We start from the raw sequence: 71,229 nt of genomic DNA, 5'->3' as shown, positions 1-71,229 counted from the left end.
ACACAACTAATATAACAAATAATAATCTTTACAATTTTTTAAAAATATATGTTTCTCCAACTATTTATTTTTAAGTGAAATATACACGTATATTTAACTTTGTATTTTTTAAAACAATGAAGTGATTTTGTTATAAAATGAAATGTTGATATCTTTCGGAATTTTATATTCGAGTAGAGTTATTGCATAATATACTTATATTGTTAATAACTTAAAGAAAATTTGAACTAATATTACACTATAGATACTCTAGACTGTTTAAAAAAAGAGCTTTTTTTATTTATTTTTTACATAAATTGATATTAGGTGACTTAGAGAAGTAATATAAGTGAAAGAAAGCTTCATATATATTAGCGACCCAGACAAAGCACCAACACAAAACGACACTTTTTAATAAAAGCGTAGACACGTATACACAAAAACGACTAACGAAACCCAAGGGTAAAACCGATGTTTAAGGGGGCAAGGGCAACAGAGGGAGTTTTCAATAAGGCAGCCAATGAACAACGATTCCGACAATTTCTTAATTCCCTATTCTCATCTCAAGCTTTTTCCTTTTAGTGCAGGTGGGTCCCATGACCCAGGGATCCAATCAGCTGAGTTGAATGTCGTTTCTAGACAGTTTCCTAGTCGAGCCCAATGGAGAGGGGCAAGTGCTTTCTTGTCTTTTCGGGTCTGCAAAAGCTATGGCACATGGGCAGAGTCACTTCAGCGTGGACCCAGGGGGACGCTATTGCTGATTACTAACTATGGTGTTAAAAAATATTTGATAATTTATCGATCTAAATTTTAAAAAATGGGTAATTTTTTTAAAAATAAAATATTCAACCGGATTGGATACTTAACTCGTGATTTTTCTCAAGTAGTTCGGTTAAATATGGGTTGAAATTTTTTTATAATCAACTTGATCGATAATTTTAATATATATTTTAATTCAAAGTTATATTTTTATTTTAAGTTACTTAATATTTTTATGTTAAAACTAAATTTAAATCCTTAAATTCTTTTTAGGTTTATATGATGTACTTTTCAATTTTAATTATTTCAAAAGTATTTTTATTAATTTGTTAATATGAGATTCCAAAGAAAAAAATCACGATTAATATTAATATTTTTTATTTTTTCTTTTAGGAGTAAACTTTAATATATATATATCCAAATATTTATCTTAAAAATTAACTTCAAACCACCAATTTTTGTGCATGTATTATGTGATTTTTTTTTTTTAAATCTTATGTATTTTCTATGTGTTTTTAAAATAATTTTGAAGTTAAAAAAATTAAAAAAAATATTAATCGGGTACCCAATATCCTATTTTATAATTACTAATTAGAAGATACCTAATAGTCACGAATTGAGACATGGACTAACAAAGATACTACTCACATAATCAAATATCTAACATATCAAATACTCAAAAGTCCGTATACGTAGTTATGAATACCCCTATTACTAAGCCTCACAAGGTTGGCGTCCGCTTATCCAATTATAATTTTATATGCACCGGTCAGTAATACATCAATAATCCGTAAATAGAATTCTCGCATGAAAAAAAGGGACTCCTAACGTATAAAGTTGAAGGATAATCAAGGTCTTGCTCTTAACATAACGGTTTTTATCTTTAATTACTTGAAAAATAAATATTAAAAGTATCTAAAATGTCTTAAATCAATAAATATAAATTATTAAATTTTAAAAATTTTAGAATGGACGATGTATGCTTAAACACATAATTAATATGATATATTGATATACACTATTAATTAACTTAATTATATTAAATAAATATTAAAGACTCTAATAACTTATTGACAATTAATCTTTTATTAAAATTTAATTTATAAAAAATATAATTAAATTATTTTTTATTAAAAAATATAATTAATTTAAATTTTATTTAATTAAAATTCAAACACTTGATTATATAAATTTACAAATTTATTATTAATAACAACATCAAAAATCAATCGTCGACGGCAACCAATGTTCATCGTAAAAATTGGAAAACTGTTTTCTTCCATAAATATGGTATTTTTTTATTGTCGTTTTTTTTAATGTGAGGGTTACTATATTTTATGGGTGGTTTTTTTTAATGTGAAATGTGTACGTCACGAGAGAGAGTAGAAGTTCGAGAAAAAACTGCTTTTTAGAATTTTAAGCAATTTTGATCAATTCAGCTATCAAAGCTCATCCACCGTACGGTTGAATTGATTTTTATGTAGTGGTTAGAAGATTAGGTTTATAATGTAAAAATTCCTATTTAGGTATCGTAATTTGGGGATTTCAATTTTAAAGTCAACCATTGATTGTAGTGATATTCTCAACTATTCTCGCTTGTTTGAGCTTATTTGTTATAAATGGGCTATAAGCGACTGACCAGCCCAAAATGAACACTTCTTCCCTTTTCATTTTCTTAAGGGTAAAGAATATAAATAGTCACTGGACTTTTTAGAAGCTTGCATTTTGGTCCTTAACTTTTAAAACTTGTAATACATTCATCAAACATTTATTTCGTTTGCAATGTGGTCCCCGACATAACTGACCGTTTCATTGCCATTAGAAGAAGATGACGTGGCACGTGAGAAAATCGTTTGCAGTTGAATAAAACCTCACTTGAATCATACTAAAAAAACAAACCCGATTTTGTTCTCCCAAATTGAAACCTTAAACCTTAAAAAACAAAATTCCTCTTATTCTCTTTGTTTGGTCAACAATTGCAAGCAATTGATACACCGCCAAATGCAATCTCAACTTGTTTTTGTGGAATGTCAGTTATTTTATGCACATCTTTGACGAATAAGAATGCTGGAAGGAGATTCTTTGGATGCGATAATTATGGGCGTTATAGGAGAAATTGTTCATTGTTTGGTATGATCCCCCACTGAATCCACATTCACGTACTGTTATAGTTGATTTGCTATGGAATATGAGAACCATGGAGAGAGGAAAAAGGCTTGAGCGAGTGATTTGGGTGGTTTATTTAAGGATTTTGTCGTTGTTGATTATGTTGGGTTAATTGGTGGGGAAATTTAGCATTTATGGTTATTTTTAAGAGTTTAGGGTTGTTGCTTCAAGTTCATTTGATATGGTAGATTTTGAGAATGAATTATGAATTTGGGCTTTAGCATGTAATTGAAGTATTTTGGAATTTGTGGTTTAGAATGTAATAGATGACTGTGTTGCAAGTTTTAAAAGTTTGGGACCTAAATGCAAGCGCATGAAAAGTTCAGTGACCATTTATACACTTTACCCTAATTTTTATAGCTGCAAATAGTTTCCTCACGTGCCACCTCATATTCTTCTAATGGCAGTAAAACGGCCGAATCAGGGACCACATTGCAAACTAACAAAATGTTTGATGACTGTGTTACAAGTTTTAAAAGTTGAGGTACATAAATGCAAGTATAAAAAAGTTCAGTGACTATTTATATACTACTCTTTCTTAATTGTATTGGGTAATAAACTCTAAATTTAATTGGTTAACAGGCCGATGCGTAACGGGAAAACCCAAAAAATATTTAGAATCCAGCCCATAGCTATCCAAACGAGAAAATCTTTCGTCAATTCGGTGATAAAATTTTCAGTGGTGTAAATTTAATTGGTTAACAGGCCAATGCGTAACTGGAAAACCCAAAAATATTTTAAATCCAGCCCATAGCTATCCAAACGAGAAAACTCAAAAAATATTTAATTGGTTAACAGGCCGATGCTTAATGGGAAAACCCAAAAAATATTTAAAATCCAGCCCATAGCTATCCAAATGAGAAAATCTTTCTTCAATTGCTTTGTCAGATCGGCGATAAAATTTTAAGTGGCGAGTGAGAAATATTTTTCTCTCATTTCTTCAATTTTCCTTGTTTTCTACAGAATATCACTTAGGTATTGGATTCTTGACCCGATTATTTATGTTGATTTTTAAAGTAAGAATTAGTGATTTATAGATCATTATCAATTCAATCTTGATCTAAAAATTTGCTTTTGATTTTCATTATAATTTATATGCTCACTTTATTTTCCCTCCATACTGTTGAGATTCTTGTAATGTTATTTTCATTCTTCAATTTTTGTTGAAAAATTTGATAAAAAGAACATATAGCTCGTACTTGCTTTTGTTTTTCTTTTTCTTTTCCATTCTTACTTTATTGGATCCATCTTTTAAGCTTGGGTTTAAAACTGTTTCTATGGCTTCCAGGTCTATAGGATCGGAATTTTTGAAGCAATGGACAAAATGAGTACTCTAGAGTACATCAATCAGATGTTCCCCACCGGTAAGTGATAAAAAGGATTATTAAAAAACTAAACACGGTTATTTCAACAGGATTTGCAATAATTAAAGCCTTAGATATGATCTCGAAGTTACGCGATTTGTTTAATTTATTAGAATTTATCTTGTTCTGGATTTGATGCTGCATATATTATTTGTTGTTCAGAGGCTTCTTTATCTGGAGTTGAGCCGCTAATGCAAAAGATACAAAGCGAGATCCGCCGTGTTGATGCTGGAATTTTGGCTGCTGTTCGCCAGCAGGTTACAAATCTTTCTTATTCCTTTATGGAGCGTGTTTGTTTATGGGTTTTGCATCTCTCTCATGTAAAAATCAAATGTCAAGAGAATTTATCCAACATTTCAATTAGGACATATTGCAGTTTGCCATTTGGGAAAGTTGAGGTAACTTAAAAGGTGACAAGCTATTTTGATTACAGAGTAATTCGGGAACCAAAGCTAAGGAAGATCTCGCTGCTGCTACACATGCTGTGGAGGTTAGCTTGTTTGAATTTTATAGATGCCATGGATGAAATCTTTCATGTTATTTGCATCAATTTTTCTATTTACAAATGATTCTATAGGGTTCCAGTTGCATTACTAAAAATAATTGTGCCTCTTCTGATCAGTAACTTGGAAAAGAATGTGAAATTTCTCCCCTCTTCCCGTTCGGGTCATTTTTCTTGTTTCTTTTTGAACTCATTGTTTTGACTAAACAGGAACTAACATATAAAATCCGTGAAATAAAAACAAAAGCTGAGCAAAGCGAGATTATGGTTCAAGAAATATGCCGTGATATCAAGAAGCTGGATTTTGCTAAGAAGCATATAACCACTACAATCACAGCTCTTCATCGTCTAACCATGCTAGGTCAGTTTTTTTTTTTGAGGTCTTCGTTATCTGTGCTCGAATGATACCCGGAACTTCACCCAAGTCGTAGTATTGTAGTTAGTGATCAATAGTAAAATATGCTCACTGAAGATTATATTGGTTCTAACCTTTTGGCTGACTTCAATTATTAGCATTTAAAACAGCATGGCTTTTGATATTAGTACCTTTTTCATGTCATGACAGTCTCCGCTGTAGAGCAACTTCAAATTATGGCTTCAAAACGACAATATAAGGAGGCAGCTGCCCAGTTAGAGGTATGCCATTTCTGAATGTATAGTTTGTTTGCCATCTCTCCAGAAGCTAAGAGTTCTGTCATTGAAATTTGAAAATACTCTACTTATTAGTGATCTACTTCAATTCGTGTCAAAACTATTTCATTTCTCTTAGGTTTTGATTTGAGATTGATGGCTAGTAGAAATGACTGAATATTTATGGTTTTTGGTGAAAATAATTCTGCCATGCCTTGTCAAGTTTCTGAATCTACCCATGGCCATATCATTGAAGGAAGATGGAACACTTCACTTTTTCGCTGGCTTATTCTACTGCATTTTCCCTCTCTTCTGTTTTTGGTGATTTGGAGGAGTTAAATTTTGTCTTAGGTTTCAGACTTTCATCAAAAGTCTAATGTGCACAATACCCTTTATGTCAAGAATTTTCTATAATAAGGAAACCCGAAAATCCAAGGCATTCTGGATGGCACTAGATAAATGTATAGAAGTTAGGAAATAAAGGAAGGAATTTATGGAACAGAGAATTTTGTTCTCTGATTTTTCTTGCCATTGAATACACAAGGTAAGGCCTATTGAAATGGGCTGATTACAACAAAAATACAATCCCAATCTAAGTACTAACTTAGAATTCTATTAGGAGTTAACTTATCACGTTTCTATTGTAATCTGATTCTTCCCCTTACCTTATCAAGTTCCTTGTCGAGACCAAACAGAAATTGAAAAATCCTCTTTTGGGCAGTAAGCTTTTTGTATGATGCTGCATCATCAGTACATTTCCAAACATTAGTATCAAATAAATCAATTTACTGCCAGTAGCTTGTCATTGTGTTGAAATATTGAGTAGTAGTCATGTCCTCTTGCTGTAGATCATTGAGTTGCTTTCAATGTCGAATACTTCTCTGATGTTTTCAGTTCTCCACCGTCAATATTTTTTATCTGTGGGTTTTGATATGGATATTGTTGCTGATAAATAGTCATCCTCGCCTGTCTAGCATGACTGATTATGACCAAGGAATGTAGGTGGCCCTTTAGCTTGTGGCAGGTGATGGGGACGGGTGAGGTATCAACTATGGTGTTTTGGGAGGGATTTTGTTCAGATCATGAATTGGCTTCCGATGAGGAGGTTGATTGATTCATCGTTGAGTAGGTTTTGGATGAACCTAGCCTGATATCATGTAGAAACTAGGAAACGATGGAAGGAGTTTCTGGAACTGAGAAGTTTGTTCTCTGATTTTTCTTGCTGTCATATAAAGTATAACAAGGTAAGGCCTATTAGAATAGGCAAATCACAATAGAAATACAATCGTATTCTAAGATGCTTAGAGTCCTATTCAGAGTTAACGTACCTAGTCAACATTCTATCTAATCTTCTACTTAGATCGGATATAGAGTACAAGCCATATAATAAATAAAACTTAATTACACACACATTAGGTCACTAATTCCAGACTCATTAGGACTTTATATGGCTATAATCTACAAAATGCATCAATGTAAGACGTCTTTGCTTAGAGATTCTTTTACCTCGATCAACATGGTTGCTCTAGTTTCTATTAGTGCCCTTTCTCTAGGGTAGTTTCTTTTGTACCAAGTAATTACCATAGTAATTATTTCCTAGAAGGGGTCCTATTTGCTCTTTGTGTCTTTTCTTTTCTGAAGTTTGCTTTTCATCGCCCTTATGAAATCCGGTTTATTTTAAGGAGTCGAATTTATCATGCATTTCAGGCTGTAAACCAGCTATGCAGTCATTTTGAAGCCTACAGGGATATTCCAAAAATCACAGAGCTGAGGGAGAAGATTAAGAATATTAAACAAATACTAAAATCTCATGTCTTCTCTGATTTCTCAAGGTATGTGGTATATATAAATTTGATGCTATCTTTCTTTGGTATGATACTACAAGAAGCTAATCATCAATATAGATTATTGAGATGTTGCAAATACTTGATTGATTAAGCAATTTCGGTGAAAATAATAAAATAGAACTAAAGTGGTTATGCATTTGTAGAAATGACGAAATATGGACTTATGCTTCTGAAAGCCTGCAAGTTCTCAATTAGTATTAAGCAGATGAAATAAAAAAATCAGAAATGATCCTATCGGCTGTAAAATCAGAAGTAATTTCAGATTTCAGGTTGGTGATGGGAGTATTATTCGTTTTTGGCAAGATGCTTGGGCACTGGATCATCCTTTAATGTTCATTTTTCCAAGACTGTTTTCCATCTCATTAAATAAGGATGGAAAATTATCTGAGTTTGGAGAATTTAGTTCTAATGGTTGGCTTTGGGATATACAATTGAGGAGGGATTTGAACGATTGGGAAGTTGAGCAGTGGTCTAATTTAATGTCAATCATTTCAAATTTTTCCATTTCAATAGATTCTCCTGATGGGCTGGTTTGGAGGGGCACTGGGGATGGGGTCTTTACTGTAAAATCTTGTGTTAGTCTAAGTTATTCAGGGACCTCTAGTTCGGAAGAGTTTCATTTCTGGAAAAATGTTATTTGGAGAGGTTTGCTGCCTCCAAGAGTGGAGATTTTTGTTTGGCAAGTCACTCTTCAGAAGTTGGCAGTTAAGTCAGTTTTGATTAGAAGAGGTATGAGGGGTATTGATGATGTGTTGTGTCCTCTTTGCAAACAAAGTGATGAGACCCCCTCTCATTTATTTTTTTCTTGTTTGGTGGCTTGGACTCTTTGGAATAAATTCATGTGGTTATGGAATATTCAATTTGTATTTCATGATGATGCAAAAAAATTTCTCCTAGCATGGGCTGATTTGAAGATAAACTCTCTCATATGGTCTTTCATTCCGGGGGTTGTCCTATGGACATTTGGAAATTCAGGAACTATATTGTGTTTGAAGGAGAGAAGGTTGATCAGGCTGAAATTTTCTTTCTAGCTAGGTTCAGACTAGCTTCATGGTACTTAGCAAAATACAAACAAAATTCAATCTCTAAGGACTCGCTTATTACTAATCCTACCTTAGGGGACTCGTTTTTTCCTCTGTCTAAGCCGGTCTCAACGGTGATTAAATGGTCCCCTCCTCCAAAGGGGTTTATTAAATTAAATGTTGATGCTGCTACTACTGTCGACTGATGAGAAGTGGGTTAGGTGGCGTTTTGAAAGACGATTCTGGGTCTATCATAGGGTCTTATAAGGAGCCTGCAGGTCCTGGACCTCCTTCTTTGATGGAACTCAAAGCTATCCTCAAGGGCTTATCTTTCATTGCTCTATTCAACACAGGATCAAGGATCGCATTATTATTGAGAGTGATTGCAGGGTGGCTGTGGACTGGGTTAAGGATCCTATTTCTTGTCCTGATGTTTATGTTCACTTTGTTAAAGATATTATTGAAAAACTTAAAGCTTGTGAAGGTGTTATTAGATGGGTTAATAGGGCAACTAATCTAGAGGCTGATACTCTAGCGAAAGCTGGTATTGGTTGATTTGCTTGTTGTTTTTAAGGGCGTTTGTTTAGTTTGACGATCTCCTTAAAGGAGTTCAGGGTTTTGTATTCATATGTTCTAATCCTTTTATCTATGAAATTCAAGGCACTCTTTTCCTCCTTTCGATGATTAAAGAACTCTTTCCGACTTCCATTAATCATGAAGAGGGTTGCTAATGAGGCCTACTATTCCTATCAAAAATAAAAAATAAAAAAGTCAAACAAAATTGGTTTTGTATGCATAGTACTATAACTTCTAATTGTTGATTTATTGCTGAACTTTGCTACAAGGTAATCTTTTATTTTGTTAATCTTATCTTTTTAAATGTTGTTTTGGAAGAATATCTCATGATGTAGGGGGTGGTGCAATGGGGTTTTTTTTTGGGGGGTGGGGTTAGAGAACCATAGAATTCCTTATGCTTCTTGTACAATCAAATCAGAATGATTCTCGTGTTTATGTAGTTACAGCTGTTCATTCTTTCCTCTAAATTAATGTTTTAAATCTACCTTGTGTTTTAATTGCAGTTTAGGAACTGGCAAAGAATCCGAAGAGACAAATTTGCTGCAGCACTTATCTGATGCTTGTCTAGTTGTTGATGCTTTGGAACCATCTGTGCGAGAAGAGTTGGTAAATAACTTTTGCAGCAGGGAGCTCACTTCATATGAACAGATCTTTGAAGGAGCTGGTTTGTGTGGCTCCATCCTCCCATCTTTTATATATTCTTTATGCATTAAGCTTTCACAAAGTTTTCGTGATTCTGAATCTTGATTTTTCTCTCTAATTAGAACTAGCTAAACTGGATAAAACGGAACGAAGATACACATGGATCAAGCGTCGAATGAGAACAAACGAGGAGATTTGGAAAATCTTCCCTACCTCATGGCTTGTCCCTTATCGTCTCTGTATCCAGTTCTGTAAGAAGACAAGGTATGCATTATCTAGGGCGGCATAAATTTCATTAATTATGTACAAAAAATAAGTTATGCTAGGTTGGTTCAATAACTTATATAATATTCATTCTTTATTTAATTGAAGCCACAGTTTCAAACATCTGGTACTTTTTCTTCCCTTAAATATTGGTCAAGTTAATATTCTAATTTTTTTCTCCAGAAAAGATTCTGGATACCTATCTTCTGAGTAAAGAAATGACAAAAAGAGTTTTTCAACTATTTTTCTTTTTCTTTTTTTTTGTGTGAAAAGGACTTAACCGGATGATGCCAAATTATACGACTAATGAATTATTTATTGGTTGTCTATAGTGGACGGAGAGTTGCAGGATTATATTATAAATTATTTAGACCATCTTACTTGGGATTTTACTTCCAGGAAACAATTGGAGGGGATCCTTGACAACATGAAAGAGAAGCCTGATGTTGCAACGTTGTTGATGGTAAGCCATATTTTCGAGATCTTCATCAAAAGTCTTGTAAAAATACTCTTAATCCTTCAGTTTAAGTTGAAAGTGGTATCATACTTTAGTTTGTTTGACGGTCGTTACTTTTAGTTTGGGTACATTATCAAGGATCAAAGATCAGTCACTGCATTGCTATTTTGCACTAATTATTTGTATTATATTTTCTTTTAATAAAAATTAATTTTGCTATAGAGGCCACTGTAAACTTGCTCCTTGTTTTTTATTATATATTGCAACGCTGATTATAGTGCTGATATGTCGTACAAAATTGATGACAGGGAAGAGGACTAGAGAGAGTGTTTTATTATTTTTCATTACTGGGAAAGCTCTGCGAAATTTCCTGTTACAGTTTTGCCGATTATAGTCAATCTCAGCCTAGTTTCTTCTAGGGTGAACTTACATGATCATATGATCATTATTACCTCTCTGTTCATTTACTTATTTTATGTTTTTGGAACAATCATATGATGATGTAGTTTGATCATTATTTTATGTTATTGTCTTAGGGGCTTTTTGTTTGAAGATGTAAGTTTTTTAGGTGATATAGTTTGTATTGGTGTATATTCCCGTATGAGGGTTCGGTGTTACCACATGTACTTGGTCTTCTATTTAATAAAATATGAGGCACTCTTTTCTCCCTTCCAAAGTTCTTCAACATACTTTTAAGTATGTGGAAGAATATGAAGGGAGTTTTTAATGAGACCTCCAACTTCTATCAAAAAAAAAAAAGTTTCTGCTTGCCAGTTTTACATGTGAAGTTTCTTATACTTTGGATTGTGCAGGCATTGCAGAGAACTATAGAATTTGAGGATGAGTTGGCTGAAAAATTTGGTGGTGGTACTCAGAGTAGAGAGATTGGAAATGAAATTGAAGAGATTGGTAGGCGGAGTAATAGTCAAAGTGCGTCTGATATTAGAAAGAAGTATGAGAAAAAACTTGCTGCACATCAAGGAAGTGAAAATGAAGTAAGCTCCACGCAATGATCACTTCTTTCTGTTATAGGAAAATCTTTCTGCTAGAGAATTACGTAATTATGGTATCAATTTTCTCTTGTGACATTTTGTTTACAGGAAAAAGATGGAAACAAAGATTTGTCTGCACCTGGAGCTGGGGTAAAATTTTAACCATCTGTAAGAGTATTTTTACATATAGTTCAGTCATAGAACTGGCCTTAGTCAAATGCCGAGTCTATGCACCAAAGGCAGAAACTTAATATTGGAAATTTGATCACTTCATTAACATGTCTTACCTGAGATCTTTTGTATTTCCTTGAGAAATTGGATGACAATTGGTGCCTAAAGAAATTGTTTATTGTTGGTGCCTACATGTTTTTCTGTAAAAACAGTTTTATCCTGAGGCATGCACATCATCTCATTAGACTGTGTTATTGGGTCTTATTGAAATACTGGAGTAACTTGTCACTGTCTATTTTAAAGTGGATAAGTGTAATTGCCTTCTTTTGGTTGTTTTGTTGTATTGTAGTTTGAATGTGCTATAACTAAGAAGTTATCTAATTTCACACGTTGATTTACATTCTCAGAAAGAGTATCTGCCTATGATTTTTCTAATTTAGCATGTGGGAAAACATATTTTCCATTTTATTTTTGCATTATCCAATGCATTACACCATAGTTTTTTCTTAGAGCTTTCATCCTATAATTTTGCTACTGAAATGTTTTTTTAACTCAATTTCCTGGCAGTTCAACTTTCATGGGATTATTTCATCTTGCTTTGAGCCTCACTTGACTGTATATATAGAATTAGAGGAAAAGACACTGATGGAGAACCTTGAGAAACTTGTTCAGGTAGTTTGGGCATAATATCGACCCTTCTTCACTTGATACTCTCTGTTGGTTTTTTTGGTGCTTATATTTCATTCAATCATTGATGTTATGACAGGAAGAAACATGGGATGTTGAGGAAGGAAGTCAAAATAATGTTCTTTCCAGTAGTATGCAGGTAAGAAACAATATATTCCAACTTATCTGCATGTTGATCCATCATTTCCAAGTAAAACAATGCCAAGTATTTTTCTTCTTACAAGTCAAGTTGATGTTTTATGTCTTTTCTAGTTTTATACAACGAGTACACTGTTGTTTTGAGAGAAACTATGTGCTTATATGAAAGTTGATAATGTCTTTCATTTGCTAGTTGTTTCTTATAATCAAGAGGAGCCTAAAGCGATGCAGTGCTCTGACAAAGAGCCAGACTTTATATAATTTGTTCAAGGTATTCTCTTGAAATTCAGTTTTTTCTTGCATTGCAGTAACCTTTATTCTATTTTAGCATGAAACTATTATATTCAATAATAATCAAAGCTAGGGACTGTTCATAAGTTCAAATGGATGGGACATGTAGATTACTTGATCTTACATTTTACTGGATATGACAATAAAACCCTCACTTATCAAGAAGGCCAACCAGATCATTCTTAGAACTACTGAACCAAACATAACTATCTATGAATATCGATACAAGTTTAATCACCATTCACAAGTATGCCTTCTACAGTTCAGGGATGGGTCCTACACATTTGAATGGTGATGATTAGTGTATTGGAAAGTAGTGGATAAAGTCGCAATAGATGCAAGACCCCACATTCATGATTTCTATTGTAGAAGAAATTTCTGTAGGCGATTTTATCGGTTAGATTAAACTCTTACCTATCAAGAACTATGTACAAGTGAATCTTTAGAATCAAATGAAGTGGTTGGTTAATGCAATCTTATCTCTCCATCCTTAGGTGTTTCAAAGAGTCCTCAAAGCCTATGCTACAAAGCTTTTTGCAAGACTGCCAAAGGGTGGTACAGGGATTGTTGCTGCAGCCACTGGTATGGATGGGCAGATAAAGGTATAGTCTCAGTGTGCCAACCTTTGAGATGTTTGTCTAAATAACTTGTTCTCTATGCCAAATGCTAATGTTTAATTTGCATTTATGGGCAACATTTGACAGACATCTGATAGGGACGAAAGGGTGATATGCTATATTGTAAATTCAGCTGAATATTGCCACAAAACGGTATGTTTCTCTAATTATTGGCTTCCCTTGTTACAAAAATTGAAATGTGCATGTTTAGATTGTAGACTGTAGGCAGTAAATAGACTTAGATTTACTGTAAATAACTAAGCAGTTTAGATATCCTATAACCCTTCTTTCTTAATAGGATAGAATTCTATATAGAGTAATTTTACTTAATTGCTTCGATTTGAAGTATCCGGATATATAGATTATATTAAAAGGATGGGCAATCAAACCTATTTATTTCTCGATTCAATAGAAGAAAAAAAGAAAAGAGGTAAATAGGGCCCCAAATAACGAGAGAGATGTAAAAAGAAGGCCCGATTAAGCCCACTATGAGGTTGTAACTCTATGCATTTAGTCTTTTTAAAGGAGACTTGAAACTCTATTTTAAATAAGAAATTTTCCACATATCATCTTGATCTCTGTCACAAATAATCAGTTTCTACATGCATGCCATACTCATTATTCACGTTGAACAATTACTGGTACAATAGGAAGTAAAGGGTATTGGCTTTCTTTGTGATATGTTATGGGTGAACTAGAGCTGGAACTTTGATGCCTTTTTTGCTTAGTTTAAGCATGATAAACTGCACAATAGCTAATGCGTGCGTGAAGAAGACCACAGTGGTTATGCATCAGTTTTTAATTTTGATGCAGTTCCATTTTTCTTCGCCTATTTAATAGGATCATAATCTATCAGTTACTTTTCTTTTCCTAAACTAACAATATTTTGTATTTCTAGCAGACAGTTTTTTTGGCCGATAACAGGCAGTTGTTGACTAAGCTGTTATTCTTATATACTACAAACTTAAATTCATGCTTACATTGATAATGAGAACTGATTTTTAGTAATCCTAGTTTACTTTTATAACAGTCCGGTGAACTGGCTGAAAGTGTAGCCAAAATCATTGATACTCAATATGCAGACCAGGTGGATATGTCTGAAGTACAGGTATTGCAGACTTCATAACTAATTCATCTCTCAACAATTATTTTGTTGAATTCTACAAGCTCTTGCAATTTTACAGGATGAATTTTCAGCAGTTATAACCAAATCTTTAGTAACCTTAGTGCATGGCCTGGAAACTAAATTTGATGCTGAAATGGCTGCCATGACCCGAGTTCCATGGGGTACCCTTGAAAGTGTTGGGGACCAATCAGGGTAAGATGCATTCCTTTTATGATTTAATTTCTCCAAGGCTAGTGTCAAGTTTTAAATGCCATATCATTGTCTTGTTGCAGATATGTCAATGGCATAAATATGATCCTTAGCAGCAGTATTCCGGCACTTGGGAGCCTTCTTTCACCTATTTACTTCCAGTTCTTCTTGGACAAGGTAAATACAAGAAATATGGGTCTTGCACCATGCCTCTTAACATGGTTAACTCTTACTATTTACTTTCGTAGATAGCTATTCTATGCAACTTGCTTATTCTTTATTCTTGCAGCTTGCATCATCACTTGGCCCCCGGTTCTACCTGAACATTTTCAAATGCAAGCAGATATCAGAAACAGGAGCCCAACAAGTACTTTTTATTTTCACATATTGTTTCCCAGTTTCTGCTAGTATTCCATTCCTGTGTTAAGTGTAACTAATATTGGCATTGTCTCTAACTCTACATGTATTAACTTTTTGGTGAATATCATATTTGAGATGTTAACTCATTTGTAATTACTTGTAACGACCATGTATAAACTTTTGAATGTGATTGAATGCATTCTAACAATAGAGTTCGGAATAATTGATCCTGGAACATATTAATGTATATATTAATGGTACATTTGTATTGCAGATGCTGTTGGATACTCAAGCTGTAAAGACAATTCTTTTGGAAATTCCTTCCCTTGGTCGACAGGTGAGTTATGCATTCTGTTGACAGTTCATCAATTTAGGAAATTTCCAGATTTTTAGGGGATAGTTTAGGGATATTATTTACTTTTGTTACTTGGTATCATTTTCTGAGTTCTTGCTACCTAATTGTAGTAATTTTCGTATTTGATGCTATCCATTTGTTACCTTAAAAAAATGCCACATTTGATGCCGCAGTTGGCTCTTAATATTACTGACATAAGTCATGATTTTGCATCTCTGTTTTCAACGAGGCTTCATCACTCTTTATTTGTGGAGTGGTGCAGTATTCATGATATCACACTTGTTACAGCTCTTATTGAATGGTTTGCATTCCTTTATTTCAGCTCTCCATTTGTTTTGCAATTTTGATCATGAAGTTACCTTTTGTGTAAATTAATGTTTTGTATGCTTTTGTTTCCGTATGCATGAATCATGATGGCTTCATTCATCTCCTTTATCATTTTTATCATCATTCTTTCTCCTATTTTGCAAAAAAGAAAGAGCTGATAAACTTTTACTTCTATTGGCAGACATCTGGTGCTGCTGGCTATTCAAAATTTGTAAGTCGAGAGATGAGCAAAGCCGAAGCACTTTTGAAGGTTTGTGATAAAAATTCAGGCTAGCTTTCATTCTGGCTGGTCATGTCCATCTATCGTAATACAAGTTTGTACCTTATCCATTACACAGGTTATACTATCTCCTGTTGATTCAGTGGCGGATACATACCGTGCGTTGCTCCCAGAGGGAACACCGATGGAGTTTCAGCGTATTTTAGAGCTCAAGGTAAAGTTGATCATAAGTCCATAACTTCATTAAATGATTTCGGATCTTTAAAATAAGAAAATGGAAATTTTTGTGTTCAGGGCCTCAAGAAATCGGACCAACAAAGTATCTTAGACGACTTCAACAAAGGGTCGCCGGTAATCTCACAACCTTCTGGGGCAGCAGCAGCAGCTAGCCAGGCAATTCCACAAGCCCAGTCTGCGACTACAGTTCCAGCCATGTCAAATCCTGCTTCAGCTGGATTTATAGCTTCTCGGGAAGATGTGCTAACAAGAGCAGCTGCTCTTGGACGCGGTGCTGCGACTACAGGGTTCAAGAGGTTCCTTGCTTTAACCGAAGCTGCCAAGGACCGTAAAGATGGCCCTTTCAGAAAGCTCTTCAATGCATGATTATTGCACACGTGTTTATTGCAGCATTTTCAACAATGGTTCGACAAAGGGGGAATATGATTCTCTTAGGATGCGGGCTGCCAAACTGATGAGACAGAATAGTCGTTGATTCCACAGCTAATTTGGCATGTAAATGAGTGGATCAAATATGATTTTGAATGTTTTATTTTTAATCTTGTTCAAATTTTAAATTCTTTTAAAAGTTAATGAAAATAATTAGAATGGATTCATAAATTACACGGAAGATGGAGAGGTCTTGCTGCAATTTCAAGGGCTTCCAATATAGTATTTAAAGTCTTTTGGATTATAAGTGGTAAAATGAAATGTTGTTCTCTTTAGAGATCTTGAGTTCGAGCAGTTATGTCTGCAGGATATGTATACGTTATCAGTTGGTTAAGAAAATTTTGAACATATATTATCTAATATTCACCTAAAAAGAAGTCTTTTGGATTACAAATAAGTTGGAATGATAATCATTGCAATTTATAATTTGATAAGTTCAGTCAAGTTGATTATTGAATATCTATAGCAATTTATCAAATCTAGGGGGCAATTTCACGAAGGAAACTTTAAAGTATGATCAAATTAATTTTATTTTATTTTATAATAATCTATAAAGCTTAGGATCAATTTGACTCAAAAAACTTTCAAAGGTCAATTTGACTGTAAAAACTTTCAAGAGCCAATTCGATGATCAAACATGTCAATTTTAAAGGTTACCTTGACCTCTAAAAGTTCAAGGCTTGTGAAATTAAGAATCATGATCAAATAAAAACTTAAATGATCGATCATAAATTTATCAAATTCAGGAGTTGTTGTATTTCAAGCATCATAATAATAAGAATTATAAGATTTAATATTTGTTGTGGTCACTTTAGTTATTTTATTATTTGTTCGATTAATTCAGCTTTTGACATTTATTTTGTCTATCACTATAATTTTGTATTGTTGATTTTTTTTCTCTAAAAGTTTTAGAAATCATTGGAAATTATGTATATTTTTAAAATATTATTACGTTTAATTTATTTTTTTAAAATATTAATAAAATAAAAATAATTTTATAGGCTTTTTAATGATATTTTTATTTTTAAGTTTTTTAAGTAATTTCTTTAAGCATGATAGTATTTTATTAGACAATCAACATTTTTAACCATAACTGTAAAAGACTAAAATATAATGATAGTAGAAAGATAAATTAGGGATCAAAGAAAATTAGCACAAAGGCCAAAATGTGATTTTTATTAATAATAAATATGCCGTATTAAGCATAATAACAATAATAATAGTATTAAATTTCCTCCTGTATATATATATATATATGCAAAGAGAGAACCGCCAAATACAAATGGTGAGGCACACCAGCCTGCGTAGCGCATGGGTGTAATAAGATAAATTCAAGTAGCAGCCCACAAACTTTCCGTCTACGAACTCGACGATGTCTATGACTCGGTCACGGGTCGCCCACTTGCCGGCTCATGGGTGTGGGACTCGGCCCTTCTTTTGTCCCACTGGATGCCCACTCACCTCGATTTCCAAGGCAAGACTGTCATCGAGATCGGAGCTGGTGCCGGCCTCCCTTGCTTGACAGCAGCTCTGCTAGGCGCCACCCGAGTGCTACTCACTGACGTCCAACAGCTCCTCCCTGGGCTCTTAAACAACGTTGAAGATAACGGGTTGATGGGAAAAGTTGGCGTGAAAGAACTCGTGTGGGGATCGGACGAGTCAATGAGTGGAATAACAAACCTAAAGACGTTTGATATGGTTTTGATGAGCGATGTCTTGTTTGATTCAGAAGAAATGATAGGATTAGGTAAGACGCTGAAAAGGGTTTGTGGAGAAGGTACCCAAGTTTGGGGTGCCACCGAGATGAGGCCATATAGGGGTGAATGCTTGGATGAGTTAAGGGGTCAAGGCTTCCGAGTGGTTGAGGTGGAAACGAGTCAACTCAGTGTTGACGAAGCAGTAGAGGATGGTAATACAACGTTCTCCATCTTTGAAATCAAGCCACCGGTTGCACACAATTCTGAATCTCCACCACCACCACCACCTATACCTGAGTTTTAATGCTCATTTTGGGTCCATTCGGCCTATTATAGTCAGCTGAAGCTGATGTCACTAGTTAGTTGAGTTGTTATTAGGGTTGAATTTTTGATGTAGCTGAAGCTAGACTCCTGTTAATGGAAAGTGTTGGCTGTAAAACCCTTCATTGTTTTTAGCTAGTTTCACATAATCAACAAACCCTAGTTTTCTAGACAAGTTAACATTCGCCTCTCACACCACAACTTGAGATCCAGATAGAGAGCTATTCGACAAAGTGCAATTGCTGGAGCAGAGAGGCGATAAGAAACATGTGATCATTCTTCTCCGCGTCGCGGCAAGACGCATCAATTCATGCCATTCTCACATTGCTTTCATTTTCATCTTAAAACATCACTTGTTTAACTCAAAGGAACCGCTTATACCATCTAGTTACCTCATTTTCATCCAAATAAATCATTCATATGTGATCATTAAATAATTAATTTAACATTTTCTTAACGTTTTTATATTGTAAATCATCCACAAATGAGATTTTCCATAAGTTCTTCTATTGTTTAAGTACTTTCAAAATGAGTTAGGTTTGTCTATTATTTTTCCATCTATTGATATCTTATACATAGGGGTGCACAAAAAATCCGAATATCCGATTTTGCGAAAAAAATATCCGAAACCGGATTTGGGAAAAACCGGTTTTTTTAACCGGATCGGATTTTTTAAAACCGGTTATTTTAACCGGTTTGGAGAAAAAAACCCAGACCGGTTTTTTTACCGGATAAAAAACCGGTTTTTATCCGAGAAAAAAAAACCGGTCTGGGTTTAAAAAACTAGCCGTTAATATAGCCGTTTTTGACCATTTTTTTCTTTAAAAAATTACCATTTTACCACCCTAAACATGTATAAATAGGTTGGGGATGTATTTGGTTGATTACAACTTTCTCAAATCTTATTACACAACATTTAAACATCTCTCAAATCTTAGTTTTGTAATTTTTTGTTCATCATGAGTAACACTGCTGAATCTTCCGTCGGGGGAAACCTTGAAGTCGTGAGAGTGATCGAACACACTCGAAACAAAGATATTTGGGATCACTACGATTTATGTGAGATGTCAAATGGCTCGAGGAGGGCGCGTTGTAAACTTTGTCTAAAGTTTCTTGCATCGGAAGGAAACACAACGTTGAAGAATCATTTGACAAAATCATGCAAGGCACTTCGCTCAAGATCGGATCCTAGTCAATCGAATCTTACACCGCAAGGTGGTGTTTTTGTTTACGACAACGAAAAATTACGAGAAGCGTTTACAAAGTTCGTGATTACAAAAGCATTGCCGTTCGACCACTTTGATGATGAAGATTTCACGACAACAATTCAACAACTAATGCAACCACGTTATACTCAAGTAAGTCGTACTACCCTTAGAAGAGATGCTATAAAAATGTGGCGTACGGCGAGGGAAAAAATGATTTTAGGATTCCAAGAACACCGTTATGGTGTGTCGCTTACATGTGACGTTTGGAGTTCCCCTCATAATACCGGAAATTCTTTTTTAGCCGTTACGTCACATTGGTTAGATCAAGATAATTGGCAAATGATGAAAAGAACAATCGCGTTTGAATTATTCGGTGAGCCGCATACCGGTGCTAATTTATTTACACTTTTAAAACGGGTAATTTGTATTTATAAATTAGAAAATAAAGTTTTTTCTATATCCTTTGATAATGCATCGAATAATACAAACGCGGTTCCAAGATTGAAAATATTACTTTCACCGATTTTAGACGGTGCGTTTTTTCATACCCGTTGCGTTGCACACATAATTAATTTATCCGTGCAAGCCGGTTTGGAGATTATTGAGCCAATTAGATTAGAATTTAAAATAATGATAAAATCGATTCTTTGTAACAACAATAAAAGACTAAATGATTATAAACGATTTTGTAAGTCTGTTAATAAAAAAGCTTTGGGTCCTAATTTGGATTGTCCAATTCGTTGAACTCAACTTGGATGATGATGCATACTGCCTTAAGGCAAAGGGAAACATTGCAAACATTTCACGATCGGCTTTTCGAGAGGGGTCATGTCCCAAACATTTATCCGGATTCGAGTTGGGAAACTATAGCCAAAATAACCGATTTGCTTGAGGTTTTTAAAAATGCAACAACTTTTTTATCCGGTGTTTATTACCCTACTAGTATTCCCAGTTTTTATTTTTCACATATTGTTTCCCAGTTTCTGCTAGTATTCCATTCCTGTGTTAAGTGTAACTAATATTGGCATTGTCTCTAACTCTACATGTATTAACTTTTTGGTGAATATCATATTTGAGATGTTAACTCATTTGTAATTACTTGTAACGACCATGTATAAACTTTTGAATGTGATTGAATGCATTCTAACAATAGAGTTCGGAATAATTGATCCTGGAACATATTAATGTATATATTAATGGTACATTTGTATTGCAGATGCTGTTGGATACTCAAGCTGTAAAGACAATTCTTTTGGAAATTCCTTCCCTTGGTCGACAGGTGAGTTATGCATTCTGTTGACAGTTCATCAATTTAGGAAATTTCCAGATTTTTAGGGGATAGTTTAGGGATATTATTTACTTTTGTTACTTGGTATCATTTTCTGAGTTCTTGCTACCTAATTGTAGTAATTTTCGTATTTGATGCTATCCATTTGTTACCTTAAAAAAATGCCACATTTGATGCCGCAGTTGGCTCTTAATATTACTGACATAAGTCATGATTTTGCATCTCTGTTTTCAACGAGGCTTCATCACTCTTTATTTGTGGAGTGGTGCAGTATTCATGATATCACACTTGTTACAGCTCTTATTGAATGGTTTGCATTCCTTTATTTCAGCTCTCCATTTGTTTTGCAATTTTGATCATGAAGTTACCTTTTGTGTAAATTAATGTTTTGTATGCTTTTGTTTCCGTATGCATGAATCATGATGGCTTCATTCATCTCCTTTATCATTTTTATCATCATTCTTTCTCCTATTTTGCAAAAAAGAAAGAGCTGATAAACTTTTACTTCTATTGGCAGACATCTGGTGCTGCTGGCTATTCAAAATTTGTAAGTCGAGAGATGAGCAAAGCCGAAGCACTTTTGAAGGTTGTGATAAAAATTCAGGCTAGCTTTCATTCTGGCTGGTCATGTCCATCTATCGTAATACAAGTTTGTACCTTATCCATTACACAGGTTATACTATCTCCTGTTGATTCAGTGGCGGATACATACCGTGCGTTGCTCCCAGAGGGAACACCGATGGAGTTTCAGCGTATTTTAGAGCTCAAGGTAAAGTTGATCATAAGTCCATAACTTCATTAAATGATTTCGGATCTTTAAAATAAGAAAATGGAAATTTTTGTGTTCAGGGCCTCAAGAAATCGGACCAACAAAGTATCTTAGACGACTTCAACAAAGGGTCGCCGGTAATCTCACAACCTTCTGGGGCAGCAGCAGCAGCTAGCCAGGCAATTCCACAAGCCCAGTCTGCGACTACAGTTCCAGCCATGTCAAATCCTGCTTCAGCTGGATTTATAGCTTCTCGGGAAGATGTGCTAACAAGAGCAGCTGCTCTTGGACGCGGTGCTGCGACTACAGGGTTCAAGAGGTTCCTTGCTTTAACCGAAGCTGCCAAGGACCGTAAAGATGGCCCTTTCAGAAAGCTCTTCAATGCATGATTATTGCACACGTGTTTATTGCAGCATTTTCAACAATGGTTCGACAAAGGGGGAATATGATTCTCTTAGGATGCGGGCTGCCAAACTGATGAGACAGAATAGTCGTTGATTCCACAGCTAATTTGGCATGTAAATGAGTGGATCAAATATGATTTTGAATGTTTTATTTTTAATCTTGTTCAAATTTTAAATTCTTTTAAAAGTTAATGAAAATAATTAGAATGGATTCATAAATTACACGGAAGATGGAGAGGTCTTGCTGCAATTTCAAGGGCTTCCAATATAGTATTTAAAGTCTTTTGGATTATAAGTGGTAAAATGAAATGTTGTTCTCTTTAGAGATCTTGAGTTCGAGCAGTTATGTCTGCAGGATATGTATACGTTATCAGTTGGTTAAGAAAATTTTGAACATATATTATCTAATATTCACCTAAAAAGAAGTCTTTTGGATTACAAATAAGTTGGAATGATAATCATTGCAATTTATAATTTGATAAGTTCAGTCAAGTTGATTATTGAATATCTATAGCAATTTATCAAATCTAGGGGGCAATTTCACGAAGGAAACTTTAAAGTATGATCAAATTAATTTTATTTTATTTTATAATAATCTATAAAGCTTAGGATCAATTTGACTCAAAAAACTTTCAAAGGTCAATTTGACTCAAAAAACTTTCAAGAGCCAATTCGATGATCAAACATGTCAATTTTAAAGGTTACCTTGACCTCTAAAAGTTCAAGGCTTGTGAAATTAAGAATCATGATCAAATAAAAACTTAAATGATCGATCATAAATTTATCAAATTCAGGAGTTGTTGTATTTCAAGCATCATAATAATAAGAATTATAAGATTTAATATTTGTTGTGGTCACTTTAGTTATTTTATTATTTGTTCGATTAATTCAGCTTTTGACATTTATTTTGTCTATCACTATAATTTTGTATTGTTGATTTTTTTTTCTCTAAAAGTTTTAGAAATCATTGGAAATTATGTATATTTTTAAAATATTATTACGTTTAATTTATTTTTTTAAAATATTAATAAAATAAAAATAATTTTATAGGCTTTTTAATGATATTTTTATTTTTAAGTTTTTTAAGTAATTTCTTTAAGCATGATAGTATTTTATTAGACAATCAACATTTTTAACCATAACTGTAAAAGACTAAAATATAATGATAGTAGAAAGATAAATTAGGGATCAAAGAAAATTAGCACAAAGGCCAAAATGTGATTTTTATTAATAATAAATATGCCGTATTAAGCATAATAACAATAATAATAGTATTAAATTTCCTCCTGTATATATATATATATATGCAAAGAGAGAACCGCCAAATACAAATGGTGAGGCACACCAGCCTGCGTAGCGCATGGGTGTAATAAGATAAATTCAAGTAGCAGCCCACAAACTTTCCGTCTACGAACTCGACGATGTCTATGACTCGGTCACGGGTCGCCCACTTGCCGGCTCATGGGTGTGGGACTCGGCCCTTCTTTTGTCCCACTGGATGCCCACTCACCTCGATTTCCAAGGCAAGACTGTCATCGAGATCGGAGCTGGTGCCGGCCTCCCTTGCTTGACAGCAGCTCTGCTAGGCGCCACCCGAGTGCTACTCACTGACGTCCAACAGCTCCTCCCTGGGCTCTTAAACAACGTTGAAGATAACGGGTTGATGGGAAAAGTTGGCGTGAAAGAACTCGTGTGGGGATCGGACGAGTCAATGAGTGGAATAACAAACCTAAAGACGTTTGATATGGTTTGATGAGCGATGTCTTGTTTGATTCAGAAGAAATGATAGGATTAGGTAAGACGCTGAAAAGGGTTTGTGGAGAAGGTACCCAAGTTTGGGGTGCCACCGAGATGAGGCCATATAGGGGTGAATGCTTGGATGAGTTAAGGGGTCAAGGCTTCCGAGTGGTTGAGGTGGAAACGAGTCAACTCAGTGTTGACGAAGCAGTAGAGGATGGTAATACAACGTTCTCCATCTTTGAAATCAAGCCACCGGTTGCACACAATTCTGAATCTCCACCACCACCACCACCTATACCTGAGTTTTAATGCTCATTTTGGGTCCATTCGGCCTATTATAGTCAGCTGAAGCTGATGTCACTAGTTAGTTGAGTTGTTATTAGGGTTGAATTTTTGATGTAGCTGAAGCTAGACTCCTGTTAATGGAAAGTGTTGGCTGTAAAACCCTTCATTGTTTTTAGCTAGTTTCACATAATCAACAAACCCTAGTTTTCTAGACAAGTTAACATTCGCCTCTCACACCACAACTTGAGATCCAGATAGAGAGCTATTCGACAAAGTGCAATTGCTGGAGCAGAGAGGCGATAAGAAACATGTGATCATTCTTCTCCGCGTCGCGGCAAGACGCATCAATTCATGCCATTCTCACATTGCTTTCATTTTCATCTTAAAACATCACTTGTTTAACTCAAAGGAACCGCTTATACCATCTAGTTACCTCATTTTCATCCAAATAAATCATTCATATGTGATCATTAAATAATTAATTTAACATTTTCTTAACGTTTTTATATTGTAAATCATCCACAAATGAGATTTTCCATAAGTTCTTCTATTGTTTAAGTACTTTCAAAATGAGTTAGGTTTGTCTATTATTTTTCCATCTATTGATATCTTATACATAGGGGTGCACAAAAAATCCGAATATCCGATTTTGCGAAAAAAATATCCGAAACCGGATTTGGGAAAAACCGGTTTTTTTTAACCGGATCGGATTTTTTAAAACCGGTTATTTTAACCGGTTTGGAGAAAAAAACCCAGACCGGTTTTTTTACCGGATAAAAAACCGGTTTTTATCCGAGAAAAAAAAACCGGTCTGGGTTTAAAAAACTAGCCGTTAATATAGCCGTTTTTGACCGTTTTTTTCTTTAAAAAATTACCATTTTACCACCCTAAACATGTATAAATAGGTTGGGGATGTATTTGGTTGATTACAACTTTCTCAAATCTTATTACACAACATTTAAACATCTCTCAAATCTTAGTTTTGTAATTTTTTGTTCATCATGAGTAACACTGCTGAATCTTCCGTCGGGGAAACCTTGAAGTCGTGAGAGTGATCGAACACACTCGAAACAAAGATATTTGGGATCACTACGATTTATGTGAGATGTCAAATGGCTCGAGGAGGGCGCGTTGTAAACTTTGTCTAAAGTTTCTTGCATCGGAAGGAAACACAACGTTGAAGAATCATTTGACAAAATCATGCAAGGCACTTCGCTCAAGATCGGATCCTAGTCAATCGAATCTTACACCGCAAGGTGGTGTTTTTGTTTACGACAACGAAAAATTACGAGAAGCGTTTACAAAGTTCGTGATTACAAAAGCATTGCCGTTCGACCACTTTGATGATGAAGATTTCACGACAACAATTCAACAACTAATGCAACCACGTTATACTCAAGTAAGTCGTACTACCCTTAGAAGAGATGCTATAAAAATGTGGCGTACGGCGAGGGAAAAAATGATTTTAGGATTCCAAGAACACCGTTATGGTGTGTCGCTTACATGTGACGTTTGGAGTTCCCCTCATAATACCGGAAATTCTTTTTTAGCCGTTACGTCACATTGGTTAGATCAAGATAATTGGCAAATGATGAAAAGAACAATCGCGTTTGAATTATTCGGTGAGCCGCATACCGGTGCTAATTTATTTACACTTTTAAAACGGGTAATTTGTATTTATAAATTAGAAAATAAAGTTTTTTCTATATCCTTTGATAATGCATCGAATAATACAAACGCGGTTCCAAGATTGAAAATATTACTTTCACCGATTTTAGACGGTGCGTTTTTTCATACCCGTTGCGTTGCACACATAATTAATTTATCCGTGCAAGCCGGTTTGGAGATTATTGAGCCAATTAGATTAGAATTTAAAATAATGATAAAATCGATTCTTTGTAACAACAATAAAAGACTAAATGATTATAAACGATTTTGTAAGTCTGTTAATAAAAAAGCTTTGGGTCCTAATTTGGATTGTCCAATTCGTTGAACTCAACTTGGATGATGATGCATACTGCCTTAAGGCAAAGGGAAACATTGCAAACATTTCACGATCGGCTTTTCGAGAGGGGTCATGTCCCAAACATTTATCCGGATTCGAGTTGGGAAACTATAGCCAAAATAACCGATTTGCTTGAGGTTTTTAAAAATGCAACAACTTTTTTATCCGGTGTTTATTACCCTACTAGCCCGTTGGTTCTTAATCAAATATTTTTGTTGGCTACCCGACTAAATGACTTTGAATTTGAAACCGAAGTTTTTCAAGAAATTGACTTTGCAATGAAGGAAAAACTTTTAAAATATTTTAAGGAGATTCCCCCCCATTTTTACTTGTGCCGCCGCTTTAAACCCAACGTTAAATGTTGGTGGGGTTGAAACACTAATTGAACAAATTGCGTTTGCTTTTAATCTAACTGATGATGAACCCAACTTTGTCCAAAACCAAATAAATTATTTTAACAAATGTTTTCGAGACATGTTTGCAATTTATTTAACTAAATACGGATCAAGTAGTGTAATACATGATCAAATGGGAATGAATGCGGAATCATCTAGTAGACGTCCAAGTAACATAAATTTGAATCTTTTTAACACTCTTGTAAATTCCCAATCCAAACGATCACGTACTACCACCCCAAGTAGCGAGTTGGGAAATTACATGTCATGCGATTTTCTATCAAAAATGACATTTGAAGAGTTTGAAAGTTTGGATATTTTGGCTTGGTGGAAAGAAAAGGAAGCACAATTTCCGATTCTAGCCGTCATGGCCCGTGATTTACTAACCGTCCAAGCTTCTACGGTAGCTTCGGAATCCGCTTTTTCTGTTAGTGGCAGGGTTATATCACAACGGAGATCAAGACTAAGTCCCGAGTCGGTGGAAGTATGCATTTGTTTAAAGGATTATTTGGATGGAGCGGCTCGTAAGCAACATATCACCACCCTAGAAGATGCAATTGATGCCGATTTGGAAGCAAACTTACACATTGAAGAAGTCGAACTTGGAATATCACCTCCAAACGAAGAAGGCGAAGATGATGAAGAAGAGATGGCAATGTAGTTTATTTTATAACTTTATTTCAATTATCGTAAACTTTGTTTCAATTATCGAACTTGAAGTTTTTAAGTATTTGAATTTATCGAACTTGGAAGTTTTTAAGTATTTGAATTTATCAAACTTGGAAGTATTTAAGTATTTCAATTATGTTGAGTTAATTAAGTATTTCAATTAAGTATTTGAATTTATCGAACTTGAGGTTTGATGCTTTCTCTTTGATTCTCTCTTGATTCTAGTTGCTTGATGTTTCTTGTCTTTAATCAATGGCTTCTAAGCTTGCTTAAATACACCTTGAATCACTTCTGAACGTTAGTGATAATTAATGAAGATAATATAGCCGTTTAAGTGTGAAAACATTTAATAAAAATGCTTGGAGCATGGGGGAATCGGTACCCTCTCATAGGGAATCGGTTTCCTCTCATAGGGAATCGGTTCCCTAAGTATAAAATTCAAATATTTCGACCGTTGAATAGGGGGAATCGGTACCCCTATGGGAGAATCGGTTCCCTCCGAGCATTCTGGAAATCTCGGAGCCAAACCATTCAGTGAGGAATCGGTACCCCCTTGGGGGGGAATCGGTTCCCTATGAGCAATCTGGAATATTAAAATCGGTTTTTTTATAACCGGTTTTTTAAAAAAACCGATTTTTTTAAAACCGAAACCGGTTACACCGGTTAGGATATCCGGACCTCCAAACCGGTTAGAAACCGAACCGGTTATTTTATAAACCGGTTTTTTTTCTATGGGAAAAAACCGGATCGGATAAAAACCGATCCGGATCGGATTGAAATCCGAATTATGTGCAACCCTACTTATACATATTGAATTAAAATTCACAATTTGATTTTTACATTTTAAACTATAAAATCCTATACATTAAAATGGTGATGAGTGTATCAATAGACGCAAAAGTAATAAACTAGATGCTGATCCCTTTAGAGTATACCACATGGACTTGTAAATTATATGAACTAAAGAATTTATTACTGAAAAATTTAAAAATGTTATAACTTATACAAAGTGTAAATCTAAAAAGAGAAAAAAAATTATTACTGAGAAAATAAAATTTGTAAAATACTACAAATCAAATTAAAATTATATCAAGACCAATTGGTCAACCTTGATCAAAGTCAATGAAGTATTTTTTTCAACATATTAAAACATTTATATTTTTTATAGTCAATAGTCGACACGTTTCAGGATTTAACGCAATACGAAGTTAATATCAAAGTAAATTAAAATTTTCAAGTACCAAGATATGAGACTGGTATATAATTTGAGAACCTTTTAAGACTTAAAAGAAAGCGAATGCTGAAATCAAATCAAGACATTGAAAAAAAACCATTATAACATTACCAAACAAACCCAATTTCTCACATTTTATATAATAATAATAATAATAATAATAATAATAATAATAATAATAATAATAATGTCTACAAGCACTTGGAAACACCTAAGATGGCCATCGTTGCTAACAATAGTTGAAAGAGAAATTACGTTTACATGTCAGGAAGAGCTGAAAGGATCAGGCAGCATAGCATGCATGCTGTTTACACCTGCAACTCCTAGCTTTCTCTGTATCCTTATAATCAATGGGTTTGTCCCCCCGCCCCTTAATCCCACAATCCAAAACAAACCCTCGTTTATCTTATCATCAAACCCTTTCAACAAAACCTTATCATGTAAAACAATGCAACACTTCTATGTAGGTAGGTATTTGGGGTTATCCTTTTCTTTCTCAGCAGCATTGGATGCACTCGGAACAATTGCCCCGTCGTGTACCCGTATAATAATCCTCACTCCAATTTCTATTTATTCCCATCAACCGGAAATCATATTACAGGTTATGAACATGAATTAAACTCACCTCAAACTGGCAAACATTTTGCACTTGAGAGGAGGGAGGATATATTTGGGCACACAAGGACAGCACAAACCAAGTTGCTGATTGTAAAGACTAACCCATTTGAAGCCAAACGGCATTTTATTCTTAACCATTATAATGAAGGTGTTGGTTTTGGGAACCCTGGCCCTGCTGAGGCTGCTGCTGTTGCGGTGGATGCAAGTTTAGTGGCTGTGTGTTGAAGTGCGCAAAGGGCTGGGAGTAGAGAGAATTCATCAGACCCTGCAAAAAGATATAGCCATATACTCCCATTTATAATACAAAATAGAACTTAAACAATGTTATGAAATGAATGTGGACCAAAATCTTTTCAAAAAAATGTGGACCAAAACACCATGGTCAATAATGCAAAGGATTTTAAACAGAGTAACGGGCTATGACTACTATCCTAATGGCTCAAATCTACAAGCATTAAAAGACAAAAGGATTTTAAATCTTGCCAACCTGGGACTGAAGCTGGTTGGGATTAGCTACCCCAAAGTGGCTCTGTGATGCATCATCCTGTGAAGGGTCATTAAAGCCAGCCTGAGTAAACAGGCCTTGTGATCCATGATTCATGTATTCCTGTAAAAACAGATTTTTTTAGAAGAAAAACTTGTTTTGGGGGGATTAACTAATCACAATGCAGCACTTTGAGCAACCTGAGACATGAAATCATTTCCAGCACCAAAACGAGAGTATCCAGCTTGAGAATTCTGGTTTAGGAAGTTCCCTGGGAACCCACTCTGTGCTCCTTGTGTAGAATAATCAAAAGCATATCCACTCTGAGTAGCCAGCATGCAAACACAATCAAGCAACATACATCAGTAAGCAATAAGTCAAACACCGAAAGAAACTTTTTTTTATCTAAATACAAAAAATTACAAAATAAAGAGAGAAGCAAATGGGAAACTTATTGTAAATATCTTCAAGAAAATACATAATCAGGCAACCCACATACTGAAACCAGATCTCCGACACCAAAAGTAGTTTTCTTTCTATTTGACGAAAAATACAGAGACAAGAGAAACTAATGGACAGCAGAATAATCTAAATATCTTTGGTTAAAGAAACTCATGGACCTCAAAAGCTAACTTTTAAGGCGGAGAATTTAATAGGATACAAAAACCACAAAGATGAAAGCGGGAAACAATTTGAGACTTTTGACAACGGTACCTCCTCTTGAGACGCCCGACAAAATCGAAAATAGACCAAGCAAGCCAAAAGAGCGTGCAAAAACCTAGCTCAGATGCAAAGAAACTCGAACCCAACCTCAAAGCTAGCTCTTAAGATAGAGATCCTAATACCATATATAAACACCACACTTACTCTTACATACAAGAGATAGGCATATGGGGAATTTAACATCTTCAACACCACGTTAATGCTATAAGGTAGGTCCTAAGGAAACATCTGGCTATACTGCCTGAATAGTCGGTGGCTCTACCTTTTCTTTCTCCTACTAATTTGGGACCATAGCATTGAGGCTTTTCAAGTAGGCAATAAACTACTAAAGCAATCTCCGATACAGTACCAAGCAAATACCAATAACTGATGTATGTCATACATGATTGAAAAGATAATATTAATACAGAGAAAAAAGAAGTAATAGCCTCTACCTGAGTTGAAAAATCAGTAATGTTGTAAGGAACATGCGAGCTTTGGCTTTTGAAGTCCTCACCCAAGAAGTCCTGTGGGATGGTCAAACAAACCAATTATAAGTTATCAAGAAGTAAATTGCAATTATGGGATAAAATGAGTACTCGTACAAAAAATCTAATACCTGGGACATTCCTCCCATTGAAAATCCATCACGAATTGTTTGGCTTGGACCTTGGACAGGCATCTATTTCAGATGACAACCATCCTCAGAATTCCATTATGTCGAAGAAATGATTAAAAGTACAAAACAAAAACCAAAATAGAAGGGAAAGGATAAAGTACTAACATTGTTAACAAATCCAGGTTGAGACAATGGACCACCTACAGATGGCTGGCTGTTTGGGTTCTCCAGGGGAGGAAAGTTGAAAGGAGACCCAATAGTTCCAACATTTTGCTGTGTACCTTGCTGGTGTGAGAGGTGATAGCCAATAGGAGCACTAGCATTACCACGACCAGATCCAAAGCCTCGACTTCCTGGTTGAGGGACTTGAGGAACAGCTCCCACTGGTCCATGTACAGTTCCACGAGATGGAATAGCATAAGGCTGAGAAGGAGAACCTGGAAATGGTGGAAGAGGAACCCGAGGCATTGGGAACCCAGTAGGGTGAACTCCAGGCTTGTGTGTACCATTGGATGGACCAGGAGGCATGTAACTACCTGCAGTTAGCAACATGAGAAGGCTCACATTATATTATACGTGCTAAGACTCTTCAACATTAAAAACTCAGTGGCAAAGGCATATTCTATTGTTGTTCTGCATGTCAGTGAAAGAAATGTCCCATGCATGTGTCTTAAGTGATGATAAAAATGGCATATAACTTAAAAAATCAAGATCCTCAATAGCTTACCCCGAGCACGACTGCTTCTTCTATCAACATTTGCACTAGATGAAGCAGCAGCCCCAAAATTATCATTAGGTACAATCCCAGGACCACCACCAAAGAACAGTCTCCGGTCATTGTAGATCTATATGAAACCAAACAGTAATTGACATTCACATTATCCTTGATAACCTTGAAAAACTAGATATCAATTGGGAGGCAAGGAGTAAAAGCTAAAGCTTTGAACAGATAACAGGCACCATCTTTCTATTCCATAAACAAACCTTCTTGGGCTTTTGGAACTGAACCATACTCTGCTTCAAGTTATTGAGAGGTCCTTCAACCAAACACTCATGTTCCTGCAAATTTCAGCAGAAAAGATCAGCATAGCAAGACTCTCCAGCACAATTAGCATCAAGCTGCCTTTAATATTTACATATTTTAGCAACAGCCTGGTTAGAAGAAAATTAGGAAGCTACCTTGTAATGTGTCAATAAGCCATTCCAAAGAGGTTGTTTGCTAAGAACTTTAGGGTTACCAAGAATCACAATACCATATCGAGCACGTGTTAAGGCAACATTAAGCCTGCGAGGATCATTTAAAAATCCAATACCCTAAAAGGCAGATAAACACTTAGACAACAGTTAGTTCTTCTCAAGTTTAAAACATAAAGAGAGAGAAGGTTAAAATATAAGCATTGAGCCTAGAACAAAGACCATAACTAAAGGTTGATCTGTCACACAAATGAACAACTTATTGATAGTCAAGAAATTGAAAAATTAGTTCTATGTAAGACAGACTGATAATAATGAGTCAGATTGAAAAGTCATTCAAGCACATGCTGCAAGCTTAATTTCACATCTTGTATCTATATGTTAACCAACCTGATGTTCATTACTTCTCACGCACGACACAATGATGTAATCTTTCTCCCGTCCTTGGAATGAGTCAACACTTGCAACCTGATATAAACCCCATAAGTTAAAATAAATAATTATTATGAGTAAATGTCACAACAGCATTTATTCGTAAAGTCCAAATACACAGTACCTCAATTTCCTTGTAAAGCTGCTGTCTCAAAGAACCATTTCTTGACATATAGTTCACAATATATGCCCTTTGTCCCTCATAAGGTGTTATGACCCCTATCTGTAATGTATCAAAAATTTTGTTAAACTAAAAATTAGAATACAGCTTGACATCAATCTGAAAAGAAAAAAAAAGAAGGGGGGGGGATCCATAATATCACCTGACTGGGAACAACACCACTCCTCAAGAATGTGGTAACTATCTTTTCAACATTTGCAGCTTCAGTTCGATTAAGATATGATGTGCCACTAGCACTAATCTCCTCTTGTCCCATCTAAAACAAAACTATTTAATTAAAAAACATAACCGTGAACTAAATCAAGAACTCAGTTATTAACAAATTTTCTAATATATGATGTTCTTCCCCTTCTCAGCTTGCCCCAACAGCGCAGGTTCATGCATAAATAAGAATATGAATGGGAGACAATCAATAATTGTATTTTGATTATTACAATGTTAGATTCTACCTGTACATAAAAAAAACATGGGACGGTTAGGTACAGGCCATGGGAAATCAAAGCAGGATGATTGCCTTTCATTGATTGTCACTCCATTTTGTAATGTGCCTTCATAGAAACTGTTAGAAGGGAACTCTGACAAACATGGGTGCATACGGTATTGGACCTAAAGTAGAACAGAAAATTTACCATCAGAAACAAACATGTTTTCTATTAGCAATGACATTGAAAAGAAGAGCAAACCAACAAACATACAAGGACATCACCTGCAACCTAATTGGTTTCACACCAAGTAAAACTAGACGCTCAAACAGAGATTGGGCTAGCCCAGCACGAGCTGCTTTCTTGCACATTATAACAGGACCAAGTTGGCAATGATCACCAACAAGGACAACCTATAATAAAAATATATACGGGTTAAAGACCAAAAGAGAAGCATTCAAAGAGAACAAAAGGATTTATCTCATTATGTTTGGTCATTAACTACCTGCTTCACTCCAAGAACTAAAGGAATGAGACATTCAGGTTCTGTCGCCTGAGTAGACTCATCAATAAGTACCTTAATAAAGGCAGAAGACTGTCAGTGCTTTTATTTTATTAGCGGTCACCAAATATTACATATTTCTGATATTTTCACCTGGCGGAACCTAAAATTGACAAGTCTAGGATCTCCAGCCCCAACACAGGTACAACAAATGACATCAGCACTTTGGGATATTTCCCTCTCTGTTGCTCGCTTCAATGCTTTGTACTTTTTCTCATCACTGCTTGACAACTCACCTGTAAATTTGGGATTAAAATAACAAGCCATTTTAGCATTTTCATGTTTCCAATTTCAGAAAAGACGTGCAAATTCATTGTTACTTTCTAAGTTAATTGAAGAGTTCCTTTTCATCTCAGTATGAGCAGGTTATGCCCCTACAAGCTGATTACGAATATTTTCATCAGGGGATAAAGGAAAAGAAAAAGGCTATGAAGTTTATTGATCAATGACAACTGGACATGTATCCCAACCTTGTTCATCTTTCAATTGTTGCAACTTGTGAAGTTCGCTCTTCTCAGATGTATCAAGATGCTGGACCTTCATGCAGCAATTGCGAAAATTGAATAATGCTATTAACCAAAAGTGCAGAAGAGCAACAAATGAAAAATTAGACACCACAAACCTGATAATGCAGGGTCAAATGTTCAACAGGAGAACTGACAGCCTCTCTAGATTTTGCACAAAGCCTTACAACCTTTGGACAAAAACCATATCTTGCTAAGTATCAATTTACAGATAAATACAAATCAGGCTTTTGAGATATTTAACAATAATTACCCAGAATAATATGTCTAATGAAGAAATAAACAACTAGCATACTAAAAGCAGACTGGAAAATTTTAGCTTCACTACCTTTAACCAGGTCGTGCTTATCTTTTCAGCTAGCTGATCAACAGCCACATTACTTGGAGCGCAGACCAGAACCTGATAGAATGGAATAACAGAATAATGACAGAACAAAAATATGAACTATATAAGAATATCACTAAAGTTCTTACCTGTCCCTGACCCTGTTTGGCCATGTGATAGACAATGGCAGCAGAAGTCACAGTTTTTCCTGTGCCAGGGGGGCCTTGAATCAAGCTTATAGGCTTCTGAAGAACACTCTTCACTGCAAAAACCTTTCCAACAAAGGAAGGTCAACACAACTTGATACAGAAAAGTGTTGTAGCAAATAACCATAACGAAAATGGAAAAATGGGGGCCATACTTGGGATGCGTTCAGTTCTGGCAGACCAGGTGCACCAAAACGGCGAGGCAGTGTATTACGAACCATCTGAACCTCAACCTCATGGCCAAGAAGGTGATGGTAAATATATCTGCAAGGAATTAACCAATTAATTTACTTGGAAAGGGACTAATAATTCAAGTTCTATAGATGCATGACCTTTGAAATCAATAACAAAATTTTGAATGATAGACAGCTAACTGAAATGAAAATGGTCATCATGTCCCTGAGTAGAGAAAGAACAAAATATGCATGCATGTAACTGAACAGTGTAATTTTTTTAGGCTAAAAACTTAAATTTCAGAAAGAACCGTGTTTCAACCCATGCCCAACATAAACTATTTTATAATATTCATAAGAATTTATACCAAGAAGGTTATAGAAAACATAGACCTTCAAAAGCATCTAGTAACAATCTAGAATAACAAAAAGCAAATGCAAAGAAAACAAATAAAGCCAACATACCCACTAACACTTGTTTCATCAACTGCAAACGTTTTCATTGCCCCCTGCATCCGGTCAAAACTTGTACTCTTCCAGACAAAATCAACACTGAACCCATGGTTCACATCAATAGGAACACCCTACACCGCAACAAGCACGAACTTTTAGGTACCTCCCGAAAGCCATCAACCACAAAAAAAGGGGGAAAAACATCAGAACCACCTGACTAGCACGGAGCTCAAGCGCAACTTCCTCTTGTGCAGTTAGCTTGATCTGAAACAAGAGAAAGATAACTCATAAGTGTGTTCCTCATAGGTGCACCAAATGCATAAACCTAACTGATGAATACAGCAAATCTGGTTTTCATAAACAATACAATAGAATCATTATCACGTATGTAAAAGCACACATCGGAAGCAGAATTGAATGGCAAGCTCATAAAGGATGCATACCACATGCCCAACAGTCTGCCATGCTGGGTGCGCAGCATCTCCTGAATAACGCAGCCGCAACTCATCACCAGGAACTAGACGCAGCTCATTGTCTTCCTACAGTTCCACAACTTTTTATATTAATTTAAAAAATAAAAAGAGGCCTTGTCATACAGGGGAAAGGGGGGCATAAGCCAATAACACAATTATGTATTGGAATAAATTCATCGAAAACAATTAAAAGAAACACAACTGTAAAGCACCTTTGGAAAGACAAAATATGCAATTCGTTTCTTGTTCAGCCCAATATCCCAACGAACTGTGACATTGTCCTTGCTTTGAGATTCTTTCATCATCTGCCAGAAAAAAAATTAGACAATATTGCATTTTCAAAATAATTTAATATCCATAAAAAGTTAAATTGACAGAAGCTGGGTGGATATAATGAGTGTGAACATGATGATACGTACTTTATCATAGTCAGCTTCAAGTTTAATAAGTGGCGCAAAAACATTTTGATACTGCAGAGGAAACCATCAACATGATTTGTAAACCACATTATATAAAATATATCTTCTTGTCTTTAATAAAATTAATGAAAGGCCAAATAGTGTAATTGTTGCGAGTGTTAGAACCTGATAAGCATCTTCATACTTCAATGCCACAGGCTGAGGTTCATCATCTACACCAGGTTTCTCAAGATCTTCAAGGGAGGCATCAGGATTTGTCTTCCAAAGCTCTTCTACCTTGTTTATTTGTTGAGCACTAATTTGTCGTGCCCTTAACTGTTCTTGTTCAGATGGGATCTGTGGAAGTGAAATGTATTAGTATGCCCTCAAACCAATAGGTCATTTTCACATGAATCAGGAAAAACCAACCTTAACCAGCCATTGCAAAAAGCACCTATCATCAATAAGGGGACACCACTGGCTCAAATCCCAATTCATGTCCTTCAACGCATTGACATTCAAACAAGGTTCTCTACAAAGAAGAACAACAACACTCTCTGTCTTAGCAGATATAAAACCAAGAAGGAAAACGTTTCTGCATCCACAGTTGTAGCATTCAAGAATTGTTTCTCCCAAAGGACTATCCTTATGAAGGCAGACTTCCTTGTGTTTAGAACGTACCTAAAACAGAACAGAAAACAAACTCATTAATCAATAACATCCAGTGATTACTACCAAATGGTTATCCAGCATACTTATTAATACTCAATTCATTAATCCCATTAAATAACACACATACACATATAGTAAAAGCAACTTGGTTAACACACACACATATAGCCAAGGAAAATGGTAATCAATGTTACAGTTCCAACATGAACAAAAGAACATCTAGCGATACCTAGATATAAGGCCTGACTTCTGATTACCTTCTACTATCCCTTTCTTTAAAAAAAGTAAACTCAGATCACAGAATTATGCACTTGCCATAATTGAACATGAAGTCATGTGTGAAGAGATTTAAAGTAATATCTGACTTGTAATTGTCTTCTAAGTAAACCCCTTAATTTAAGGTAAAAAAAATCAAAATAACAGTTTCTGTAAAGCATCATCCTCAGGAGTGTAATATAGGATGTAATAATTTCCTAACAATCTCAAAGGAAACGAGGTGCAAAAATGGCTTTCAGTCTGAAAGCAACAAAACTCTCTTATTTTGATTTCAGAATAGTCTATAAGAGGAAGGCACAGAGCGATACCCTAATTCATGTGGTTGTTCACAATATAGTTGATCAAGAAGCTTGCATTTCATAACTGAGGCAAAAATTTTAACAGAATTACCTAGTTAAAACTTTCAAAACTGCATCTATAAATCTAGTATGAAATGTAACCATTTGAAAGTACAATAAACAATTCTATGAAGTATGAATCATCTCCTTTCTCAATATACATGCATTTTTTTAAGCTCCGAAAAATCCAAAGTAAACACCCCGAAAATAAAAGAACCATTCCTACTTAACTTTCTACCTAACACATGCCTTCGGTATTTCAACTTAGACCCAAAACATGCGAATCTACATCAATGTCACGCTCACAAAGACTTAATAAACGTTTTTTTAAAAAAAAGAAAAAAGAAATGATAGGAGAAAACTTACGAGATGATTAACAATATGCGAGCCCGATGTATTCCCTCTTGAATTACAAAACCACTTCCTACACGAAGGAACGTTACAGCGAACCACGCAAGCCGGGTTCGAAACCCCACAATACCGACAAGCATGCTCGGCGAAATTCCCTTTTCCGTAGTCATACCCGCCATCCTCATCCCCAGCCATCTCCTCAAAATTCAATCCACTTATCCCCGTCGCCAACGCATCCACCGCGGCCGCACTATTGCTATGGCTGTTGTTATTGCTCGTTGAGGCACGGCCAACGTCTTTTGAAGCACTAGAGGGGGAGGAGGAAGCGGCAGTGTCCGAGTGGTGGTCGGAGCCAGATCGTTCGGCAGAGTGTGCGTCAGATGGTGTTGGCCATGAACGAATCGGGTCGCGGAAGTCCGTGTACTCGAAATCGGACTCACCTTGGGTGTTGAATTCGAGAAAGGTGTAAGCGTCGGTGGCCGGGTCAGGCTGAGAGGCCGTCTCGAATTGAGAATTCATGGAAGAAATTTTTCAATGCCGAAGCGTTATCGTGAAGATTAAGATTAGGGTTTTTGATGTTGTTTTCTGAGTTATGGTTAAAATAGCGAAATTGAACTGAAAGATGGAAAGAGGTTAAACCTTATTATATATTAATTAAAAATTAAAATTATCACTCCATATATATTTTTTGCAAACGTATTTGTCAAACTATATATGTGATCACTTTTGTTTTATTTTATTTTGATTTTTACCATTTAACTTTTAACATTTATATTTCAATCACGCATATTATTGATTATTTATAAATAGTCACTCGAATGTTAATTCAGCCACATTGATACGTGTGTTAACAAAAATAATAATTTCTAATTTGACTCATAAAATTTTTTAAAATATATAAATTAATAATTTTTATAATTTTTAAACTATAATACTTAAAAAGATTATAAAAAATATAAAAATATTATTGAAATTTTAATTTTTCAAAAATTCAAATAAATATATGGAATTTTAAAATATGTATACAATTCAAAATACAAATTCCAATATCTCTCTTTTGACATAAAGTAAGATTAAAATTCATACATAATGTTCTCCATGATTCATTCAATAAGCATTTCTTCAATTCTTTTTTTCGAATTTACTATTTCCTTCTTCATAGTAAGCATTTTTCTTCCTGATTTACTCAATAAACTTTATAATGTTATGATTTTTTGCATAATGATAAATTTATCCAAACATTTGCAAAAATAATTATTTTGGTCCACATTTTTTGGAATATATTAGCTTCAATATTTTTAGAAATTTTAAAAGTATAGTTAAAAAAGTAAAAGCATTTTATTTTTAAAAAATAAAAATAAATATTTATTCTAGATGTGAGGCACTTGCATCACCGTTCCAGTCGCTAATGAAAATAAATTCTAATATCTATACATATGGTAATAATCCAATACTAAAGTCATAAGTTGAAGTCAAGAGATTAACACATTACGTGACTATATGAAGGACCACAAACTATATGATGAGAAGATTCAATCACCTGAATTGAGTAACATGGCTCGTCGAGATTTTAGCTTAAAAATATGTTGTCGAATTTATGTTTGCTCTAGCTGTGAAAAAAGATGGTAAGGTTTGTGAGCTCGGTAACAAAGTCAACGGGCAATGAATTTGGAGTATTCATCTCCGTCGACAGTTATTCGATTGGGAAACTAAGTTTTGGCACAATTTTCTAAACCATTGAACAATTGCAGCAAGGACCACAACTTGCAGGGACTGCCTAAAGTGGGTAGGTGACTCATCTGGGATCTACTTGCCGAAGGCATTTTGTGAACTAATTTCCAATGCAGGTGTCAACCCCGATAGACTGTGGAAGCTGGTGTGGGCGAGTCTTGCCCCTCATAAAGTGGAAGCGTTTGTAACTTTGTGAGGAGAGTTATCCAAGCTCGCATCCCTATAAGATATGAACTGTTGAAGCGAGGTGTCGGTGTACAAAGCTCGGGTTGCTGCGTTTTGTGCAATAAATTCTTTGAAATTGCAAATTATCTGTTCTGTCATTGTGAAGTTACTTGGAAAATTTGTCAAGAATAATGTAGACCTTGGAACGTTAGGCTGGTGGTCCCTAAGTCTTTGAAAAACCTTCTAACCATTTAAAATCACTTCCCGATCAAATCGTCCCTCAAAATCATTATGGCAGTCGGCATTTCTTGGCATTGTATGTAGTCGAAAAAAATGATTATTGATAAAAGATAATTATATACTTTGAATATTTCAAATTAAAATATATTATTATATATTTAAATTTGAATATTAAAAGATATTTAGTTGGAGTAAATCTATCCATCCCTGTAAATAGAGAGTTTCCAAATTTTACATAACTCAGAATTCAAGAACTTCATAAATCTTCAAAAAATTCATTTTCCGGTGATAAACAAAGTGTGCTACTGTTCGAAGATCATCTAGTTGTCGTATCATTGGACACAGACGACCAAAAGATCTTGAGCACCAAAGGAGTTATCGAAAATCTGTCTTAAATAAATTGTGTAACGACATGTCTCAACTATTTCCGATCGATTGATCAATAAAAAAGAGTATATTTTCTTTCTATATTGTTTTATTTATTATTTAATAAATTTAACTTCAGTTGATCAAGAAGCTGCATTTCATAACTGAGGCAAAAATTTTAACAGAATTACCTAGTTAAAACTTTCAAAACTGCATCTATAAATCTAGTATGAATGTACCATTTGAAGTACAATATAACAATTCTATGAAGTATGAATCATCTCCTTTCTCAATATACATGCATTTTTTTAAGCTCCGAAAAATCCAAAGTAAACACCCCGAAAATAAAGAACCATTCTACTTAACTTTCTACCTAACACATGCCTTCGGTATTTCAACTTAGACCCAAAACAGCGAATCTACATCAATGTCACGCTCACAAAGACTTAATAAACGTTTTTTTTTTTAAAAAAGAAAAAGAATGATAGGAGAAAACTTACGAGATGATTAACAATATGCGAGCCCGATGTATTCCCTCTTGAATTACAAAACCACTTCTACACGAAGGAACGTTACAGCGAACCACGCAAGCCGGGTTCGAAACCCCACAATACCGACAAGCATGCTCGGCGAAATTCCCTTTTCCGTAGTCATACCCGCCATCCTCATCCCAGCCATCTCCTCAAAATTCAATCCACTTATCCCCGTCGCCAACGCATCCACCGCGGCCGCACTATTGCTATGGCTGTTGTTATTGCTCGTTGAGGCACGGCCAACGTCTTTGAAGCACTAGAGGGGGAGGAGGAAGCGGCAGTGTCCGAGTGGGGTCGAGCCAGATCGTTCGGCAGAGTGTGCGTCAATGGTGTTGGCCATGAACAATCGGGTCGCGGAAGTCCGTGTACTCGAAATCGGACTCACCTTGGGTGTTGAATTCGAGAAAGGTGTAAGCGTCGGTGGCCGGGTCAGGCTGAGAGGCCGTCTCGAATTGAGAATTCATGGAAGAAATTTTTCAATGCCGAAGCGTTATCGTGAAGATTAAGATTAGGGTTTTTGATGTTGTTTCTGAGTTATGGTTAAAATAGCGAAATTGAACTGAAAGATGGAAAGAGGTTAAACCTTATATATATTAATTAAAAATTAAAATTATCACTCCATATATATTTTTTGCAAACGTATTTGTCAAACTATATATGTGATCACTTTTGTTTTATTTTATTTTGATTTTTACCATTTAATTCGATCGATAACATAATAAACATTTCTAGTTATAAATGTACTTTCCTTGATTAACTTCTAATGTCATTTTCCTTTTATATTTGACTATAAATTTATGATGTCTGACAATTTGAGGCGTATCTTTGAGGACTGGAGGAGAGACATGCCTCCTCGGTCAATGATTGAGGGGGCAAATTTATCCTAAATATTGAGGATTAGCTTAATTGAAAATCAGATTATAAATAAACAAAAATAACTTTAAACATTATCACAATTAAAATAACTTTAAACATTATCACAATTAAAATAACTTAAAACTAATTAGTATCCGAAGATAAAAAATCTAACCAGAAGAACACAGAGTTAATAAATGAAAATTTTGTCTCCTTTTTAAAAAAGTTTCAGATTTCATTAGGATTAACATACATATTTGAATTACAATATTAAGAGCAAAATAAAAGCAACCAGTGGTGGGGTGTTCATATGGGAGGGAAGGTTCCGGTGGCTCTGGCTTCATCCCACCTTTCAATCTATAAAAAAAGAAATAAAAGGACAATTATGCTTAGCATCCTCAATTAATGCAAATTTAACGAATTAAGAAAACCAAGGAAATCTCTTTACTTACCCATTCATCGGGACATAGGGACCGGAAATGCCTTGCAAACTTGTCACATTGGGGGGCATCCTTGCCTTTTTCTTTAATGCACCTTTTTAGTTATATGGAATCAACAAACTTTTCGTTAAAATTTATAAATAAACTAAATTAAGGTTTTATTTAAATTATGTAAAAAAAAAACTCACTTATGATATTCAACAAATGACTCATAACAGTGGCGACCCTCTGATTCTATATCCATCTCTCCCTCCAACTGTAGATTCAGACATACGAAAAAATTCTGTTATTTTTTTAATCGACTATTGACTGCGTTCTAATATCCCAATAATATACAAAAGGAGAAAGGAGGCATAAATTGTATCACCAGGCCATTCTTTGTTTACCAACAAATTGATTTTCATAAAACAAGAGAAAAGAGAGAACCTTGGGGGACATGTGTTTGTGAGGAGAAGGTGTGGAAGTGGATTGAGGACTTGGAGGTGGGGAAACGGTTCCATATTGATGGGCGGGTCTGGGAGCTTGTTCACCTTTGGCCACACGGTTCACGGCTCTTGCCCTCATCTTATTGTGGGGATCCACATCGGCACCCGTACTCGACATGGCTTCTATTCACTTTTTTTGTGTGTTTGAAGAATGGGGGTAGATAAATGATTGGATGGGACACCTGTGGAAGTGGACACTTGTGCTGTCGGTGGGGTACTTATGTGTCTTTGTCTTTGCGCTTGTTGCCTGCTACCGCTCGCGCCCATAACCAAGCATACTATAATTTATGTTTTTTTAATGATAGATTTATTCGAATTCGATGAGTTATTATTTAATTAAAAATTTATTTTAAAAGTTTAGTTTTAGATTAGATTGGGTTAATATTTCGAAGTGTAATCCGATCAAGTTTAATTTAACGTAACCTAATTTAATCTTACATAATATTATAATTATTTTTATATATTAAATGATAATTATGATAATTTCCTTTTATTTTATTTTTTATAATTAAAAAATCCAATAAAAACAAATTATATATATATTTAGGTAACGTCAAATGTAAATTTTAATTTAAAATATTAAATTACATTTGGATAGAATAAAACTCTCTAAAATTTAAGTTAAATGTGAATAAATAACTTTAATTTTTCAGATTAAATTTGAGTGGGTAAAAAATTCAATCCGATTTGACAGTCAGTGATTGAGATTAATTTGAACATGTGGGAATGGGTCTAAATGGCACAAAGTTGGAGGGCTCCAGAACCATGAGGATAAACTCACAAATCTTGCGCACTCGCAAGTCTGTATAGGAATCCATTCGGACTATTGGATAATGGCCCACTGTTGAGAAAACCTTAGGCTTAGTCCATAGGGATATTTAGCATTGTAGTCTTCCCAATGTCACATATTTATAGTAGAACAATAAAGTAATCTAATGGTCATCATACATAACTTCTAGACAAATTCATCATACATGAATGTACCTAAAAGATACAATTTTAATTAATATTCCCCATTGTCAATTAGTATCTTCTAATTTCAATTGATGTTATAATTAAAACAATTTAGAAGATATTTATTCTAAAAATATTTTTTAGAATTATTATTTATAAATATTAGAAAAATAATAAAATAAAAGTTTACTTATAATTGACGGGTCCAATAAAATATTATCTATTAATTTAATATATCATGAGATATTCTTAACAACGCTTAAAAGACATCTAACGACACAATGTTCATTTTTAACAAAATCTAAATTTTAATATTTATTTTATAATGTTTGAAAGTTCAATCCTGAAAAGAATTTTTTTAAATAGTTTAATGATTATTTATGAACTTTATCTTATTATAAAAATTAAATTACATCAAATTAAAGGCCTAATTAAAAAATATGTGCTTAAATTACACTTTTTATTCATTTTAGGTACTTAAAGTTTTTGTTTTTTTGTCAAAACAGGTCTTTAAAGTTTTCAACATTATCATTTTAAGTGCCTAGTTCATCCCTATCTTAAAAAAATTCATCAACCACTCAAAATGTGACATATGTCGTGATTATAAATTTCTAAAGATTCTTGATTTCACCAAAATAAATTTCCACAGTTACTAAAATACGATTTTTCTAAATGCCATTGAGTATGTGTCATGCAATTCATGACTCAAGATTCTTGATTGAAGCTTTACAAATATTTTTGTGGACTAATTATTTGAACTAACAAATCTTTTTCTTGAATTTAATTTGAACAAATGCAAGTCCTTTTTAGAGTTTAAAATACAATTTATTAATGTAAGGTTAAAAAGTAAAAGAAATCAGTTTGTAATCGAAAATGTTATTAAGAGCGAACATTTTAAGTTGGACAAGGTAATAATTTTTGTTAAACCAAAAATTTTATAAATTTGTATAATTTTTTCAGTTGTAAACCTTAAAACCACCGCAATGTAACATTTTCAATTGTAACCGAAAATGTTATAAATTTATATAACTTTTTAGATTGAATATGATAACATTTTAAGTTGAAACCGTCTTAAATTAGACTGCCACACAACAGAACTATCCCAAGCTTCTTCAAATTGTAATCAACAAATATTGAAAGTGACAAAACATTTTCAGCTTGCAAGGAAATGAAAATTGACGAATGTGTTTGGTACAAAGTTGTCACATTTAATGTCTTTCTTAGACATCCATGGCAGGTGATGTTTTTGGGTCTACATATAAGAGCGCTACAGCACGATGGGTGTGCAAGAGTTAAAGAATTGAATGATTCAGTTGGAGGGATACCAAACTGTGGGGATCATCAATTCATGTCAACTTTTCAAAGTGATCCAAAAAGTTGAAAGTATATCTTCATGTTACACAAGAAAATTTTGAGAGATATACTTCCGTTGATTCATGTGTCTCAAATTTCAGCATTTAAATATCTTGTTTTACCACTAAATTAAAACAAAAAATTCATGAAATATCATAATCTTTTTATACAGAGAGGGATGCATAACTTTATGTTATAGGGAAAACATATAAAATTTTAGACGATGAAAATACATTATTAATAGAAAATATGAAAAAATTATTTGAGAATTTAAAATTTTCAAATAATGATCCTTTGGTCCATATGCTCCTCTACCCTCAAATCCGTTGTATCTGTTTAATGGATGATAAAAACAATAAGAAAAATGGAGAAATGAAAAAGTAAGTATGGGTATTTTATGGGAGAAAGATAAATCCAATGAATCAAATGGCAGAAAAAGTGAGTGCGGCACTTCCAGTGTAGTTTTCAAAGTGCAATATGCTTCATCTTGATTGATAGCTTTCTACATACTACAGCACCATACTGAGTCGTGGGAAAATAAAACAAATGTCTGCCTGCGCTGCTTTGCAGACCACATGCATGTTCTTTTCTACAAGGAAAAACTTAGAATATTAAAAAATGGTATCACTAAAGAAATGTTACCTATAGCTTCATTTATACGACACAAACTGCGAGATTGTCTTTGTTATACCGAGAGATGATTTCCGAAAACTGTTAATAGTTCTAGTTAAGTTTTTTTGGATATATCTCTCCGTTTATTAGAGCTTCTAAAGAGTATCCTTTGATCGTTAGAATATCAGTCTTTTAAACTAACTATAGTGTATAGACAGGACCTTTGATAGATACATATAATCTACTGAAGCGAAATCCAAATTTAACTATCAGATCTATTTTGACTACTGACCTACGAGTAATCATAATGACCCTAAACCTAACACAATTAGATAAAGTGACTGTAAATACCCCAACCGTTATTGAAAAGGAGATCACGGCCTCCACAATTTTCACATATATTCTTATCTTCTCCTTATGACCAATTCTCTATTATAAAATTAACTAACGATCGCCTTCTCATCGACCACGATTTTCCATCTAAATTAAAATAAATGAACCACCAACCATTAATAGTATTAAAATCTTTATGAACACAAAGGTTAATTAAAAACCATGTTACTTCCACGAAAGTTGAGGCTAACAAGGGTCGGTCCCTAAGCCTAAATGGTTTCCATGTCACGGCTGATGCGGTTCAATGGATTTCTTTTCACACCGGTCTTCGTCAGCGTGCTGTGCATGTGTCATTTCTTCGACCCCTCTTGAAGAAAAATCCTCTGAGTTCAGCAGACTCCCTCTTAATTTCTGGGGTTACACCACCTGATTGGATGCTGGTTCAGTTTTGGATGAATTAACACAACACAACCCTTATGCATCAAAATCAAGCTCAAGAAAAAGTAATGTTTAAAATGAACTTAGGGGTGATCAACAACATCTAATGATCTCATTAATATATAAATTAAAGGCTTCTACGTATGTTTCTATGTTAAAGAACATCATACATGTATAAATCTAATTCTTTCTTCAGACTAACTCTTCCGTAGTTTTAGCAACCAACTGAACTACATTATTCGGACACAACAGTTTATAGCTCCGTACTTTGTCGAGTGTCAAGACTATCCAATCCAGATTCCGACAATGGGATATCGGTCACTAAAAATCGACGATCACGACGGTAAGTGAGACATGTATGAGACATCTAGAGTATTGTGATTTCTGATCCTAGATAGTCGTCTAAGATGAAACATACTTCTCAATCGAAAGAACCCAAAACAGCAGGACAGAAATCCCTTGTATTGAATCGTAATGTAGACAAAGAGGGATGGAGGGAGGTGTGACAGAAAGGGGCAGCTGTGGAAGAGCTATAGCCAAGTTGGGTAATTTGAAAGTGTGTTTTAGATTTATGGGTTGGTAACTTTTTTTCATTAGAAGTTGTAATGAATCGTAATGTATTACACTTGAATTCTTACATGTATGACACTCGTGTTGGGTTGAAAATGAGACGAGCCGAGTTTAAGTACTGTCAAATTCGATTCAAAAAGTTTAAAATTGAGCTCGACTAGAAGGTTTGCAAATTTAAAATTATCAAGCTCGACTCGAAATAAAAAATTGAAGTTTAACTTAAACTCAAAACATTCTGAAACCTAACACCATTAAAGCTCGAGTTCAAATATTTACTTTGTGTATATAAAAATCTTATATTGCATTTTTAAAAACATATAAATGTTAAAACTATTAATAATTTAATTTAAAAAATTAAAATTTTAATATATTATTTTTTCAAATTACTCACAGCTTTTTGAATCGGATAATGAGTAACTCGCGTCAACTTCTTAAGAACTCGAGTCGAGTTCATTTAAATCGAGTGTTGACCGAACTTTGATCAAATCAAACTCGAGCAACTATCTATCTCATCTCATTTATAGTCTTACCCGTGTCATGATTCCAGTTAACTTAGTCGACAAATATAGAAATTACAAGTCCTACAATCCTGGCCAATTGGAACATCCAGAAAAACTGACCCGGGATTGTTTAGTGGAAAGCCACCAAACTCAATTTAATTTCCTTGTAGAAGCAGATAAACGATTGCTAAATAAATCTCATTCAAAGTATTCATTCTTTCAACTTTCAGCCCCCCACCTCTGACAATGACCTGTCTTGTTCGAATAGCTTGCATCTGCAAACTAGAGATTGTCCTATATAGTATAACATTTCTTCTGAGGTCAAAGATGATATCAGTAAGATTGCAAACAATAAAAAGAAAATCATCCTAAACAATGGTTAAGGGAAACTTTAATTAATTTAATAACTGGCAAACCTTGGGTTTGATATACTAATAGTATCTTCATGGACGAACAGATGATTATATGCCATGAGGGTGCACTTATAATATTCTAAGGACGAAAATATGTTATCAATAAAAAATACAAAGAAAATACTTAAATTAGCTGAGAATTTGAAATTTTCAAGTGGAGAACGACTGCCACCGCCAGCCTCCCTTGATTCATCCCTAAGTATCTTTCACACTATAATATAGTATAGTTGCATGGCTGTTGTCAAAATACTGGTAAGATATTTCAATAAGGGAAGGAAAGTGAATTATAGAATAGAAAAGTCAAGACGGATGTTTCCACATGATTCCCTAAAACGTAATTCCAAGTCTAAAATGATAGCTGGGAAAGACGGTGTTCCTACAGAATTCCACTCAGTAATATTTGCATAATGTCAAAGTTGGCAAAGTTTACCAAATTAAGATATTGTGGCTGCTTGCTTCACTATAAATTCCAGCTGCAGACCCCGTTATTCCATGCACTACCACTTTATATCCTTTGCTTTCTTTGTATTCTTTGCTCAATAAATCATCTATGGCTCTCTCTCTTCAATCCCTTTTGATACTTTTCACAACTTTGCTTCTCAAACAAATTCTGGTGGACGCAGCAACATGCAGCAACTGTTTCACCCGTTCACGAGCTGCGCACTACCCAAACTCTGATGAACAGGGAACAGATGGTAAGATATAGAGAGAATGCATACACCTTGTATTGTGCATAACGCTAACATAAGATGCTCACTAATTTTCTTAACCAAATGCAGTTGGTGCATGCGGGTTTGGTTCTTTTGGAGCAACAATAAATGGCGGAGATGTATCGGCAGCATCTGACCTCTACCGCAATGGTGTTGGCTGCGGTGCTTGTTATCAGGTATTAAAGACAAATGTGCCCGTGCATGTGTCCTTAAGTTTTTTTAGTATGATACTCAAATAAAACCAAACATGCTATTGAATGATGCAAACGGCAATTTCAATTTACATTGAACCAATTCTTACGTTGCAAGGTAAGGTGCACCAACAGCAACTATTGTTCAGACAAAGGTGTGACAGTTGTTGTAACTGATCAAGGTTCAGGTCACAACACTGATTTCGTCCTGAGCCAACGAGCCTTTGGTAGGATGGCTCAGACAACAGATGCAGCTGCATCTCTATTAGCCCTTGGAGTGGTCGACATTGAATATAGGCGGTAAGATTCCTCTATAATGAGACGAATCAGAGTTAGAAGCAACTTCAAGAAGAAGAACAAAGTTCTTCATTATTTCTGTTGTTCTTGTCCAAAAGAAAGTACACTTTATATTGATAGGACAAAATCATGGATCTCTTATCTCATTCCTCTCTTTGTACAGCGTTTCATGCAGCTATCCAAATAAGAATATTACAATCAAGATTGATGAGAGTAGCGACTACCCTCATTATTTGGCATTTGTTCTATGGTATCAACAAGGTGACAAGGATATCACAGCTGTTCAGCTATGTGAGGTATTATGTGCTTTCTAAACCTCATTTTCTGTATCAGCTGGTATGACCAATTATGGAGTTGCAAATGGAAGGTAGATTTGATGTCCGAATCTACAACAACTATTACAATAGTTAACTAAGGGGAAATTTATCTCTAATATGTGCAGACTCAAAACTTTGTGTGCAAGCTATTGGATAGGAGTCATGGAGCAGTATGGACAACCACTTCACCACCAAGTGGTCCATTGTCTTTGAGAATGTTACTGAGCGGAGAGGATGGAGATGAGTCATGGATTGTTCCTATTAATAACATACCAGAAAATTGGAAAGGTGGAGAGACATATGACACAGGAGTTCAAATTAGTGTCTAGGAATATGCACTAGGGTCTTTCAGTTCTTTGTTTAGCAATACAGGTAAAAGAATAAATTCACAGGCTTTCCTGGAATGTGTAGTTTCATCATGCTTTATAGGTTAGCATATAATTTATTATTTTGTCAAAGAAAGGGATGACAAACTTTAGTAAGATAAATTCTTATGTAATGTATTTTTTACTAATGAAATTTTATGTTTCTTAATAAAAAATAAAATTTCTCAAATAAGTCATCATAGAAAACAGCACTATCCATATAGTCAAGGAAAAGACCTTGACTTGCACTATAAACATATTTTTTCCAGTTTTACAAATATTCATCCATTTCCACTTGTGCACAGTTTCCTGATTTTATCCACAAGTATGTTATCTATTAGTTTACAGTACGAAACAAATTTCATAATGGTCATGACAGTTTAACATACCCTATTTGCTCAGGCAGGAAATGCTGCAGCAATTCTTAAATCCCAAATAATAATTAACAAAGATGACCTGGTATCCTTATGCATAATGCTACTTCTATTAGTTCCAAATAGCTAAGGAATGATTAAACCTATTAAATCAACAATAATACACTGTCTACTGCCTTATCTTTCTGGTGTTTAGAAGCACAAAATAATCAGCTCGTAATAGATAAACATCCTTAGTGAAACGACTTAGTACTGCTAAAATATCTGAACGCTAACACCATTGATCTTCAATATTCATGAAAATAAAGCAAGGTCAATATTAAGATAAGAAAAAAAAAAGAATGAAGGGTTTAGTGAAGTTAATAAAGAATCGAACACTGCAAGGAACATAGGAAAAACAATTGATGGAGGTGGTCAGATTGATCATTAGGCTGAGCAGAGACAGATTCTGTTCTTCCAGCCTTGTTAAAATATTGCTTTCTTTTGATAAATAAATAAAAATTTTACTTAATCCAAAAAAAATGTTATAGTTGCAAATAATATCAAAGATGGCATGATTTGGTGAATTTCTTTGCTTGAAGCAAGTTGAGAAAGATGGGAAGTTCTCCAACTAGAATATGAAATATATCGCATAGCTAAACCAACTTCCTATATCTCAGTGATAAGAGCAAAAAGAAGAATAAAAATGAAAAACAAATGTGTACTGAAATTTGAAGTGGATCAACACCTCTTCTGCTTTATGTTCCCATCGCCTTCTCCTACTAAACAGCAATTCTATATTCTAAGCCCATTCAGATGTGATATTTATAAATAGAGGTCACTGCCCTAACCGTGCCATTTTCGAGAGATGTTTTCCATGGAATTTTATTCTGACTTTCATGTACATGTTTTTCCTGCTAGTTCACTGTCCCAAAATCTCAAACCCCTATAGGATCTCTGCAAGACAGTTTCAGCCGAACACCCAACTCCATCAACATAGAGTATATGATGGTTCTCCGATGTGGTAAATCATGTCTTTCTGAAAATTCCCTATCGCTGATAAACTTTCTAATATTTTCAACTTCACCCCACTTCCTTTCCAGAGAATATATGTAAGATAATAACACATACGGCCCAACATCCATCTGTTCCAGGTCAATTAGTTGTTTGGCTATATTCTTTCCAAGCTCTAAATTAGAGAGGGTCCTACATGCAGAAAGTAGAGATCTCTACAGGGCAGGTCCTGACTCCACTGACATCTTACTCATAAGTCCGTTTGACTGTTCCATAAAACCAACCCGGCTAAGTAGATCATACATGCAACCAACATGCTCCACCTTGGGTTTGATCTGGTAAACTCTGCACATTAAATCAAAACATCACCAACCCTCTAAAACCTTTCCCGAATACTTACATGCAGATAAACAACTGGTAAAGGTAACAGCATTTGGCGTTTGACCTCTCTTTTCCATATCAAAAACATCTCTTGCCAAATCCATAGCCCCACATTTTGCATACATTGTCAAGAGAGCAGTAGAAAGCAATACATCACATTTGATCTTGTTATTCTCAATAAAAGAATGAACCCACAAGCCCTTATCAAGCCTCCCCAAAGTTGCACATGCTGTCAATACACTAACAAGAGAAGCATTGTTCGGCCTAACCTCCCCTGTTTCCATGATCCTGTCAAACAACATTAGAGCCTGGTTGACATACTTCTTACATCTAACGTATAAAGCCAAAATGATGTTCCAAGAAACAATATTCCTTTCAGACATCCGATCAAAAAGATTACGAGCCTCCGAAACATTTTCAATCCTTTCATACCCATCAATCATAGAATTCCAAGAAATAGCATCTCTTCCTGGCATTTTTTCAAACAACTCTCTCGCCACCTCCATTTTCCCAACACCGACGTACCCTGCAATGATTATATTCCAACTAAAAGTATCCCTCTCAGACATCTCATTGAACAGCTCCCGCGCAATACCAACCTGCCCATTCTTCACATAGCCATCTATCATCGAATTCCAACTAACTAAATCCAACACAACCCCATCATCGAACACCTCACGGGCACTCCCTATCTGCCCACAAACTGAATACAAGCGAATCAAAGAGTTCTTAACAAACAAATCAGACTGGGACCCAAGTTTCAAAACCCGGGTATGAACCTTTCCACCTTCTTGCAAAGACTTAATCTCGGCACAAATTTTCCCTAACAACGGAAAAGTATACTCGTTATGCTTAACAAATTTACCCACCATTTTTTCATAGTAAAAAATCAAAGCACTAAATGGATCCAAACTCAAAAGACCATTCAATATGACATTACAAAGAAACGTATCAGGTTCTCTGATACAATCAAATACCAAAAGGGCATGTGAAACAGTGTAAATAGTTGCAGAGCTTCCTAACCACCCGGCTCGTCACGGGAAGCTGTTTGCGCAGGCCGGAGACGAGGAGTTGAGCGTGTATTTGGTTGAACTGATTGAAGCTGGTGCAAGATTCAAACGTTTGTAAAATGGGTGGTGGGTGTTGGTGGATGTTTCCCGAGGCTGGAATTCGAAGTTGTGGGTCGTTGGGCCATAGCTTTGGTGAGGGTTTAGAGAGGTTTTTCTGGGATTTTAGGAATTTGTCGACGGTAAGCGAGGTTAGGCGTGCTGGAGCTTGTTTGGACAAGTTGAAACTTGAAACTGTCATTTCTTTTGCTGGTTTCCGTTGTAAAATGGGGAAATCAGTAATATCATTATAGTTAAGGAAGTTTTTTACTCGATTATTGTTCAACTATCGAATGCCGGTATGTGAAGTCCGGTGGAACTTCATTGATCGCAAAGGGCGAAGAGCGGCCTAGGTTTAGAGTTTGAAATAAATATTTTTAAACTTTTGGGACTATTTCAAAATTGTGTACCTATTTTAGAATATAATTTTAATTTTTTATTTTAAATAAAATTTTTAAAATTATCAAAATATGACATGTGTCACTTAACGAAGAAAATTAACAACATTTACCTGTTGGAAAATAACTGAGTACGAGTAATTTCCCTCTAACCAGATTAGTGAGAATGCGAAATAAAAGTGAAAAAATAATACACGAAATTGATAACGGAGTTCAACCAATTTTGTTTACGTCTTCGGACTGCTGCAGATCTTTCACTAAAGATAGAAAATTTACAGGTGTTTACAAAACACTCACAGCTCACAAGAAAACTCTCTAAACTCTTTAATAGTGAGAGAAAAAAATGATTTGAGATGATTTTGAAGCTAAATGTGTTAGGGTATTTATAGTTGAAGCTTAAGGACTAATCTTATAAATATCCTAAAGTGTAATGACTAAATGTAATTATGTCATTTACCATTTTTTCAACAAAAATAAATACAACGTTCGATGTCCCCATTTTTGTCCCCCCTTTTGACCCATTCTATTCGGTGCATTTAAAGCATCGAAAGAACTCTGACTTTTAACAATCTCCCACTTGAAGACTGATTTTAATTTGTCTTTACACTTCGATCAATGTAACAGTATTTCTGGTCTTGTTACTCTAGCATGCCAACTGAAGCTTAACACAACTTCAATTTGTCCGTAGTCACCGTCTTTGTTAACATGTCTGCAGGATTTTGAGCTCCACGATTTGAATTTCTTTATGAAGTTCTCCCTCTAGACTCCGTGTGCAAGGATGAGGGCTTGATGCTTCACCCGATTCTCTCTGTCGAATTTCTTTCACTCAATATCAGATCCCGAACATTGTCGAATTTTAATTTGTTATTTCTCGACAAACTATTGACTGCTGTAACAGTAGCATTCCAACTGTATGGTAGAGATGATAAGAGAATTAAAACTCGAACTTCATCATCAAATTCAATTTCCACGAAACTCAACTGGGTTGTGATTATGTTGAGTTCATTTAGGTGTTGAGCCACCAATGCACATTCCGTCATCCGCAAATTGAATAATCGGCTCATCAAGTGAACTTTGTTTGAGGCCGATGACTTCTCATACATACCAGAGAGAGCCGCCATAAGACCCGCCGTGGTCTTTTCCTTTGCTATGTTGAAAGCAACATTGCGGGATAACGTCAGTCGGATAACTCTGAGGGCTTGTCTGTTGAAAGAGCTCAGTCTTCATTCTTCATGCCCTCTGGTTTCTTTATTGAGAGAGGTTGATATAGATTTTTCTGGTACAGAAAATCTTCAATCTGCATCTTCCAAAAGCCAAAGTTCGCACCATCGAACTTTTCAATTTTTATCTTCCCTTCGTCTGCAGCCATCGCTCCCACTCGAATCTGGTTTGTTTGGATCGTTTCTGACAATTATTGCGAACCACAGTGTATTAGAACACCTCCGTCGACAAATTTGTATCGTTGACAAAATTTTACTATTCACAAAATTTATTATTCACGTAAATAGTAATGAATAGTAACATCGCAAAAAATTGACAAAATTCACAACCAAAAGCTCTGGTTACCAGTTGTTGGGAAATAAAACGAGTACGAGTAATTTCCCTATAACCATATTAGTGAGAATGCGAAATAAAAGTGGAAAAATAATACCCGAAATTGATAACGGAGTTCAACCAATTTTGTTTACGTCTCCGGACTGCTGTAGATCTTTCACTAAAGAGAAAAATTTACAGGTGTTTACAAAACACTCACAACTCACAAGAAAACTATCTAAACTCTTTAGTAGTGAGAGAAAAAAATGATTTGTGATAATTTTGAAACTAAATGAGTTAGGATATTTATAGTTGAAGCTTAAGGATTAATCTTATAAATATCCTAAAGTGCAATGACTAAATGCAATTATGTCATTTATCATTTTTTCAACAAAAATAAATGTACCGCTCGGTGCCCCTATTTTTTCCCCTTTTTGACTCATTCTATTCGGTGCATTTAAAGCACCGAAAGAATTATGACTTTTAACATTTACTGCTCTAACACCTAAGGTGATAACGTTTGTAACATTAGACACAATAATCATTCAAAAAAGACTGTAGACATTTATTCATAAATCGCACGACAATTTGAATACTTAATTTTTAATTAATCCTAATCTAAATATTATATCAAAATAAAACTATATATATATAAGCACGAAATCTTTTACCCCAAGGACTAAAACTAATTTGGGTATTTTAAAATTCCATAAACGCCAAAGGTCATTCTCGTACTTCCACTGAGTTTTCCCAATTCCATCCTCTAAATGCCTTCACTTTACTTTCTTCAAAATCCCTAGAAGTACCTTTGGAAATATCGCCCAATTAACCATGGGTCTTTTCTCTTGGTTCACTAGCGACTCCAAACCACAAACCGTAACCGTACCAAAGCCAAACGAGACCCCAAAACCCGTCCCAGGAATGAACGGAGCCGTTGAAGTGCCCCGTCCGGAGAGTGTTACGGTGTTCGAATTCGGATCCGTAGCTGCTACTGCAGATAAGGTTACTTTAGCCGGATTCTGCCCTGTGTCTGACGATCTCGAACCTTGTCGCTGGGAAATTCTGCCTGCGAATGGATCCGATGCTCCTCAGTTTCGCGTCGTCTTTTGATAATTGAATAATGAAAAATCGAGTGTAAGTCGGTAGAAAATTTGATTATTTGGAGGTTGAATGACTTTTTTTTTAGTTCTTGTACTTTAACTTAATGGAAACCTCGTTATTCTTATGAATTTTGATTGTGTTATTTATTTATCAGAATTTAAGATAAAAAGAAGAGAAATTTAGAGGAAAGAGTACCCAAATTGTCATGACAGCATGAAATAGAATTTAAAATTATAGATTAGGTTGGTAAGGTTTGGATCTATTAAGTTCAATTCCACTTCGTTAGCATATGGACATTCTTAAAGTAGATTTTGGTCCAAATGCCAGATTGTTTGTGATCAGAAATTTGGCAACTCAAACTATATTTCTTATATTGCTCTCATCAAAAGAAGTAGCCGATAGACTCGGCAAAGACCCTTCTACAGATTACTTATCCGTTTATGACTATTTACATAGTGTTCTCGTAGAGATCTTTACGCCCCTGGCCGAATAGACCCTTCATGGTGCAATGGTTTATGCCTCCACATTAAAAAAATAAAATTTGTATTTCGTTTAGTATTTAATATAAAAGTAATTACTTACATCCCTTTCCATCAACTCTCAAATGCTCTTCCCTGTTTTACTCAATAAGGATAGCCTTACATTTTGGTATAGAGTTTCTCTCCTATGGTAAAATTTGGGGTTAAGCATTCAAATGAGGGAGAGATCATAGTTTATATAATTTTATATTAAGCTTAGATTTGTTTTTATAGTTAATTATTGGCTTTTAGGGTATATTTTTCTCTGCCTTTTGGCATGTATTTTCTCTGCTTTTTAGCACGCCTCTGTCTATTGGCACGCCTCTGCTTTTTGGCACGTCTTTTCTCTTTTGTTCTCGATTCTATATCGCTTTCCATGGCTGATGTGGTGAATGAGTTGACGAATCTTTGCTATTAAGGAGGATGAAGCACTTGTTTTGGAAGAAGAAAATCATGCTTCTCCAATTTCTTTTGTCCATTGTTTTATGGGATCTTTCTTAACTGCTAGTGTAATGAATTTTGACTCCATGCGATTCACGCTAGCTAATGTTTGGCACCCTCTAGGAGGAGTTTCTATTTCAGATCTGGGAGATCGGCGCTACCTTTTTTGTTTATATCATTCAATAGATATTGATAGAGTTGAAAGCGGTGGCCCTTGGGTTTTCAACTTCCACCTATTGATTTTACACAGGTTGAAAGATAATGAAGACCCAATGATTGTTCTTTTGTATTTCTTAAATATGTGGGTTTTAGTGCATGATTTACTTATTGGCTTTATGTCTGAATCGGTAGCCTAACAGTTAGGTAACTTTGTTGGTCTTTTCCTTGAATATGATGCTAAGTTTTCCTCCATGGGATATAAGGATTATGCGACTTCGAGCCCGTTTTGATACTCTGTAATATCTCAAAATCGAGGTTAGTGACTAAAATTGAAGTTTTGAAAATTTGAAGTCTGATTTTGAAATATTTATTTTATTGTTCAGTAAATAACTTATGGAATAAGGGGTATAATGGTCATTTGATAAAGAAATATTTTTATTTTCCCTTATAAAAGAAGTAGACACGTGGAGAGGAGAATAAAAATTAGAAGACTCTGGAGATGCTTGGCTTTCTTCTTCCTTTCTTCCCGTAGCTCCATTGGTAAGGTAAGATTATGTCAAGTGATTGTTTCCTTTCAATTTGAAGTTGGGTTTAATTCTTGAGATGATAATTAAGCTTAAGGAAAGCTTAATTTGTCTTAAAACCATAAGATGAATGAGTTAAGAGAGATAAAAGATTTGAAGTTTTTAAATGAAATTTTGGAAAAGAGTTGATAAGTAGAATTTGAGGTTAAATTTGACTTGTCAAATGGTTAATTAAGAAGTTAGAGGTGATAGAATTGAATTAAGAACACATGAAAAATTTGATGAAATTATTTGATTCAAGAATTATGGTGAATTATGAGAGATGGTGAAGTGTTATAGTGTTATAAAAAGGTTTACATATGTATAGATAAGTTTTAAGGTACAAGGAGGGGTTAATAAGTGGAATTTGAGGGCAAAGTAGGACATTTTTTGTGCTCAAAATGGAATTTCTGGGTTGTGTGCATCGATGCATCTTCAATGTGTATCGATGCACTCTCAAATAAATAAACATCGAATGCAATTAGTGCATCGATGCATAAGGAGTGCATCGATCCACTCCCTTAAAATGAAAACAACGAATGTAATTTGTGTACCAATGCATGGATAGTGCATCGATGCACATGTTAAGGAATGCATCGATGCACTGTAGAATGTACCGATGCACTTCAAGGGGAAATAGAATTAGACCTTTCTTTTGGTCTAAGAAATGATAGATTAGAATCCATCAATTGGATACTGATATGTATCAATGTATGATTATGTAGATATCGAGCACGAACAAGTTCCGGGACGACTATCAGGTTAAAATTTGATCGAAAGAAATCATAAAATGGGATTGGAACTTAGTGAGGCCAAGGTGAGTGCACATTATTTAGTATAAGATGTTCAATAGAAAATAAGACTTGTGATAAGTCTATTTCCAATAGTAAAATGCATGAATTCATAGAAGTATGTGTTTGCTATGTTTTATATGTGTGCATGAGTATATGTGTTATTGATGTGAATATGGTAAGTAAAAAAGATTAATGGTGATAATAATAAGAATAATAAGGATAATGAAATAATATGTATATGTGAATATATGTATATGAGAAGACATAAGAGTAAGATATAAGCAATGTAACAAGAAGTGTGAAATGACAAAAAATTGATATAAGCTATGCAAAAGTGATTTACGTGATTATATGTATATTTGATCCAAGTTATGTGAATATATGAGAATATGTGCTATGTGATGTATATATGAACATATGTGAACAAGAAATGACATACGTATATGAACAAATGAGAAATGAGATAAGCCATATGAAATAATCTACGTGATTGCATGTAATATGTAATATATGCTATATGATATGAAATATATGTTTACACATACATGTGGTATGTGGCAGAAGAGAAAGAACAAGTGATATGAAATGTTATAAATGATAATGCCCATGTTATGTAATATGAGAGCTAGTGGTATAGTTGGCATGACAAGAGTCGAGGGTTTACCTATTTTCTACGGAACATATGAACAAAAGTACCTATGTCTTTTGGGACATATGGACAGAATTACCTATGTCTTTTGAGACATATGGACAGTATACCTATGTTCTAACAGTTTACCTAGGTTTTTCGAGACCTAAGGACAGTTGTCGATGTTCTTTATGACCTCTGGATAGGTCATTCGGGACAATTATACGAGCTGTGGTGACAACATAATAGTGCATAACCACAATGTACTCACATACTTTAAGTTCTCACATATGTACATGGGCTAATAAAGAGATAACAATAAATATATATATTACATGTAAAGTATATGATTTTGTAATATGAATTGCATTATATGATTATATGATGATGTGTGTATTGCTTGGTTAAATGAATCATATGTGACTTAAAAGAATAGACATACGAGTATATGATTATAAGACATAAATGATAAGAATATAGATAGTGGAATAAGGTTAGTAATGGAAATAATGTGAGATATATATATATGTGTATATCACATTGTATGTAATGTTCTATTGTTTTGGAATGACATCATGAGATAACGTGTTCCTGCATGTTTAAATAATTAGAGTTCTTTTATAAATGTAATGTCTCACTAAGTCATAGACTTAGCGTGTGATTGTTTCACACGTAGGTTACAGAAGCGAGAAGAAAAGCGAAGAAGAGCAAGACAGGTAAGCATCTCCCTTACAAAGTTTCAGATCAGAAAATAGATGATTTAAATGTATTTGGTTATTTTGAATATAGTTGACATGTACTAATTGATTGAGTCGAATATGCTCTGAATGGTTTGTAAAACAATTTGACATTATTAATTATTGTAAAGTAATTATTTTCTCAAATGAGGAAATTAAGATTTTAGTGGATTTGTAAAGAACAGAATTTTGAAAAGTCAATGTAACATCTCGGACTCGGATCCGGATCTGATACTAGTTAGGGGTGTTACATACTCGGTTACCACTCAAAAGACGTAAGAAGATTGCTTTGAGAATTGGTTCGCACGTATATGCTCGATTCCAGTATGAAAAGATCAGGATTTTCTGCTTTCACTGTGGTAAGTTAGGAAACGGTGAGAGTTTCTGTCCTTCTAGGCTTACAATTGATCTAAAGGACATTACCTTCAATTGGGATATTTCTCTACGAGCACCACTGCAACAGCCGGCGCCTAGCAGTATTTGGTTACGTGATGACATTAATGATAATCCCATAAATTCAGGCTCATTCCCTCTCTTGAATAAAGGGATTGACTTTGGTTCGAATCAAGGGATTGGAGCGACTTCTCAGGCCTTATTTTCCGGGGACAGATTGATTAGTGGCATAATTTGTGATGCTCCGATTAAGGATAGGTTAAAAGAAATTATTCCAGCTGCGTTAACTTATGACATGGATACTCTATGTAGAGATGGGCATGGGTCGGGTCGAGTTGGATTTTCGGTCAATCCGACTTGACCTGAAAATTATATATATTTCACTCGAACCCGATCCGAAAAATACACCCTCCACATAATCCGACTTGAAATAATATATTTATTAAAAATATTTTAATTCAATAAAAATAGAGATTTAATTGAAAAAAATAATATATAGAGGGTATTATTGCAATTATTCCTATATATAAAAGTAAAATCATATATTTTTCTCGGGTCAGATATTTTTTACCTTAAACTTGAATTCGACTCGACTCGAACATAACCCATAAAAAACCCGACCCAAACCTATTTTAAAAAATTTGACTCGATCAAATCGAAATTCGTCGGATTCGGATTCGGATGGTAACAAACGTCCAAGGAATTCTAATACAGCTTCAGTTGTTTCTATTTTTCAAGATTCGAATGATGGCTCAAGGGTTCTGTGGGCCCAAATCCTTCTCTATCGGCAGGCCTGAATGACAAGGCCAGCCGGTCGCAACGAAAATGATATGTTGGAACGTCTGGGTCAACCTCGGATAGTTCGTCGACTCCGGCACATGCTGAGAGTTTTAAACCCAGATGTTTTCTTTTTTATAGAAACTAAATTAAATGCAAGAAGAATGGAGAAAGTTCGTCAAAGTTTGGTTTTCCTAACGAGATTAGAGATTAGTTCAATCGGTAGAAGTGGTGGTTTGGCTTTGGGTTGGAAGAGTAAGTGTCCTATTTCCTTACGTTCCTAATCGAATAAACATGTTGATTTTCCTTTTAATGATAATTCAGATGGGTTTTCTTGGCGCTGTACTGGGTTCTACGGTGCTCCTGAGGAAGCTAACAGAATTGACTCATAGAATTTGTTACGTCAAATTAATGATTTTCCATGGATGGTGATGGGAGACTTCAATGAGATTCTCCTAGCCTCCGAGTGGTCGTATTCGAAGACAGAGACAGATGGATGGTTTTAGAACAATGCTTGAAGATTGTTGTCTTACCGACGTTGGCTATGAGGGTACTTGGTACACGTGGGAGAAGGGCCGTTTCTCAACGAACAAATCCGAGAACGATTAGACAGGGGTGTGGCTAATACTCCTTGGTGGAATCCCTTCCCAAATTTTAAGTTCACACACTTGACCCACACATTTTCTGACCATTACCCACTGTTTTCGTGATTGTCTTTATGCTAAGTCTATATGGCATCGCTTGAATTATTCTTGGCCAGCTGATACTGATAGTTTGGATTTCAAAGAATGACTGGCATGGATGTTTGCTAAGCATGCTAATAAAAAAGGATTTCAAATAGTTGTCACAGTTCGGGCACTATGGTATTCTCACAATAAGCTTCTTCATGAAGGATTGGTACAGAGTATTGAGGAATTACTTACTTTTATTAAGAGTTTCTGCTCGGAATTCAGCTTGGTAGCTTCCGGACTCTATAACCCGCCCCCTGGTGCTGTTAATCATTGGAAGCCCCCACCGCCTTCGGTGGTCAAGGTGAACATTGATGCGAGCTTTCAGCAGTCCGATAGTAAGTTATGTTCAGGAATTATCATTAGAGATGAAGGGGGTTTTATTCTTGGTGCTTGTGTTAGAATTAACTTCCGGGTTATTTCCCCTTTTGGCGCAGAAGCTTTGGCCGTTGTTCAGGGTCTTCTATTTGCAGTCGATCTTGGCTTCGCTTAAACTATTTTTCTTTTCCTATTTAGGTGTTTAAATTATTTAAGTGTTTAGGGGTTTATTCTTGGTGTTTTTCTTATTTAAATGTTTAAATTATTTTTCGGTTAATCTAGATGTTTAATGGAATAAATATTATCATTTTAAGTGTCTCGATCGTAATTTAAGTGACACTAATTGTATTATGATAATTTTAAAATTTATTCAGAAAATAAAAAAGTATATTATATTTTAAAAATATTTAAAAAAAATCACCCTCAACTCCACACATCCCCTCTCCCTCCCCCTCCATGAACTTCCAATTTGCAGCTCGTTGACTACTAGTCTTTGTAGTATTCCATTTTATTGACTGGATAAATTCCCATCAAAATTCTTGGATTTTATTGACTGGTATGACGATGCATTGCCTTCAAATTTAACGGGAGACTCGTGTTCATATCGCCAAACTATGATTATTACTGCTCTGATCAACATCATCAAATCGTCATGGATCTCTCATTATCCGAGACCTCAAGTTTCAAACACCAGTAACCCGAGTTTCGATTTCATCGTGTCAGTTTTGTCGACGCCTTCGTCAAATCCAACTCCATTGAATTCGAATTCGACACATCAATATTCAATGGTAGCAGCAATGAAGACGAAAGAGATAGCTATTGCAACAATCTTTGAAGTTTCAATTTCACAATATTTAAATAAAATGCTTGATGATAGCTTTTTCGGATCAAAAAATGCCAAACAAAATTTAGGGAAGGGAGGGGGAGGGGACTGAAGGGAGAGGGAGGGGGTGGCGGGAGATCTTTTTAAAATAAGTTTTTAATATAATAAATTTTTTTTATTTTTTATAAAATAAAATATTTAAATTTACCAGAATACGATACGTGTTGAGATTTTTTAATGGCTGTTACAATTAAGACAGAATGATAATATTTATAACGTTAAATCGTTAAACACTTGAATTGACAAAAAATTAATTTAGGAAAAAAATATAATTTTGACATTTATTTTTATGTTAAGCCTTTTGTTTACTTGCCAATTGAACCTGGACTTTCAAGAACTGTTTAAACGTAATATCCCTTATTACTTTAGAACGCATACCAGTAATTACTTCATTCCATCCCATCATTAATTCTGAAGCAAGTTCAATCTCCACATAAACGAGGTTCAAAGTTCCAACACAATAATACCACTTACTACATGGGGACAAAAAAGAAAGAAAGAAAATAACACACCCAATATCTACAGAAGCAATGGAAACGAGGCTCGTCAAAACAGGAAAGAAACATCCTTAACGCTTTGCGTGATCGTGTGTGGGAACTGAATTATCATGATTCAGAGGAATCTGTAATTATCATCGTCCTCGTTCATTTGAATACAACACATTATGGCTAGAACAAATATGAAATAAGATGAAACTTCCATTGCCAGTGCACCCCAGCTGATAATTCCAGCATGCTTCAGGATAGCCGGTATAGCAATGCTTCCAACTGCCGAAGCTCCGGTCAAGAACTTTGTTGCGTTGACCCAACTGTTAAATTAAGCATTATTAGGAAGAGGATCATGAGTATTCCAAATCTCAAGCTTGTACTGAAAATAATATCTATATGAAGAAGTTTAGGGCGAACAAAAAGGTTACCCGTTGTTGGATTCAGATAAAAGAGAAGCATCAGAGCCCGTAAAGAACAGCAAAGGCATTGGAAGAAGCACATACATTATTACTGCAACATAAACGAAGTATGTGAGGGTGCTTAAATGGAGTAATATGTATGAGCTTAACCAAATGAAGTTTCTTGCTTAATTACACAAACAGAGCTGTCAGAAACTCTAAAGCACCCGCTCACACAAGACATAAACATCATGCTCATTCATAAATATCACCTTTAAGGGCATTCACACGGCAAGCAAACAAAATTTTCGAAAGACGTAACAAATTGCAGACTATAGCCATACAACAAGAAATGAATTAACACAAGGATAATGGGGGATTATTCACTTCTGCACGCATCATGTATGTCCCTGTATGACAACTTCAGTTAATTATAAGATACATTACTTTGTAGATAACAAATTGCAGCGACAATTACCTCTAAGCACATTTACACAGCAACCACACACATTCTTCAAATAATGTAATAAACTGCAGGGTAAAGACACACTACAAGGGGGAATTAATCCAAAGAATCATGGGGGAGGTTCGTTTGCTGCATGCATAATGCATGTCTATAGATGAGAAGTTCAGTTGAACCCTAAGATACATTATAGTTGTTGGTTTGTTTGTTTTCTGAAAATGATCAGAACATACAGCAACAAGAGTAAGACTACAACTTAACGAAGAGAGCGAGAGGTAGCAAACAATTAAACTCCTCTTCCTAGCACTGACAGACTTGGCTAACAATTACAGTCGTCTTCTTGACATGCTAAACAAATCACACAAATAACAAATTGAATTATAAGCATCAATTTCTGAGGTAGATGAACGGGGGCACGAAACAATTGGTAATAGGCAACCATGGTAAGCTAAAAACTCAAACTCCTAAAATTGAAAAAAAAAAGAACTAACAGAATTTATTTGAGAAAAAGTAAATTATTAGTAACAGAAGAGTAAGATCATAAACTTGATGATCACTAACCAGTCAGCATTGGCCACCAATTATTGTAGAGAGCACATGCCTAACACATCACAAATAAAGAATTAGATCAAAAGAGTAGTAAGAAAACATTTTAGATGAAAAAATTGCAGAGGTAGATAATAAACAGAGAAAAGCATTACTGACCAAGATTTGCAATACAATTCCTCCTGAAACTAAAATTGCCAACAGTGCAAGTTTTCCAGTGTGCAAGCAGGTGCGTAGATAACCTGGTAATTCTGCCATCATCCAACTTGTCTCTCACCTCATAGAAAACACCTGAAATGAATGTTTTCTCAAGTTAGACAATTTTCATATAACACTAGTAAGTCATAACCTACCTGCAAATATATAATGGAAATCATATTTTACAGTTTAAATCAATTAGTTTAATAACAATTTTCTTGCAACACCCACGAAATTAATTGCAAATATCAGTTTCAGGCTTTTCTTCCCTAAATACTTCAGAACTTAAAGAAGATAATTTTCTCCTCTATTTTTTTTCTTCTTCTTTAAAGTGGATCTCACGTTAATTAGTTGCAAAGTCCCAGCCTTTATAATCTAATTCCCTTCGTTAAATTTCATTCAAACCCCAGAAAGGAAATTATGAATACATAAAATCTGAAATACCCGCAATAATAATTCTACCGCAGACACAACAAAAATCGAAGTTTACTAAATTTGATTTGTTTCTGTAACAGAGCAATGAAATTGAATTCACAGTACCCAAATGATGCAGATATAACGCTTTTTAAAAAAAATAATGGAATGAAATATTACCTGGAGAGATAAATCTACGGTTCGCAAAGTTGACAAAATCCTGGAAAATTAGGGTTTTAATAGAATTGGGTTTTTACAGAGTAACCATTAGGAACCTGCCAGAGAATTAGGTGTTCGTAAAGATGCAGCTGTAGAACAGAACAGAATAAGCAATTGTGTTGATAATTACAGTTTAATAAAGAAAATTAAAAAAATCAATAACAAATCATACTCATACGATAGTTGCTTTATTTTTCCTTCTTTTTTCCTTTAAAAACATTTTTTTCTTTTTATCACCATAAAAAATAACTAAAACTATAATACAAGTTATTTACTGGAAACACAGCGGAAACTAATTCCAATAAAAAAACGTGATAAACTTTTAATAATATTAACAAGGGTAAACTAAATGTTTAGTATCTAAATTATTTTTTTCGTTTAGATCTAAACTTTATTTTTTTAGAGAGCTTAATATAAAAATAAGTGGTTAAGGTATATTCAAAGCTTATTTTAGGTACCTAAAGTATTTTTCATTAAAAATAAGTGTTTAAACCCTAAATCATCAACTCCTTTGCTGACAAACTTCGTTGTTGTTGCTGTCACTGACGCTTTATTTATCGTTTTCGTCGAAGCTTCTTTATCCGATTTAAACGCATGTCGTTGAAATCTGCTCCCATAAAAAAACCCGCAACAACCATGGTTCTATTATCCAAGATGATGTGATTGCTTCGATGGCATGATACTGGGCATTTGTGAGGTGGCTTCGCACTGTCGATGACAACTCGCGATGGTCGATAGTGGGTTAATCGATAGTGGGTGAGGTTTACCATATAGTGGGTTAGGGATTAGGGGTGTTTGGGGGTTTTATGATTTTTGGGGTGTTTTGTGAAAAATAAGAAAATATATTAACCTTTTTTAAAATTTATAAATTTTATTTTTTTTAAAATTAAGTCACATATAAACAATGATTGATTGACTACTTTTTAATGAATTTTTTAGAGGTTGTTACAGTCCAGACACCTAAAAATATAACGTCGGATTAGGTACCTAAAAGTATAACAGAGAAAATATTAGACACATACTTTTAACGAAAATACTTTATGCACCTAAAGTTACTTTGGATATATTTGGACACTTGTTTTTGCATTAAGCCTTTTTAAGAACATACTTAATGTTTAGTTTATATTTCAATTTGGCACATCACCGTTAAAAACTTAATGGTGATATAGATATGTCATCATAAGATAATGTAATTTCATCATTGAAAAAATAAAAAAATATCACATCATCTATTTTGTTAAGTTTTTAACGATTGTATATCAAATTAAAACCTAAATTAAACGTTAGACATAATTTTGGATACCAAAACATAACAAAGTAATAGTTTAGATACTAAATATATAAATTACCTTATTAATAATTACCATGATTTGAAATGTCGAAGAGGGGATGTCTAAGGTACGACAATCTTAATATACGACTAAGGAAATACACTACCGGAAATGTTAATATATTTTTAATATTTCCGGTAAAGCGTTACCTAAAACATTATTTTTTTTATATACCAGAAATGTTAATATTGGACGCTTTAACATTTCCGGTAAAACGCTACCTAAAACATTATTTTTTTCTACTGAAAATGTTAATATTGGACGCTAACTAAAATGTTATCTTTTATATCTGAAATTAGGTAGTTAAATTAATATTTACGGTAAAAAAATATTTTAGGTAGTATTTTACCGAAATATTAAAAAATATTAACATTCCTAGTATAACCTCTCCTTAACCGTATATTAAGACTGTTATACAATATATCTATCTAGGAAAAGAAGGGTAGTTAGACATGTGATAATAACAGCCTAAAGCACCTGAAATCCAATGCTTAAGATTGAACTTTAGTATTTTGTTTGGAAGTTTGAATTTCAGAAGAAACAAACACTGCGGGTCGGTCAATCAATCTCAATAGTAAATTCACCTGAAAATAAATATTTCAGAGTTGTTTCAGAAGAACAAGCACATGCGGGGTTTTTTTTTCAAATTACAAATTCCTATTTCCTTTCTTTAATCACTAATAAACCTAATGATAAAAAAATAATATATCCATCTCTGGTATTTCTATTGCATCAATATGGGAACTTTCAGGAAAAGCAAAAATTAAGGGAGAAAACCTAAAATTGACCTGAATAGAGAAAAATCAAAGAAATGAAATCGTTTAAATAAAAAAATCCAATATTTGGTAATCTTCTTCTCTGTAACGTTGAGTATTTTGGATAGTCAAGTTGGTTTAAAGAAATGGATATTTTTCAAATACTGAAGTAAAACCATAAAGAAAAGAGAAAATCGCCTCAGTGACCAAAAAAAAGTTATAATATACGATTTTAACCAACTTTTTTTGGATTTGCCAAAATGACCAACAAAATCGCAACGCGAAATAAAAATCGCAACGCGATCCCCAGAATCGCAAATCAGTTTCCAGAATCGCAACGCGATTCTTGAAATCGCGATGCGATAGTACAAATTCGCATTGCGATTTTCCATAATCGCAACGCGAATATGAAATCGCAACGCGAACACATAAATCGCAACGCGTATCCGTAAATCGCAACGTGTATCCGTAAATCGCAACGCGTATGGTAAATCGCAATGCGTATCCGTATATCGCAACGCGTATCCGTAAATCGCAACGCGTATCCGTAAACCGCAACGTGTATCCGTAAATCGCAACGCGTATCCGTAAATCGCAATGCGTATCCGTAAATCGCAACGCGTATCCGTAAATCGCAACGATAATCCGTAAATCGCAACGCGTATCCGTAAATCGCAACGATAATCCGTAAATCGCAACGAGAATCTGTAAATCGCAACGATAATCCGTAAATCGCAACGAGAATCTGTAAATCACAACACTGAAATTTTGGGTATATAACACTGAAATCATAAACTAAATCCCTAAATCGCAACTCATTCCATCTCCATCTATCACTCTCTCCGGCGACATCCGTTCCTATATCCAACGACATCCTTCCCCATCCGGCAACAGGTCTTAGTTTCGCATCTCGTTTGTTTAGTTACAACCATGAAATCATCTAATGTTGATCATGTTTGGATAGATTTGTGTTTTGGAGGGTCATGGGATAATGTTAATGGTGTTTTACAATATATGCCTTTACCCATAAATCTTCAACTAAAATTGTCTTTACAAAAGTTAACTTATGAAACTCTAATGCTACGTGTTTCAAATAAATTGAATTTAGAGCCCCTAAGTGGATTTAGGCTATCTTATCAGAGAAATGGTAAAGTTTATTTGTTAACCGACAATGAAGATGTTGAACGATTCATTGCTTACATTAGTGTTTCACAAGATGATGTTACATTGTATGTTGTTGAACCTAGAAGTAGTATTGTTGGGTCAGTAGCGGGTAGTAATCAACTAAGTTTTTTCAAAACCCACAACCTTTCTCTAATCCAAATCCCAATCAACTTTCAGCACCAAATTCCGGTTTTCGTATTGACCAGTTAGACGATGATGAGCCAACAGAAAAAATTGTGAGTACTAGTCAGTATTCGAAATTTGGTCTTGGTCAATATCCGGACTTTGATATTGGTCAATACACGGATTTTGATGATGTTTCAGAAGAAGAAACAGACCATGCGTGTAATGATATTGATATTGGTCAATACCCGAATTTTGATGATGAAACAGCCGTTGCCGAAGAATGTAATGTTGATGATAATGAGGAGGAAGTTACGACTGTGAATGAACATGTTGAACATCCATTCTGTAATTCATATAATCCTGAAGAGAAAAAGAAGAAGAAAAAGTCCCCGAAGAAAAGAAAATGCCACGGGCGTATAACTGGAATATGCCAGAATTACTTCAGATACCGGAAGAGAGTTGATAAAGAAAGCAGTTGATTGTTACACAAAAGTTATTCGTATCAAGAAAGATGATTGTTTTGATACAAAGGAAGACTTGAAGATAGCTTTATATACGAAATGTGTGGAAGATGGCTATCAACTAAAAGTTAACAAATCAAGCAAAGATCGTTCGAAACAAGGTGTAGATTGACAAAAACTGTACGTGGCGTATGATTGCAAAGAGAATAAAAGATTGCAAAATGTTTCAAGTTAGGACTTTTATTGATAAACATACATGTTCAGAACCCAAGTTTTTCCTCACCATAGACAGGCAAACAAAAGTGTTGGGTGGTTTTCTGGCTGAGTTAATGTTTTTGAATGGCAGGGTATATCGGGGACAGAAATTATGACTGACATGAATGCTCGGTTCAAGATTAGTATATCATATTCTCAGCTTGGAGAGCCAAATGTTATGCCTTGGAATTGTTGAGGGGGTCGCCAGAAGCATCGTTTGCCCAACTGCCGGCTTATTGTCACAATTTAAAGCTGAAAAATCCTGGGTCGGTAACTCATATCAAACAGATAGAGATGGACGCTTTGAGTTGCTGTTTATCGCCATTGGTGCTACGGTTAGTAAATCAATATAATTTGTGACATCATTTTTGTTAGTTACATGCATTTCACATTTAAATGATTATATTTCTTGTGTATATTTTTTGTAGATTCGTTCGTTTATTACTTGCATGCGCCCAGTTATTATAGTTGACGGAGCACATTTGAAAGGTCGATACCTTGGAGTAAACTTATTAGCAGTAGCCATGGATGCTAACAATGGGATATTGCCAATAGCTTACGGGGTTGCAAATCTGAAACCTCTGATTCATGGACATGGTTTTGGGGCATCTTAGGGATTGCATAGGTCCTATTAGCATCTGACAATCATATCCGATAGGGCAAACTCAATTGACAACGCTGTTAGAAGGTGTTTCCCAGATGCTTTTCATGGACTTTGTGGTGTTCATTTGTATAGAAATCTAAAATCAGGTCTGCTGGTATAAAAAAGCACAAATGGACATACTGGAAGGCTGTAAAAGCTTATCGGGAAGTGGATTTCAATAAGCATATAAATTGTTTAAGACGTGTTTTGCCTCAGTGTGCTCAAACACTAGAAGATGTCGGTTTGAAAGATGGTCAAGAGTACATCAACTTGGAGCAAGATATGGTTTCATGACGTCTAATAGTGCAGAATCAATCAACGCTCTAAGTCGTCATTCCCGGAATTACCCATTACTATGTTAATGGAGTTTTTTCGAGCCTCTATTCAACAGTGGTACTACAAGAAAGAAACCATGCAGGTATTATTTCTTTGAATTCGTAACTTATCATATTTATATATTTTACTAAGTATTGTTTATTTAAATTTACAGGAACATTGGAACATCGTGTTACACCATGGACTGAAAAAAGATAACGAAACGTGTTGTGAAGTCAACGTCATGGAGATTGAACCATGTTCAAACACTTTGTTTCAAGTACTGGATAAACTTAAATGGGCTAGTCGATCTAAATGCAAAGACGTGTAGTTGTATGAAATGGCAAACATCTGGTTATCCGTGTGGCCATGTTATAAAAGTTGCTCTTCATTTAAACCAAGATGATTCAGCGCATACGCTATGGATTGCTACACTACAGAAGTTTATCGACAGACTTATGCCGAGATTGTCTACCCTATTCCACAATCCTTCTGAGTGGGGACATACCAGATGACTTACAAACAGTTTTGCCACCAGCCATGGACAGAGGCTACCTGGCCGACCAAAAAGTCACGATCGTATACCGTCTAAGGGTGAAGAGAAGAAGAGATCGACTGTAGTCGGCAAGGAAAGTGGTCATACAAGGTTGACATGTGGATCACCAGTGCCATCAAAATCATCTTTCCTCTACCAAATATGGATCCTCATCAAAATCCAAAGCTCATATGGTGTGAACTTTGTATTATGTAAACGTTGTTATTCAGTTGTATTATGTAAACGTTTTAACATTTAACATTTTATGTATTAGTAAACGTTTCCATCAAAAGTCATATGCAAACGTTGTATTATGTGGATTTTATGTGTGAACTTTTACATTTTCAGTTGAATTAATGACTCAGGCCAACCATTTTGACTTAACCAACTCTTGTTATTCAGTTGTTATCACTATTAGGCATGCATTTGACTATCGCAACACGGAAAATCAATCGCAACG

The 71,229-nt window shown here is 34.8% G+C and overlaps 5 protein-coding genes, 2 long non-coding RNA genes and 4 pseudogenes across 14 annotated transcripts; 7 read left to right on the top strand and 4 right to left on the bottom strand.

The window, feature by feature from the left end:
- Nucleotides 1–3,769: 3,769 nt before the first annotated feature.
- On the top strand, nt 3,770–16,390 carry LOC120164404 (vacuolar protein sorting-associated protein 53 A-like). 6 transcript variants are annotated; one of them, XM_039174149.1, is made up of 25 exons: nt 3,770–3,814; nt 4,193–4,268; nt 4,431–4,525; nt 4,702–4,758; nt 4,981–5,131; nt 5,336–5,406; nt 7,108–7,232; nt 9,349–9,509; nt 9,610–9,751; nt 10,151–10,214; nt 11,021–11,188; nt 11,309–11,350; nt 11,939–12,043; nt 12,138–12,197; nt 12,390–12,467; nt 12,982–13,089; nt 13,192–13,257; nt 14,135–14,212; nt 14,289–14,422; nt 14,503–14,596; nt 14,709–14,786; nt 15,054–15,116; nt 15,643–15,711; nt 15,800–15,895; nt 15,976–16,390. In XM_039174149.1, exons 2-25 carry the CDS (start codon nt 4,220–4,222, stop codon nt 16,282–16,284), a joined length of 2,463 nt encoding a protein of 820 aa, XP_039030080.1. In that variant the 5' UTR covers nt 3,770–3,814; nt 4,193–4,219; the 3' UTR covers nt 16,285–16,390. The 6 variants fall into 6 exon arrangements, with proteins under 6 accessions (XP_039030080.1, XP_039030078.1, XP_039030079.1 ...); XM_039174147.1 differs by having other exon boundaries at nt 11,021–11,203; XM_039174148.1 differs by lacking the exon at nt 3,770–3,814 and adding an exon at nt 3,819–3,879 and having other exon boundaries at nt 11,021–11,203.
- Nucleotides 16,391–17,658: 1,268 nt separating this feature from the next.
- Nucleotides 17,659–18,348, top strand: LOC120164394 (annotated as a pseudogene).
- A 2,367-nt stretch (nt 18,349–20,715) lies between these two features.
- LOC120164405 (vacuolar protein sorting-associated protein 53 A-like) lies at nt 20,716–22,130 on the top strand. Its single transcript, XM_039174153.1, has 4 exons — nt 20,716–20,852; nt 21,379–21,447; nt 21,535–21,630; nt 21,711–22,130. Exons 1-4 carry the CDS (start codon nt 20,790–20,792, stop codon nt 22,017–22,019), a joined length of 537 nt encoding a protein of 178 aa, XP_039030084.1. The 5' UTR covers nt 20,716–20,789; the 3' UTR covers nt 22,020–22,130.
- Nucleotides 22,131–23,394: 1,264 nt separating this feature from the next.
- Nucleotides 23,395–24,083, top strand: LOC120164393 (annotated as a pseudogene).
- Nucleotides 24,084–28,560: 4,477 nt separating this feature from the next.
- On the bottom strand, nt 28,561–38,369 carry LOC120164406 (annotated as a pseudogene).
- Nucleotides 38,370–41,956: 3,587 nt separating this feature from the next.
- Nucleotides 41,957–42,312, bottom strand: LOC120164410. Its single transcript, XR_005519728.1, has 3 exons — nt 42,284–42,312; nt 42,108–42,189; nt 41,957–42,012 (listed from the first exon to the last, which is right to left on the bottom strand). It is a non-coding gene; the product is annotated as an uncharacterized LOC120164410 (long non-coding RNA).
- A 5,785-nt stretch (nt 42,313–48,097) lies between these two features.
- LOC120164409 (expansin-like B1) lies at nt 48,098–49,771 on the top strand. Its single transcript, XM_039174154.1, has 5 exons — nt 48,098–48,448; nt 48,533–48,639; nt 48,773–48,954; nt 49,115–49,247; nt 49,394–49,771. The coding sequence occupies exons 1-5, from the start codon at nt 48,304–48,306 to the stop codon at nt 49,595–49,597; spliced, it is 771 nt and encodes a 256-aa protein (XP_039030085.1). The 5' UTR covers nt 48,098–48,303; the 3' UTR covers nt 49,598–49,771.
- On the bottom strand, nt 49,023–52,721 carry LOC120164408 (annotated as a pseudogene).
- A 2,448-nt stretch (nt 52,722–55,169) lies between these two features.
- On the top strand, nt 55,170–55,643 carry LOC120164367. Its single transcript, XM_039174106.1, has one exon. It carries the CDS (start codon nt 55,250–55,252, stop codon nt 55,526–55,528), a length of 279 nt encoding a protein of 92 aa, XP_039030037.1. The 5' UTR covers nt 55,170–55,249; the 3' UTR covers nt 55,529–55,643.
- A 699-nt stretch (nt 55,644–56,342) lies between these two features.
- LOC120164401 lies at nt 56,343–59,339 on the top strand. Its single transcript, XR_005519727.1, has 4 exons — nt 56,343–56,952; nt 57,092–57,182; nt 57,926–58,017; nt 59,299–59,339. It is a non-coding gene; the product is annotated as an uncharacterized LOC120164401 (long non-coding RNA).
- A 3,524-nt stretch (nt 59,340–62,863) lies between these two features.
- On the bottom strand, nt 62,864–65,250 carry LOC120164400 (vacuolar protein sorting-associated protein 55 homolog). 3 transcript variants are annotated; one of them, XM_039174143.1, is made up of 5 exons: nt 65,146–65,250; nt 64,513–64,644; nt 64,369–64,408; nt 63,375–63,456; nt 62,864–63,266 (listed from the first exon to the last, which is right to left on the bottom strand). In XM_039174143.1, the coding sequence occupies exons 2-5, from the start codon at nt 64,612–64,614 to the stop codon at nt 63,071–63,073; spliced, it is 420 nt and encodes a 139-aa protein (XP_039030074.1). In that variant the 5' UTR covers nt 64,615–64,644; nt 65,146–65,250; the 3' UTR covers nt 62,864–63,070. The 3 variants fall into 3 exon arrangements, with proteins under 3 accessions (XP_039030074.1, XP_039030073.1, XP_039030072.1); XM_039174142.1 differs by lacking the exon at nt 65,146–65,250 and adding an exon at nt 64,776–64,920 and having other exon boundaries at nt 64,513–64,658; XM_039174141.1 differs by lacking the exon at nt 65,146–65,250 and having other exon boundaries at nt 64,513–64,765.
- Nucleotides 65,251–71,229: the final 5,979 nt, after the last annotated feature.

Source organism: Hibiscus syriacus, unplaced genomic scaffold (assembly GCF_006381635.1).
Source record: "Hibiscus syriacus cultivar Baekdansim isolate YM2019G1 unplaced genomic scaffold, ASM638163v2 tig00111513_pilon, whole genome shotgun sequence".
In the NCBI taxonomy this organism is placed as follows: Eukaryota; Viridiplantae; Streptophyta; class Magnoliopsida; order Malvales; family Malvaceae; genus Hibiscus; species Hibiscus syriacus.
This window is presented reverse-complemented; position numbering and strand designations above follow the sequence as displayed.

Coding starts and splice junctions, on each gene's coding strand:
- LOC120164404 (XM_039174147.1), top strand. CDS start 4,220: ATGGACAAAATGAGTACTCTAGAGTACATCAATCAGATGTTCCCCACC. Junction 10,215..11,020: donor ATGTTGCAACGTTGTTGATG/GTAAGCCATATT, acceptor TGGATTGTGCAG/GCATTGCAGAGAACTATAGA. Junction 14,423..14,502: donor AGTGTTGGGGACCAATCAGG/GTAAGATGCATT, acceptor GTCTTGTTGCAG/ATATGTCAATGGCATAAATA.
- LOC120164405 (XM_039174153.1), top strand. CDS start 20,790: ATGCTGTTGGATACTCAAGCTGTAAAGACAATTCTTTTGGAAATTCCT. Junction 20,853..21,378: donor TTCCTTCCCTTGGTCGACAG/GTGAGTTATGCA, acceptor TTCTATTGGCAG/ACATCTGGTGCTGCTGGCTA. Junction 21,448..21,534: donor AAGCCGAAGCACTTTTGAAG/GTTGTGATAAAA, acceptor TCCATTACACAG/GTTATACTATCTCCTGTTGA.
- LOC120164400 (XM_039174143.1), bottom strand. CDS start 64,614: ATGATGGCAGAATTACCAGGTTATCTACGCACCTGCTTGCACACTGGA. Junction 64,409..64,512: donor GAATTGTATTGCAAATCTTG/GTCAGTAATGCT, acceptor GTGATGTGTTAG/GCATGTGCTCTCTACAATAA. Junction 63,267..63,374: donor TTATCTGAATCCAACAACGG/GTAACCTTTTTG, acceptor TTAATTTAACAG/TTGGGTCAACGCAACAAAGT.
- LOC120164409 (XM_039174154.1), top strand. CDS start 48,304: ATGGCTCTCTCTCTTCAATCCCTTTTGATACTTTTCACAACTTTGCTT. Junction 48,449..48,532: donor TGATGAACAGGGAACAGATG/GTAAGATATAGA, acceptor AACCAAATGCAG/TTGGTGCATGCGGGTTTGGT. Junction 48,955..49,114: donor GTCGACATTGAATATAGGCG/GTAAGATTCCTC, acceptor CTCTTTGTACAG/CGTTTCATGCAGCTATCCAA.
- LOC120164367 (XM_039174106.1), top strand. CDS start 55,250: ATGGGTCTTTTCTCTTGGTTCACTAGCGACTCCAAACCACAAACCGTA.